The sequence below is a fragment of the Adiantum capillus-veneris genome, chromosome 24, assembly GCF_014529385.1.
Source record: "Adiantum capillus-veneris isolate H3 chromosome 24, ASM1452938v2, whole genome shotgun sequence".
Classification (NCBI taxonomy): domain Eukaryota; kingdom Viridiplantae; phylum Streptophyta; class Polypodiopsida; order Polypodiales; family Pteridaceae; genus Adiantum; species Adiantum capillus-veneris.
Window position 1 is genome coordinate 29,101,568 of NC_140954.1, and position 72,089 is coordinate 29,173,656.

Below are 72,089 nucleotides of genomic sequence, written 5' to 3' on the forward strand. Positions count from 1 at the left end.
ACTGGGAGGAGGTGGTCAAAATGTATAACATCAATGATGTTGTTTATAAAACAATTTTAATGCTATGCGAGGAATGGATCAGATCTAGTTTGACGCGTGGAACAAAGAAAATGGCTTTTCCAGATGGAGCAATAAAATACATGCAATGGGCAATTCACCTTCAAAAGGAGAAAACTGAGCCTAGAGATTTGCCATGGTCAATCTATGTGGTGAGCCTACAAATGGAAGGCAATCTCTACTTGATGCGCCACTTCAATAATAAAGTGCCTATTGGCTTATGTGTTTTAGATATGACAAAAAACGTTGGAGGCAATTTGAAGTGGAGTGAGGAGACATTTAACAATGCTTTGGATGGGATATTGGCTATTGCTGGAGGGTCAACAGATCCTGGATTTGTCTTTCTTGCATTTGTGGATTTCACTAACTTCACAAAATTGCAATGTGCCTTTCACGCCATGGGAGATAATTTGAGCTACCATTGTTGTGGTGCATTGCATCACTTTCCATCAGCTCCTTGCAAAGGAGCAATTCAATTCCTAACAGTTATTGCCTTCTTGGGACAAGGCAATGCATTTGAAGACCTGAGAAGAAGATCAGAGGAACATCCCATGCCAATTGATTGTTCTCTTCTTCAAGTAGCAGATAACGATATGTCAGATTTGCAATATTTGGAGGCCAAAAAAAGAGCTTTGGTCAAGCACTACATTCGTACATATTGTTTTGAAGACCGCAAGCTTGTTGATGTTTTTGGTGATGGCTCCTTGGTTGCACAAGAAGGAATACAACAGAAAAAAGAAGTCATCTGCTTAATTGATAGTGTGGAGGAGGCAAAAAGCATGGAGACCATGCTGCTAGACTTTGTTAAGTCTCATGAAGATATAGAAAAATGGGCTGGACTTCAACAATCCACTTCGCAATCAGGCGACATTGTGCCTGTTACAGAGGAGTGCTCTCCACAAAGAGAAGAAGAACAACAACAACACCATCATCTGTCAATGGAGGACTTTTTGGAAATGGAGACACGTATGTTTTGAGTTTCTTGTGCATGTTAGTGTTTCTTGTTACTGATTTGATACTCTTAATGTTAGATTTTGCTTTATATAGTATTGATTGAGCTTGTATTTTTTATCTCAAGCATTCAAGGTTTGAATGTAAATAGTAAATTACTTGAGTTTTTGAATGGTGGATCTGTAGACTAAAACTAAAACATTTAATACTCACAAAGACTTAATTACTTAAGAGCTTGAACTCAATAAGTTTTGGACCTTTTATCAATACCCCCTTGATATGATACATTAGATCGTAGCATGGTTAAATGGTGATGCTTCATAAATTGAACCTAGCTTAGACAGGTGCTAGAGCCTAAATTTAAACTAACCTTGCTAGAAGGGAGCTTATGTTTGGACTTTGAGAGAAATAGCATAAGTAATCAATTAGAGCATAGATTAGACATGTGGTGGTGGCCGGCCTTAGAGACCAAAATCTTAATGAGCTTGGAAAGGTATTTAAGTACTGCAATTTACTTAGTTTTAGTACTCATTAAATGCATAGCTTGACAAAAGGTGGACCTTACATGGATCCTAATTTCAAGAGGTGTGGTAGACCTTCAAAACAAGCTCATATAGCTTGGACATGTGGTAGACCTTGCATGAAGACTAGTTTAGACAAGTGTGGTACACCTTGTAACCAACACCCATTTGTTATATTAGCTTGGACAAGTGGTGGACCTTGCTTTTATGTTTCAATGGAGCATATTTTGGACAGGTGGTAGACCTTGTTTCTCTCCATGCTTCAATGGAGAGAAACTTTAGCTTGGACAAGTGGTGGACCTTGTTTTTATGTTTTAAAGGAGCATATTTCGGACAAGTGGTAGACATAGTTTCTCTCCATGGTTCAATGGAACCCACCTCAGACAAGTGAAGTACCTTGAAACCAAACCCCCATAATACAACCTACTAAATAGGTTGGAAAATTGGTAGGATATGAAACCATCCATGATAGAGCATAGTATAGGTGAAAACGTAGTGGTCCTTATATCAATTACCCATGCATAGCTTGGACAAGTGGTGGACCTTGATTCTCTCTATGTTTCAATGGATCCTATCTTGGACTAGAGATATATCTTACTTAGTTATCTACACTGACAGTCACAGCGCATTGGCAGTTGCAAGGAACCAGTTTTTCATGCTCGCACAAAGCACATTGAGGTGCATTACCACTATGTCAGGGAGATGCTCTCAGCAGGAGAGATCAGCTTGGCTTATGTGCCAACACAGGACAACCTTGTAGATCTTTTCACAAAGGCATTATCTCGTGAGAAGTAAGAAGCTTTCCGCAAAGCTTTGAGCTTACTCCCCTTTGTGGACTGATCATGTTCCCTTTACTCATGTGCCAACTCTCATTCACCGCATCACTCTAGGGGGGAGTTGTTACCATATACATGTGGTAGTGATGTGTGTGAACACACTAGGACCGCCGAGGCATTTTTTCCCTCTTTAGGAGGTGTTTTCCCCCGAGCATTGTATATACGCCTGGGCTATCTATCTTTCCATTGCACACTAAGTAACACACTCTCTATTGTGTGCCTTGAGCTTCCTTCATCTTCTCCAAGCTGTGTGCGTTCTCTGCAACCTTAATTCCAACACCTATCAGAGACTACTTGGACACATGTGGTACCATTGAAAGATTCCAGAGCAATATTTTTCACATCATCGATGTAGTTTTGTGGATAGTAAAGTTTATCCACCACCATCACTTCCTTCAAAATGATCTACATGGTCGCAACATAATGCATTTTGGAGACAAAGGTGTATATGCAGGCATTTGTGATTGGGGATCAACATCCACTTTTCCCGCCACCAAGACATTCCCAAGGCTTACATCCCTATCACCGGAGGTCAAGGGAAAACAAGAGCCTAAGACTATCCCTAAGCTCTGTCGGAATGCATATCTATTGAGCCTCCCCCTTTCTCTAGGGAAACTAATATATATAATGTATGCCACACTTTGCATTGCATACTAAATTTCTTCCCAGAGCTTGGGGAAACTCATAAAAAACTTTTTGTAAAAAATATACATCACCACCTTATCTTCAAAAAAAGCTGTGCTTCCGAAAGTGCGCCCAACACATTTGACCTATCTCTATATATGTCTGGAGCCCATCGGCATTGTTATGTTATTGTATTTTCATGAGGAGATCATTGATATTATAAAGAGAAAGCGACAAGTACCAATCGAGCAAGAACTTGATGCGGTCAAGAGCCAAGTGATTCAGCATGTAGAATCGATTCTGGATGCTTACGAGTAAGAGATTGAAGAAGAAAGTTTACAGTCTAAAGTGATCTCCAATCAAGTTACACCCGAGGTAAGACATGTTCACTTCAATAATGATGATGGTGAGGAAGCAGTACCTAGGAGTCATTTTTCTAGAACACATTGGGCAAAGAGCCACTACGGAGACAAATGTTAAGATTGGTGATATTGATGAGCCTATTCTAGCACTTGTGGATCATGGTTCAGAAATCAATTTGATGTCAAAAAGCTTGTACCAGAGATGGAAATGGCCTATCGATATGGATCATGGTTGGCGGATTCGAGCTGCCAACACTTAGCCTGGTGATTTATATGGTGCATGTGCAAATGTCAAGGTTACAATTGGAGATGTTTGTGATGAGCAGAACTTTTTTATACAGGAACATTCCTCTTATCCACTTATCCACCTAGGGCAACCTTACATCACAGCTGTGCGTATGGAAACAAAGATTTTGGATGATGGTTTAGCATATGCAAGGATTCGAAGTAAAGATGGTAAGAGAGCGGTTCAATTTTTGACTGTTTGTGTTGATCATGTTAGGAATAAAGATAGCTTAAGAGATTAGCCTTTGCCAAGGGTTCGGAAAGAGTTTAAAGAGTACAGGTTTGCTCAGGATTTTCTTGGGGTGCCACTATAGAGTGGGACTATAGTGGTACAGGGAAGAAGAAGTTCTCGCAAGAAGAGACTTTTTCTTCGGGGTTTCTGGGACTAACATCTGAAGGTTCAGTTTCATATAGGAAGTTCATGGAGCTACCTAAGTGGGAGAAGCAATATGTGGTAAGTGTTCAAAGTGATTTGCAGGGATGTGATGTACTTGAACATGATGATGCTATCTCAAGAGTCTTTGAAGAAGTTTCTTATGTTGATACGATGTCAGAACTTGAAGTTATCAAGAAGTGTAGGTTGCAAAGTGGGACTGAATTTGTGTGAGTGCATTCGATGGACATGTATGAAATTCTAATGGAGGTAAGTAAAGAATTGGGTGGTGCTTTTGAAGTGCAGGTGGATACAAAGTACAAGACTGTTGCAAAGAAGGTCAGGCCTGTAGCTACCCCACTCCTAGGGGAGAGTGAGGAGGTTATCGAAAAAGCTTCACACCAATCAAAGCTAAGGGATCCCAAGAACATTGGCCACAAATTTACTGAGGAGACCTTGAAGCAAGTAGTCATCGGCAAAGAAGGGTTTCTTACTGATGAGGAGGTCAAGTGCTTTCAAGAGATGCTTGCAAAACATGGTAAAGCCTTTGCTTTTGAGCCCAGTGAGATTGGATGTGTAGATCCAAATGTTGTAGCACCTATGATTATCTTTTCCTTTCCACATATGCCATGGAATTTGCGTCCTATTCCTGTTGCTAAAGCCCATCTACCACAGCTTATTGACTTGTTAAATGAAAAGATATGTATGGGTATTTTGGAGCCATCTTGTGCACCTTATTCTAATCGATGGTTACCGTCCCAAAGAAGAATGGCGCCCTGCGATTTATTCAGGACATGCAGTCAGTAAATAAGGTAACAATTCGTAATGTTGGCACAGGACCAATTGTGGACGAGTTTGCAGAAGCTTTTGCAGGTAGGGCTATATATTCCATGGGTGATCTTTACTCAGGCTATGATCAGTTTCAGCTTGCTTTGGAGAGTAGGGATCTCACTACTATGCATACTCCACTTGGGTTGGTAAGGATGTGTACTTTACCGCAAGGTGCCACAAATTCTGTTGCTCACATGATGAATGGCATGAACAAGGTATTAAGAGAATTCATTCCTCACATTACTATGCCTTTTATTGATGATTTGCCAATCAAGGGTTGTGAAGAAGGTTTGAAAGACGAGATAAAAGATCAGAGGGGGTGCCAAAGATTTGTTGCTCAACATATTGCAGATTGTGAAGCTATTCTATCTAAACTTGAAGAGGTAAATCTAACACTTTCAAGTCAAAAATCAATTTTTGGTGCCAAAGAAATATTGATTGTTGGACATATGTGTGGGCCACATGGAATACGCCCAAGCCCAGCTAAGGTGGAAGCAATACAAAGAATGAAGAACTCATGCACATCAGTTACTGAAGACCGTCATTTTTTGGGTGCTTGCGTGTTTTATCGTATTTGGTTACCTCACTTTGCTCATGTTGCAGAAGTACTTTACCAATTATTAAGAAAAGGGAAAAGATTTGTGTGGGAAGATGCTCATACAAAGGCCATCAAAAAATTGAAGAAGATGGTTTTGGATGCTCCTACCTTAAGGAAGGTTGATTATAAATGTGGAAGGCCAGTGATTTTGACAGTTGACACAGCTAGTCCTACAGGCATTGGTTGGGCTATTGGCCAAGATGATGAGGATGGTCATAGATATGCTATTCGGTTTGGTGCAAAGGTGCTTAACACTCGTCAACGAAGTTACCCACAGGTTAAGAGAGAGATTTGGGGCGTTGCTACTGCTCTAAAGTCTGACAAAGAGTATTTTATTGGAGCTTCAGTTGTAGTGGAGACTGATTGCTTGCCATTGATATGAATGATTACGAATTGCTCCACTCCGGATATTGCTATGTTACGATGGATAGCTTTCATTAAGTCTCTTAATCCTGAATTCTGTCATATTGTAGGAAGGGACAATCCGGTAGCAGATATGTTATCAAGAGCCAGGTATGAAGATGAGGAGGAGATGCTTACAGAGAGTGATGATGTGGGCTTAAAGTTTTATACTTCTTCTCATTTTCATGCAAGTTGTAGTGTTCTTGCTCGTGTTTTTGAAGCTTTTTTAGATGAGATGTACGATGGAGAGTGGCTTTTGATAGGCCGTTATCTCAGCACTCTCACCAAGCAAGAGGAATGGAGTGATCAAGAATACTGGAGGATCGGGAAGAAAGCTTATGGTTATTTCCTTAAAGATGGGCACTTGTGGAAGCAGCCAAAATGTCCAGGAGGATCACCACAACGAGTAGTATGTGACAAAGTAAAACAACAACAGGTAATTAAAGAGTTTCATGAGAATTTATGGGCACGACATAGAGGAGTGTGGGCAACATTTGCCAAGATTAAAGACCGCTACTGGTGGAAAGGTATGTACAGAGATATTGCTCGATTTGTGGAGACTTGCATGGTTTGTCAACAGTATTCAAATGTGCGACATCGAGATGAGTTACATCCTACTTATCCATTGGCTATGCATTATAAGTGGGTTGTAGATTTGATTACTATGCCAGTCGGTATTTGGCAAATGAGGTATATTGTTCTTGTCAGAGAGGATCTCACTAACCGGGTGGAAGGAAGAGCTTTGCGTACCAAAGCTACAAGTTCAGTATGCAAGTTTTTGCTTGAGGATGTGATTTGCCGATATGGTTGCATTGGGAAGATTACTGCAGATAGAGGAGAATTAGATGCAGATGAAGCTTATGAGTTCTTCGATTGGTTGGGAATCAAGTTGGCTCTTACTATACAACATATAATCCGGAAGGTAATGGAAAAAGTGAAAGAGGACATCCGCCTATTGTTAAATCTTTGGCCAAGGCTTGTAGAGGACGAATTGGTGATTGGCCTAAACTTTTACCTTTTGCTTTATGGGCTGACAGAACTACTCATAGCTCAGTTACAGGATTTATGCCATTTGAACTTATGTATGGGCAAAAGCCAATCATACCTATAGAAGAGACGATTGTTTCTCGGACCATACTGCCATGGGAATCAAAAATGTCAACTGAGGACTTGCTTGCTATGCACATTCAACAGCTTGAAAGACGCCAAGAAGACATTGATCATGCAATAGATAAGCTCAAGGAGGCACGATTGAAGAATAAAGCCACATTTGACAAGAAGCATAGGTTGAGACCATATACTATCAAAGATGGAGATTGGGTACTTGTTTATGATAGCAGTTTGGAAAATCAATATTCGGCCATGCGTAAAATGGTTAAGAGATGGTTTGGACCTTATGTTGTGCTACACGTTTATGATAATGGAACTTACAAGCTTAGAGAACTTGATGGCACCAAGCTTAAAGTACCCATTGCAGGAAAGAGGATCAAATTATTCAAGAAGCGTGAAGGACAAGTGGTTCTGGGTGACATAGATTCAGGAGAATGCAAAGAAGATGATGAGATGTATTCGCTAGAAGAAGCTTCTGGCGATACTTGCTTATGAATATTAGCAACCTGAAGACGGTTGGTACATGCCGGAGGATGTGCAGGTTCAGAGGGCGTGGATGTCGTGTTGTCGTGCGTCTAAATGGAGAATTTCATGCAGGAGTCGTATATTCAGAGTTTTTCATGAGTGCTCGGAATATGGTTGGGAGCATAGATGGAAAGCTTGTAATGGCCGTCATTTATCATGGGAGCATTTTATATCATAACTTGGAGCCTGAAGTCGTCAATGTCAAAAGTTTTTGAAGTGAAGATTATGCTATGGGATTTGATCTCGCCTGACGGTATCACTCATGCCGATGCGAGAGCGATGGAAGCACTCAAGAACGATAAGGATGTGCTTGGCGAAGCTTTGGTCGATATTTGTGCCGAATAACGTGTGCTTAAAGAGCTAAGCTAAATGAAGGCTATGGTGGTGTTTTACAAACTAGACATCGACGAAGTCAAGGAGGCTACAAAAATGATGGCAATGCGCATTGTACCTATCATAGTGTTTGTTATACAAGCCAAAGGTGATACGTTCGTGAAGGTTCTTGATGGGCGTTATTTTTTTCATCGATCCGAAAACATTGAATACAACGATGGCCAACTTGAAGGGGGATGAGAATGTGAATGCTTGCTTATTGTTTAATAGAACACAGAAGATATTTTGGGAATAAGAAAACGATGAGCTCCCTAATAATAAAGGGTCGGGTGACTTAAAAGCATGGGAAATCGTCGTCATACGGGTTGACGAGTCAGAAAAGGGGCTCACAGAAAGTAGCGCTATAAGGAGTAGACATCGTCGTCAAGCAGAGCAGGAGAAGAAGAGAAAACGCAGTCTGTGGCACGAGAAGGCCAGGAGAACTGCGACTTTAAAGGGCTCGAGACTGCAAGAGCAGCGCTGGTTTTCGAGTTGGTGAGGAGAGCAGGAGCGTCGTCCACGGGGACTAGAGAGAAGGGAGACGAGAGCGTTGTCTGCAGGGGAGGAGAGTCGCTATCGACGGCAACGAGAAGAGTCTGAGGAGAGCAGCGAGGTTGTCCTGCAGCAAGAAAGCCCCAGGCCCGAGATGAGCCTTGGTGTCTTAAGAGACTTTTCAAAGCGCATAGCAGAGAAGAAAGACGAGGGTGGACAGAGCTTTGAAGGGAGCCACAGGACCACACTAGTTGTAGAAGGAGGTGACGAGCAGCCCGCGACGAGGTTGGTTGGAAGAGGCTTTGTAGAGGACATTACTCAGGTTTTTTTTTTAAAGACAGGGACATCCATGCGGTCATTCTTGCACCGGTACAAAACAAATTAGAAGCAATTGAACTTTTAGCAAGAGGAGTGGAAGAGTTCGAAAGGATTTTGTTTTGCAGAGAGGAAGCTTGAATACAAAGGAGCACCGAAGGAGATAGTGCCGTTGAAGGAGAAGCAAGGCGAGATACAGGTTTCTCGCGCTCTGTCAACAAAGGACATTGCTTTTGTGCTTTTTGCTTGTGTTCAAGCAGTCTGCAAGCACTACAAGAGGTTATGTGCTCTTGTGACGCTCTTAGCGACGGAAATACACTGGGTTTTTATAACCCCCGGCGTCGCTATAAGCGTCGCTAAAAGCGTCGCTACGAGAGCGTCGCTATATGCGTCGCTATAGACGTCGCTATAGGCGTCGCTATAAACGTCGCTATATAGCGACGCCTATAGCGACGCTTATAGCGACGCTCTCACAGAAGAGTATAGCGACGCATATAACGACGCTACAGAGCCATAAATAGCGACGCATATAGCGACGCCTGAGAGAATATTTTTTTGGTGGCAGGGCATTGAATGCCTGCCACCCATCAACCATATTGTACTTGATTCACTTTTTAAAAAAAGTGCAAAGGTAAATAATAAACCCAAAATAGTCACCCACAAAACGCATTGTTTGCAAAATTGACAATTGTACACATCATAGACAAACTGAATTGATTGGCAAATGTAATAATGACAATTGTACAACATCATAGGCATAAAGAATTGATTGGCAAAAGGAATTGCGGTGACAAATGTAATAATATACATGGTTCAAAAAGACGTATAAAATCCGTCTCATGATACATAAGCTATGAGAAACCCTAAACTAATGCTATCTAGCTACGGCTAAACTGACGTCGTCTAATCAGACGTCTCATCGCGTCCAAGCGGCGTATCTGTCGGATTCTGCAAAAAAAGACAATAAGACAGTTTTCAGTAAGTATAAACATATAACGACATTTATAAAACAATACAAAAAATAAAAAAGAGTAAACCCTAATACTAACCATGCCGCTGCGAGAACTGAGAATGTCCATCAGGGCGTTTAAGCCCTTCCTGCCTACGTACTCGCGCTCGTACGGTGTGGGATCACGTCCTGTCATCGACCACTGTCAAAACATACAAAGATTTCATTATGTTAGAACTAAAAAACTCATAAACCCTAAACTATCGAACATGCATAAAGAGCAATGTGAAAAGACTTACAAAATCGGCCTCAAATGATGCCCATCCACCGCTCCCCAAGTGGTGCGAGCTCCCTGCCTCTACTCGCGCTCTGGCTGCATCCTTTTGTTGCTTCCACTTGTCGGGATTCTCGCGCGCTGCTTTCTTCGCATTCTTCCAATCTTCTTTGGCCAGCCAATCTGGCCTATTCCACCCATTCTTGATTGCTTTTTGCACTTCGGAACGCTTGTGTTTGCAGTATTCGCGCATTCGAATCTTCATCAGGTCTTCATTGAAGCGTTGATCCCGTGTTGGAACGGGAAACTCATCATGAAGTATGCTGATGACTCTGTTTTTTAAATCACTTGGTACTTCACTCCATTTGTTTAGTATATAGTGTCTAAACAGCTGAGAGCAAAGACCACGCATGCGCGAGATCACCTTCTTGCCGTCATCATCCATGATGATGCCGCCGCTGATGTCGACGGATTGATCACGAGTAAGGCCAGTATGGTAACTCGTACCATAGAGATAGTCTCTTCATCCCTGGAGGCAATCCGTCATCGCACATCTCCTTCTGCTCTAACCATGCTTGTGCAGACATCCTTGGTGGCTCTCTTCCCAAAAAGCCGTCGCGTAACACATGATTCTCCGGAAGATACGCTTGATGACCTTCGTAGATTTGCTTCTTCAGTGAGGGTGCCCTACGTGCATTCAGTCTAGGTCCACATGTGACACATGCTCTGTATCCGCTTGTTTGAAGCCCTGCATGTATACACATGATAATAGATCAACTATGGGGAAAAACCAGATTTACAGTGTCTGAGAGAGGAGTGTCAATAGATCACCTGAGCATTCTGTTAGCCCGGGATAGTCATGCATGGTCCACATTAGAATACCTCTGATCAAAGCATTCCGTCGTCCTGTGTGTCGGCTCATATCCACCACCTCTATGCCAATCCACAATTGTTGTAGCTCTTCCAATAGTGGACGAAGATACACATCCATATTCCCCACTTTATATCGCCCTGGCACAATCAAGCTTAGCCATAGGTGCCCCTTCTTCGTAGTCAACCACGGGGGAATGTTGTAGTTGACGATGACAACGGGCCATACACTGTAAGATGTTGATCTTTGACCAAATGGATTTACGCCATCCATAGCCAGGCCTAAGCGCAAATTTCGAGCTTCCCTGGCAAAATCCGACCATGTTCCATCTATATGTTTCCAGGCTGCGCAATCTGCAGGAATTCGTAGCACACCATCCGAAGATTTATTCTCCTCATGCCATGATGCTAGGGCGGCCATGGACTTACATTCGAAGAAATGCTTGATGCGAGGAAGCAAAGGAAAATGTCGCAAAACCTTTTGTGGAATTTTTGTCCCGTGGAGATCTACTCGATATCTTTCGGAATCACATTTCGGACACTTCTCCATGTCTGTGTATTCCCCTCTGAAAAGAATGCAGTCATTAGGACAAGCGTGGATAGAATTGTAATCCATCCCCAAGTTTCGCAAAATCTTTCTTGCTTCATCTCGGGAATCTGGCATCACATTGTCAGCTGGTAGAATGTGCTCTTTCAGCAATCTACACAACATAAAAATATGATACAGTCGTGTAAAAATCTATCAGATCATTATACACCATGAGTTCTATTAAAGTAAACTAATTGTAATAGATCACCTGAAAAGCGCTGTGACGCTAGTGTCACTCCATCCAAACTTTGCCTGCATGTTGAGAAGAACCAGGAGTGCTTTCAATCTAGACATACGTGCTCCATTATACAATGATGTATCGGCTTCACTTTTCATATCATCATAGATAAGCCTTTCTGAATCCATGATCGTCTCGATCATTTCATCAATCTCGGGCTCAAACATTGCCTCGTTGGGAATGTGCTCTGCATGATCATCCCCCGAGCTGTCAGAGGCTACATCTTGTGGCCTCACATATGCTGCTTGACCAAAGCGCCTGCGAATACGTCTATTGGGTTGCAAGATTGCTGCTTGTTGGCCAGCGTCAGAGTCCGACGAGTTATAATTGGCAACAACTCGATCTATAATTATAGATGGATCGAACTCGCCAAATTCACGAACGTGCTGCAAAGAAACACGTCTTGTCCGTCGCACAGCATGCTTGCATTGATTACAAGGACATAAGACCCTCGTTGAGAGATAGGTGTTTCGGTTGGACGGTCCCACATCCTCGTCGCTACTCATAATGAGGATAAAAAACTTATAACCTAGACAACAAATTTAATATTCTATTGGCATTCTTCGTCTTATCTCTCTCTCTCTCTCTCTCTCTCTCTCTCTCTCTCTCTCTCTCTCTCTCTCTCTCTCTCTCTCTTTACCTCACATTCTCTAGTCATGTCCAATCCCCGCACACCTCGGTCTAGAGGTGCACGGAGATCAGAACCACCGGGTTATAATCTCGTCTTTATTGGTCAATACCTATATTTGTGGGTACAAGAAATCTAGACACCCACGTCTACATGATATTGCATGTAGTGGACAAAATCCCTTTGCCTCTTCTCTAGCTGTAGCACTTCACTTCATCTTAACATCTTTTCACAGTAGATCTTTTCACTGTTCGTCTAACTCTAAACCCTAAACCGTAAGTAATTCTTGCGTGGACTCGATCTAACGTAAATAAGCGTAAATCTAAATAAACGTAAATCTAACTAAAAATAAAGCTAAATCTAATTTAACGTAAGTCTAATGACTAGAGGTTGTCTAGATGGTCATTGTGTCGGGGATGTAGTGACTCTTGCCGCCCTGAAGATCCACCTTCTTCCCTATCTTCTGAAGACATTTCACCAGTACTTTTGGATCGACGGAGCCCACTATGAGTGAAGGCAGCAATACCCTATATTCCATTGAGGGCTTTCTTCACCCGCTTCATGCAGGCATCGCAGTCTATGGAGACCCGCATCTAATCTAATATAACATAAATCTAAATCTAGCTTAAATAAATGTAAATCTAGTTAAAAATAAACCTAAATCTAATTTAATGTAAGTCTACATATAACCTAATCTTTAACGTCTTTTAAAATAGTTTCCTACGACGTTATAACTCTCTTCTTCCTGTGTGTGTGCGCGTGTGTGGATGTGTGTGCCAATAAAAAGAGATAAATGGTATAACCTTTCTATCACCCATGCCAAGTATGATAGATTGATTATGCCATTTCTCTCTTGAATAATAGGTCTTCAGTTCAACTCCTCGTCGGCTAGATCTTTAGGTCTTTTAATTTTAATTAGTTTCCTACGACGCTCCCTTAGTTTCTCTTTCTTTCTCTCTCAATGTGTGTGCGTTTTTTTGGATCGTATGCATGTTTTCTTTCTCTTTTCCTCTCTCAATGTGTGCGTTTTTTGTTTATGCATGTTCTCTCTCTCTTTTCCTCTCTCAATGCGTGCGTTTTTTGTTTATGCATGCTCTCTCTCTCTTTTTCTCTCTCAATGTGTGTGTGCATTCTTTGTTTATGTATGTGTGTGCGTTTTTGCACTCTCTCTCTCTCTCTCTCTCTCTCTCTCTCTCTCTCTCTCTCAAAAACACTATATGTGTGTGTGTATGTGTGTGTGTGTGAGAGAGAGAGCGAGGGAGAGAGAAAGAGAGGAAGGGAACATGAGAATGAGGAGAGGGAAGGAGCATACCTGTCTCTCCTTCCTCTCCTCGTGTGTGTGTGTGTGTGCGTGTGTGTGTGTGTGTGTAAAAGAAAAAGAGAGAGAGAGAGAGAGAGAGAGAGAGAGAGAGTGAGGGAGAGCGTTACCTGCTCTTTGCTTGAGGGCGTCGAAAAACTCAGATCTGAGATCTGAGTTTTTGGGCGCGCTCGGTTATTTTTTTTACCCCAGCTGGCGTCGCTATGAGCGTCGCTATAAGCGTCGCTATGAGCGTCGCAAATTTCTTTGTAAATTTGCGACGCTCATAGCGACGCTTATAGCGACGCTCATAGCGACGCCGGGAATTTTTTTTTTGAGCGTCGCTGTGTGAGCGTCGCTAATGTGAAGAGCCTCTTGTAGTGAAGGTTCTTTGGTTTTTTTTAAATTGTAGCTTGCACCTAGCCGGTTTTTCAGATAGTAATATAAGAACCGAGTTCTAAAGTATCACTAGCAACTCCGAGATATTATTTTGTGTTGTTTCTCTCACCAATTCCCACAGCAAGCAACCCGGTGTTGATCCCGGATCACTAACCGCACTTATTTTTCCCCGACAATGGTGTGGCCTGGAGCAGAGACAGCCGACGTGCACGGAGGAGCGCCTACGGCAGCCCCTCGTCTGGAACCCCATGGTTAGCACTCAGAGAGGCTACTTGGTTGGTAGTCGGCCTCATGTTTCCGGGGGTCCCATGCCAAGCAGGTCCACCGTGCTCTCTAGGTGACTGGCTAGAGTTCACAGGTTTGTCAAAGGAGGTGCAAGGTTTCTAGCTATAGGGCATGAGAGGGGTGCAGAGCATGTGTAAGGACATCTCAGAGTCAGTTCCAGCTGAGTGGCTCACGCCTCTTGAGCCAGTAGCACCCCGGTGGATGGGAGCCTTCACACGACTGGAGGTTCTCATTTCAGTCAGGGCCTGCTCAGAGACTGTCCCAGCCATGTTCTTCGAGCTTCAGGGTGGGGGACGATTACAACGAGTTGCAGTAGAGGCCCTGCAGGTAGCAGAGTGTTGTTTCCAGAGGATCTGAGTTGTGGGCATCTGTGGGAGGACTTGCGTCGTAGACCTTGACCCAGTAGCTCTTGAGACTGGACACTGGAGGCTATGGGCTTGGGAGTGTTGTCCACTGGCACGAGTACAGTGGGATCTTGGTGAGTGGCTATGGAGGGACCCCTTCTCTTCTGCAGACCACCCAGGAGTCCCCTTCTTTCAGTACACTGTTCGGCTTGGACGTCATATACTTGCAGCACAGAGAGAGGTCTGCCCAGCTTGCAACACGTCATTGGCAGGAGTAGGGCCTCACAGTCGAGTTCTTGGCAGCCTTTTGGCAGAGGCTGTGGGACTCCAGACAGCCGAGGCGTGTCACTTCGTTTCAGTGGCTGGTTGCACAAAGAGCTACAACAGTAGGGAGCTGGCTTGTGCATAGTGGTCTCTCAGCCGCATGTGCAGCCTGTGACCAGTTGGTGGAGAGTCAGCGTCATTGGTGTTGGGACTGTCCCTCGGCCGAGCAAGTGAGGCTACGAGTTCTTTGGCTGATGCCTACTCTCTCCACGGCTAGACATACACTTGGGGGTAGCGGCTTGGTCCACTCTCACGAGGCCGGCACTTCAATTTGAGCTATCTTCCACCAGCAGGATGATAGTGATGCGGGGGGGGGCGACCTACACTCCAGCCTGCTACAGAGCTTACTTCACAGGAGTGGTGCAGTGAGAGAGAGGAGTGTTGGGAGCTCATCAGTGGCCTGACACTTTGGTTCATCTGGCGGGCCCGGTGTTTCCGCATTTTTGAGGCTAGCTTTGTGCCACCAGCAGAGACTGTTCGTGACTTTTGGCTAGAGCTAATCCATACTCTCAGAGGACAGCTAGAGGGACTACAGGGCAGCTCCGACCGCATGCGGGAGCGCCGCGAGGCTTTCCTTTGACTCTAGAGTCCTGTGCCTTTCTTCACCAGTGTCCAGGGTGTGCTCAGATAGCACTACCGACCACCTGTGTGGCTCTTCCCTCCTCCCATCTCTTGATTTAGCCTCATTGTATATATGTTGTTCTTTCATTGGGAGAGTCTCCCCATTATGTTTGTTGTAGCCTTCTCTTGCAGAGGCGGTTGTAGCCCTACGGGCAGTTTTCATTAACTAATAGAAGGATCTTTTTCTCAAAAAAAAAAAGTGTATGATTTTGATGACTGAAGTGCTAAAGAGAATCTATTTAGAACGCATTGTTTTGGTTTGTAGTTATGGCCAAAGAATTAGATTAAGAGCAAGCACAAATCATCTTTTGGGTAGAGCAAATTTATTGTAGCTCCCAAGACTTGACCACCATCGTACACATACAGGAAGACAAAGATGAGCTTGAGGGCGAGACGTTGAGCCTGAAAGAATGTAGAAAGTTGTGTAGCAACCACTTCGTTCACAACAACCTATTTAGTGTCAATGATAATGCTAAAGAGATTGCATTGTTGAAGCTCTCTGACCTCGAGCACTTGGGATTGGCAAGGGTGCTACTACAATAGTTCATATGTCAAGTGCGATCAATTTTGAACAACAATCAAGTAGCCATGTACTTTGTTCAACAATGTTGTGCCTAATACATCTTAAGAAGGCGAGTGAACTGGGACAATCACTCACACACAGCTGGCATTGGTTGTGATTAAATTGCAGACAAAGTGGTTGCTAGCATGGAGAACACTCCCCCATCTCCCTGCAAACATCCAATTGTCTTACTTCTTGAAGAACACGTAGTGATTGAGACCATGGCAACGCAAGGGATAGAGCTTGCTAGCCAAGATGAGACAATGGCATGCCTTTGAGCAACCATTACAAACCTACAAAATAGGTTACAAATTTCAGAAAACAAGGTTGCTTGTTATTTTGCAACGTATGGGGCTTTGCCAGAAGAGGACAATGCAGCAGTGCCGAAGGAAATTTGGAATGGCGGCCTCTACACCAAAACAAACTCCATTGCGCCACAAGGGAAATGAGATGAGGGCACCACCTAGTCTTGGAAGCGTGGACTATGACCGCTACGCAAAGAGAGAGAGAGAGAGAGAGAGAGAGAGAGAGAGAGAGAGAGAGAGAGAGAGAGAGAGAGAGAGAGAGAGAGCTATCGCTATGAATGAAGCATTAACCTCAATGTGTGTACAAGGAATGGATAACTTCAAGCACTCCCAACACAAATAGCATGTAGATTACTAAACAACAACTCAAGATTTAGCCAAAATCACATCAAGCACTCTCACACACACATAAAAGATCTCTCTTAATTAACATAAGTAAGAGGGAGGAGGTTACTAGCATAAAACATTTTGCACTCTAGAATGTGCAAAGGATAGAGTGAATGAATGAGCTTTATGGGCTCATGATGAGTGATACAAAGACTCAATGAGGCTGAGGGAGGCTTGAAATTACAAAGGGGGGGGGCTCTTTATATAGGCAAGAGAGTGATTAGGAGTGAGGTTAAGATCCAAGTGCAATTTGTACAAATGAAGCTTGATTAGGGACATTCCACCAATGAAGAAGCTCCTTCCAAGTGATTTGTTGACCAATTTGCAACTAATTGGCTCCATCATCACTTGTGTTGTCTTCACTCCTTCCTCCATAGATTGAGTCCAAGAGCTTCCTTATTTTAAAATGTAAAGAATCTACATAAAATCAATGCATATCTAGTAATAATAGAAAGGGGTTGAATGAAAACTTATGAATTACAACAAGATTAAGCATGATTTGAGAGGTGATTAGAAGAGGAATTTGTGATGGTTTTATGAGCTTGAGAGAGAGGAGGAAGGAGGGGAGGGTGAGGAGACTAATGGCTGATTTTTAGAGAAGGACTCAATGTGGAAAAGGAAGGGTGTGTGTGTAAAGGTAGAGGGGGTGGTCTCCACCACATTTGAAAAAGTGGTGTCCACCATTTTTGCCATATCTCCTAGACCGTAGATGCAAAAATTATTTAAAAAATATGGTCAGAATCTCCAGCTCATAAGCTACAACTTTGATGAAGACAACTTTTCTTGGATCGGAGTGGACGTATTTTTAAAAAATCCAGCAAAACCATGTGTATGTTTCCTTCCTTCACCAAGTCTTCCACCGGGGTCCCATCTGTTTGAATCATCATATGGCTCCAAAGCCATGATGATATGAGCCCCTCATTACCCTTGAATCATGGGTGCATGGCTCCACAAACACATCATATCTTTTCTTTTCACATTTACATATTTTCCCTTCCCTTTACCATTAGGTTCTACCTTTCACCTCCTGTGAACTAGTCAAGGAAAAATTCCCATCAAATCATTTTTTTGAATTTTTCCAAGAGGTTGTTCTCACTCTTTCCTTTATTGTAAACCTCTAGAAGCAAGGAAAACCAACAAAATATAGTAAACAAAAAATTTGTGATAGGCTCGGATCAGCAGCATTAGACCTTCAAAGCCTGCCCTAGCAGATCTTTGCTTGGGACAGACAAATTCAAACTCTCATACATCATGGGAGATTTTTCTCTTAGCTTAAAATTGAGAAAACATGTTTTTTGTTTGTTTCCATCTTGTAGTGATAATCCGTATACCAAAACAAAAATGCAGACCATTTTAATAGAATCGAGTCCATTTGATCAATCAACACGAGAGAGAGAGAGAGAGAGAGAGAGAGAGAGAGAGAGAGAGAGAGAGAGAGAGAACAACTTGACAGTACCTAGAACCATCAAAGTTTGCAAAATAAAGTTGATAGCACATGTGTTGCACATGCCATGATGTCATTACAAAATACTGAGGATTACTCATCATCCCACTTGAATACATGCATCATATCATCCACCTCTTCCATGTTCGAACATTGATATGTGTCCTCCCACTCTGGCTCATCGTCACTGCTAATTTCACCTGCAACAACGTCATGTGTTTGCAATGTACCAAAGCACTGGTCTGCTGCTCTTGTAGCAATCTTTGTAGGTCGATGTATCAACCGTATGTTGCATATGACTGCACTAGATCAGATGCTCACTTAGTGTGAATTTTGTTTCATTTCTTAGTGTGTACAAAGTCAAAAGTTGACCAATTTCGTTCACAGCTACTACCACTTGCAACAACTGATAGCACTCAAACTGCAATGTGTTGCAGTTCCACTTTCTCTCCACCATTCTCCTTCCACCAAATCGAGGCGCTAACCACATCAATTGAATCAATGTGCGAAGGGTCCTAAAACATTCCCTCCCAATTAGAATATGCAACTCTTTGATGGAATGCAAGATTTCCAGTGTCTGCATCAAGAAGTTGTTAGACACACTTATCTTTCATCGCTTCATTGTTTGTAGCTTGTTGGTGTAATTTAAACTTTGGATCCAACATGAACACATCATTATGAAATGATGTATGCATCTGACCCCACCATTTTGTCGCAAGAGTAATAATTGCAGCTTTGTCTCTTGCTGCCAACCCTGTTCCAATTCCTTCTATAACCTTTCAAATGGCTTCTGACATATACCAATATATACTTTGGCAAACAAAAAATGAATCTTTGTCCACTAACCGTAACAGATCTACAAAGGGCTTTGTCACATTCACAATCTTCTCCACATTTCTCCAGAAAATTGGAGAATGGATAAGCTGAGAGCATTGATGGCCACCATTCTGATAGTTAGAATCCTTACCGAGCCATGCTTCCCAACGTCTGTCAACAATTATTCCACATAGAGTGGCCTTCACATCTTGCAATGTACAACACATAATAAGTTGTCACAAATCTTGTTGCACAGAAATTGCAATGCCGTATTGAAAGACATTGTTCTGAACAAAATATATGAAAATTGATGCTCACACGAATGAACTTCACTATGTGATTTACATATAAGAGAGTTTGTTTCACATAGTTCAGTTTTCCAATATCTCTCAAAAGCAGATTCAATGTGTGTGTGTGTGGTACACAAAACCCATGTGATCTTGGGATATTTGACCTGTATTTGATGTCCAACTGCTTTATCATTAGACGCATTGTTTGCAACAATAGGCGTGAAATTTTTGGGACCAACAACTTTTGCTATTGCGCTCATAAATCCTTGAATGAAAAGTACTAGTTTTCTCTTTCAAGGATGTGTTAATGGCCTCTAGAAAGATGGACCCCCTTGGACAAATCAATAGTACACTTGATCAATGGCTTCTTCTGACAATTTGTTCATGCGTCAAGTGCTATTGTACAACCATATGCTGGTACAATATCCAGCACTATGCATTTGAGAATAGACTCACAACTATCTTTCACGTTGTGAAGATATTTGATGCACATTTTATTGTAATATGGCATGATGAACCCTTTTTTGGAAGTGCTCATCAATGCATCTTTAAAGATTAGATTGTGCAATACATTAAACGGAATCCCGTCTGCGATAAACACGAGTCCTTTTGAGATGTAGCTCAAGCATCTATTGTTTTTGGTGTAGCGTTTGTGCACCACCACTAGCTAACACTCCCGTAGATCCATGTGGAAATGCTGACGTTGATAGAGATGCATGGGTAGATCGTGATGCTCCAACAGGGTGTATCTGTTTTGACTCATTGACAGTGAACATTGATTACTCATGGTTGCCTCTCTTCATTTCTAAGAGAAGCCTCCACTTCCATGGCCATTGATGGAGACACACCCTTGGGTGCACCCTTTTCATTGGCTATGACTGCCTACGCCTTCTTGGCATATTCAAGAAATGTTTCAAAGATTTCTTTTGGTGGATACTTACAAGATGCAACATTACCAGACACTTTAAATAGAAGTTTTTTTATTCTACTTGCATTCTCGCTAAAACCATGTGCACATAACCTACATCTTAAGCGTGACACTGTTTTCCCTGCCACCACCTCATCTACGTAACTCCACTTGGGTCACCATGATGGGCAAGAACAATAAATGGCATGTAATGATAGATACAAATTTTTATCAGTTTTGTTGACTAATGTAATGTGCATCTAAATATCCATCTAACATATTTGCTTTACAATGTGCACGTTCAATTTACTATCTCTTCGTGTTGTGCTTGTTATGTTCTTGGAATTTTGGAAAGCAAAGCTATTGAGCTCCCATTGATTTAGGCAAACACTTTGATCTAAGGACCACAATTTTAAATTTTGACAAGCTCCTTGTGTTCACCTAAATAAAGGGGTCAATAGCCTTGCTTTGTTGAAAATTGCCTTGAAATTCGTGACTATCGATGTAACATTTAATGCACTAGTAACTTGTGTGTAGCGGAAATTGATAACATAGTGAGCATTTCATTAAGAACAAGTTCCTAATGAGCATAGAGAGAGTACTTAATTGAGAAAGCAACATAGCAATTTACATCTAGCTAATTTGGCATTGACAAAACTTGAAAAGAGAGAGAAATAGAACAATTGACAACAGTTGAGGACCGGATTTACATGGAGCCGGTCCCCCCTCCATAAATGCTTTGTATCATAGGAGACTTTTGTACAATACAATCTTTGTGTTCCTTGATAAAACTAGTTGGTGTAATGAAGATGGAAGCTTCATACACCAAATTATTCTTGGAAAACACACCTAGTGTCCCTAGCCTCAGTCCCAAGACCTCACACTCCTTCCAAAATGGTGAGAGCTAGCAAGGAATGATAGATTGAGAGGAAGAAGAGGTATCTTACGAGAAAGAAGTATTCCCCTCACATAATCACTCTAATAGCATAGCTTAGCTTATTAATTAGCATGGTAGAGGAGATGAGCATGCCATTGAAGCTTTGCTCTTGGTTGGATTTGCATTCCAAAGCCCAGAGTTGTTGGTGTAGGCCTCTACCTCTCAATGCTTGGAGAAGGAGATGGAGTTCTTCTTGCACACATGAGTTGTGTGTGTGTGTGTGTGTGTAGCATTGTGTATGAGTAAAATGCAGCCCCTTCTCTCATCTTGGTTGACCCCTCTTGCTAAATGCTCATGATGGCCTCCCATTGGCTCTTGTAAAGCTTAGCCAATCACAAATTAGAAGCATAGTTGATAGCCTTTTGACAAGTGTCCCCCTTTCCCCTTTTGTGAGAGCTTTAGGGATTTAAATAATTCATCTAAACTCTCATTGGACCTTTTTGTCTTCTGGCCAATAGGAATCAGGCAAGCCATTGGGCTGTTGGATGCTCATTGGACCCCTTGATAGACTTTCCAATAGTCTTCTAGGGAGCTTAATTTCTATTGGTTCTTTTATCAAGCATTTTTAAATTGATTAGACTAATTTTACTCTAGCCTAATTCTCATTGGTCCACCTCTATGGCCATCCAATAGGATTTGAGGGGAGGTTGGGGGACACTGGCCTAGGAGCTTTGAAGGTGCCGCGGGAAGCGTGTGCGAGTGTAAGTGCGAGAGAGAGAGAGAGAGAGAGAGAGAGAGAGAGAGAGAGAGAGAGAGAGAGAGAGAGAGAGAGAGAGAGACCTGCTTTGGGTGGAGCGCACAACAACGTTATCCTGTTGTTGCAGCTCCTTATTCTATTGTATTAAAGAATAAGTGTATACATGGTTAAGTTAGTAGATGGCTTAGTAGTGAGTAGGATGTCCGGCCAGTTGGCCTGAATCCCAACAAACCCCCACTTGAAGGCCAACACAGCCCAAGTGACTTGCTATGTACAACCATGAAGAAATCTAGTGGCTTCAACCTATACCCATCAACTCACTACAATGTGTAAACCGCTCCAAAGCTAAGCCTTTCGTCAAAGCATCTGCTGGGTTGTCCTCGGTGTGTACCTTGACCAAATCAATGAGCTTTTTGGCCAAGAAATCTCTCACGAGATGATACCTGACTTCAATGTGTTTCGATTTGGAGTGAAACACGGGATTCTTTGCCAATGCAAGAGCACTTTGACTATCACAATATATCACTAGAGTCTCATCAATGCCAAGATTTCTGACCAAGCGAGATAATTGTACAGCCTCTTTACTTGCATCCGACAATGCAACGTACTCTGCTTCCGTAGTGGAAGACGACGTACAATCTTGAAGACATGACCGCCAAGATACTGCTGCTCTAGCAAATATGAAGACATAGCCAGATGTCGATCTCCTATTGTTGACACAACCCGCATAGTTTGCATCCGCATAACCCACGATGGATGCATCACTATTCCCAAAGCATAAACACCTGCCGACCGTACCTTTGAGGTACCTAAGAATGTGCTTCACTGCTTCCCAATGCTTGTTGCCAGGATTTGCCATATATCGGCTCACCACTCCCACTGCAAAAGCAATGTCTGGTCTTGTGGCCACCATAGCATACATAAGACTATCCACTGCCGAAGAATATGGTACCTTAGCCATTTCAGCTCGCTCAGCATCAGATTTGGGTGCATCTTCCTTGCTGAGTTTCAAGAATTCCTGCATTGGGGTACTCAATGCTTTCCCCTCCTGCATACTGAAACGTTGCAAAACTTTCTCAATGTATGTTTCCTGAGATAACTCAAGAATACGACATTTGCGATCCCTTCTGATTCGCATGCCAAGAAAGTGTGTAGCATCCCCCAAAATCTTTCATTGCAAAATTATTGCTAAGTGTTTTCTTCAAGTTGGCAATTTTCGCAATGGATTTCCCAGCTATAAGCATCTCATTAACATACAAAACTAGAATGATCATCGAGCCATCATCTAGCTTTCTTGTGTACAAGCAGTGATCCTCTTCGCTCCTTTTATATCCTTGAGACCTCATACATGCATCAAATTTATGATACCGCTGCCTTGAACCCTGCTTTAAGCCATAAAGTGCCTTTTTGAGCTTACATACTAGCTCCTCACGAGATGCATTCTCCTGAACAACCCTTCAGGCTACTGCATGTAAAAATCCTCATCGAGATCCCCGTGGAGAAATGTTGACTTCACATCCATTTGGACAAGTTCCATGTCCTCGGTCGCTACACGACCAAGTACAGTTCTAAGCATTGTCATCTTGACCACAGGCGAGAAGGTTTCATCAAAATCGACGCCCTTTTGTTGTTTGAACCCTTTGGCTACAAGTCTAGCCTTGTGCTTTGGATTTGGATCACCTGAGGTAAATTTCTTCTTGTAAACCCATTTGCAAGGTAAAGCTTTCGCATCATTTGGCACTTCTACGAAGTCCCAAGTGTCATTAGCCATAATTGAGTTATACTCAGATTCCATAGCCTGCTCCCACTTCACCACATCATCTGTCATCATGGCTTCTTGGTAGCAGCTTGGCTCATCGTAATCGGTCAACATGATGTAATCAAGACCTGGCTCAAAACGCGTAGGTGGACGAGAGACTCTAGTAGACCATCTCACTCCTTGACCGTTGCTATCCACTCCCTCTGGAGCATTGCTAGTGGAAGGTACATCACTAGCCCGCTGAGATGATTTCACTGTCTCTGAGGAAACATCCTCAAAAGTGACTCTCCGAATCTCTATTTCCTTGATAGGTTGTTTATGCATCTTCGACTCATTGAAGATCGCATCTAAACTACGGATGACTCCACAAGATTTCGAGTGCCAGAGACGATATCCCATCTCTCCATCTGCACCATATCCAATGAAAATACATTTGTATGACTTTGGCTCTAACTTCCGTCGAAGTTGTTTAGGCACATGAGCATAAGCTTCACAACCAAAAACACGTAGATGGTCATAGTGGGGCTTACGTTTAGACCATAACTCTTCTGGAATCTCATAATTCAATGGCATACTAGGCGAACAATTTATAATGTGCATTGCAGTCAAGACGACTTCTGCCCAAAAGCCTTGTGTGAGATTTGCTCTAGAAAGCATGGCTGTGACTCTTTCCTGAATCGTACGATTCATGAGCTCAGCAACTCCATTCTGAGCTGGTGTGTATGGTAATGTAAACTGCCTTTTAATCCCCATTTTAGCACAGAAATTGTCAAACTCCTTGGAGACATACTCTCCACCGTTGTCAGTCCACAACCTCTTGAGTTTCTTGTCAGACTGATTCTCAACAAGTGCTAAGAATTTTTGGAACACAGGAAGAACTTGATCCTTATGTTTCAAAGGATATGCCCACACCTTTCGAGTAGAGTCATCTATGAATGTCACAAAATAGTTGGCCCCCCCTAAAGATTTGGTTGACATAGGACCACAAACATCACTATGCACTAAATCTAGAGGTTCAGCTCGCTTTTGACCCAATGGTAAGTGCACCGACCTAATCTGTTTGCCATAGATACAGTGCTCACAAACAGGAAAGTCAACATAAGACAAGACAAGTAAGTAGCCGAAACGGGTCAGAGTTCTCATTTCTTTTTGGCTAATATGACCTAGCCGGCAATGCCACAACTCAGTAGACGGCAGCTTGGCTATAGATATGTAATCATGACCAACATCTGACACATGCATGGAATACAAGGTACCATGCTTCTAACCTCTGAGTACAACAAGATTACCTTTGCATACTATCCACAAACCATTGCCAAATGTGGTGTTGTAGCCCAAATCATCAAGCTGACCAACAGAAATCAAGCTTTTAGTCAACTTGGGCACATGTCTGACATTACATAAAGTAAAGTGCGTGCCATTCCTTAGATGCAATTTGACGTTTCCGACACCCTCAATGTCTAGTTCATAAGCATCACCAAGTCTCACTTTGCCACAAGAGTGAGAATAAGTAGAGAACCACTCTCTATGTGGTGTCACATGGAAAATCACACTAGAATGTACTATCCAATTTTGTGCATATTGCACATCTTCTATAACAAGAGCCTCGACAGGTAGATCTGCTGTGAAGACCAACACGTCAGAGGTAAGTGGCATAACAACCGCTGGAAGAGTCTCTCCAATAGGAGAATTTGGGGACTCTAGCACATTGATCTCCTCTAACTTTGCTTTGCCCTTGTTTGAATCATCAGACTTAGAAGTTTCATCGAATTGTTTATCCTTCTTGCTTTGCTGCCATTTCCTGCAATCCTTCTTCACATGCACTTTTTTATGGCAGTGATAGCACTCGACATTACGCATAGAACCGCGAGACTTACTGCGTGAGCCCCTACGTTCCTTGATTTTAGCACGACTTTGAGTGCGACCCCTCTATCTATCACTAACAACATACACATCACCATCCATCTTGCTTTCGAGAGATTTCCTGCGAATCTCCTCGGTAAACAGACTTCCAAGGACATCATTGTACACTAGACCAGTACCAAGTGCTGAGTTGCTAATCGCAGTACAGAACGTATCCCAAGACGAGGGTAAACTGCATAGCGAGAAGATACATTTGATTTTCTCATCGAAGACCAAACCCTGAGTGGTCAACTGAGTGAAAATGATATTGAACTCATTAATGTGAGTAGAAATAGTGCCATCTTCCTTCATACGAAGTTCAAACAGCTTCTTCATCAAGAAAACCTTATTAGTGGCACTTTTGTTTTCATAACTGGAACACAACTTATCCCATACATCTCAAGCAATCCTTTCTCTAACTATAGTAAAGTACACAGATTCAACCAAATGCAAACGGAGGGTAGATTTGGCCTTAGCATCAAGTTTCTCCCACTCAACATCTGTATACTCGCCCTCTGGGTGCTCCATGATAGGATCCAACTGGCCTTTTTGTATAAGAACGTCTTGAATCTGCTCTTTCCAGATAGCAAAATTCGTCCCATCAAATTTTTGGATATTGTAAATATCCTTTTCACCACTAGATGACATGGCTGCAAGCTAAAGATAATATGGCGATAAACACTGGTATATTCTGGAAAAAAATTTGGCAGAGTTTCCCCAGAAAAATTGACAGAATCTCAATCTAAAACTGTCACAAGGGATCAGTAATGCATAAAAAAAATAATGCTCTTAGAGCATAAGACAGGCGCATCAACCACTAACTGTGCATAAAAAGTCAAAAGCTGATCCAAGACTGCCAACACAACGTCAAATGCACCTAGCCCTCTCTTTACATGTCCTATGGCGAGGCCACCAAAAAAGGGGTACTCCAACAACCTGTATCACCGAAAGGATCTCAACATTCGAGAATCCCCCAGCTCAAGAAAACCTCACACTATCGACCCTCACAAAAGGTTATGCAGACAAGAAACCAGCCCAGTCTCAGAAAGGGCCTCTGAACCGAGTCTCAAAAATGGTCGAGACTGCCAGAAACAAGCCAAATCGACTCCACAAAAGGTACATATGTCAGTTTCCGCAACTCAACGTACATCCACTGTCAACAATACTGCAAGGTACAGTATACGCGCTCAAACAGGTGCCAAACAAAATGTGCAAGCAGTGAACAAATCCCCGTGGGGAGTAAAACCGCTCTCAAAAGAGCTCAAGCACTATCAAAAGTGCCATAACAATGCTTATCCGCATCAAATACTCCCATTGAAATCCGTGCTGATGCAAAACACTGCAACATGTAAGAAACCTGGATGTCCTGTATGTATGCAAGAACCTGTGAGGAGATGGATGCCTGAAAAACCCAAGACAATGTCGATGCCAAAAAGTGCTCCTAATGAGCCCATAAACACCGTCTCAATAGCACATAATAGCCATAAAACGGCTATATACCATCCCAAAATAGTCTCTGAACAACCTACACCTGTGTTCTGTACCTGTACCTATAGCTGTAGCAAAAGTGGTGTTGAAAAATACAACTCCTGAAGCGTAGCTCGGATGAAGCTTTTGACACCTAATGGAAATGCTCTCGGAACGCTAAACTTGTCGATGCCAAAATCGAAAACCTGTTTGCACTTTTGAAAGTGCGCGCACGCGTGGACGCGAAAACAGCACGCACAAACCCTTCTCTGATACCAGTTGAAGGTGCCGCGGGAAGCGTGTGCGAGTGTAAGTGCGGGAGTAGAGAGAGAGAGAGAGACCTGCTTTGGGTGGAGTGCACAACAACGTTATCCTGTTGCAACTCCTTATTATGTTGTATATAAAGAATAAGTGTATACATGGTTAAGTTAGTAGATGGGTTAGTAGTAAGTGGGATGTCCTGCCAGTTGGCCTGAATCCCAACAAGCTTTACATGTGTCCATTATTCCCTTTGTGTAAAGGGGAAGCCTTGGAGTGTGTGTGTGTGTGTGTTTATCTCTCATCCCCTACAAAATGGGTTCACCCCCTCCTTCCTAGGGATGTGGGAAGACTTTTTAGTCTTCCCATGACCATTCAATTCCCCTATGCTTTGGCCATTGGATAAAAGGTTTAGGTTTTTGAACCTTAGCCTATGGAAGTCTTAATGGAGCTGAACCTTAGGTCTTTTAAGCCCCATTGAAGCACATTGCTCTTTTGCAGGCTATCCCCCTTTGGATCCCTATTTTCCCTCCTTTGGATCCCTGACAAAGACCGGTCTGCAGTCTTACCAATATTCTAGCTTTTACTCTCCTGGTACTTCCCCATATTAAATGACCAATTTAACATGAGAAAATCATTTGGGAGTATAATTAGATATTGGTTTTTATGAGAATTGAGATGAAGTGTGAGCTTGTACTCTAGCACAACAGAATAGATATGTCAGTTCAATACAACGTGTGAGCATATGCTCAAACACAACATATTGAAAATTATCTTTGAAGTATTAATATATCGCTTTGCATAATATCTTTCATGCAAAGCAATATTTACCTCATTGTAAATCTCTATCCAAATATGTGACCATGGCTCTAACAGAAAGACGTAGAGAGAAACTCTATTTTTATATTCAATTTGGAGTGTGAGTCATAAAATCTACACAACAAAATCAAATAAATAAATTACAAATGAAACTCTAAATTACCTCTAAGTGTGAATTAATAACTCTACACAATAGTAAGTAATATTTAAATTTAAATTAAACCTAAATTATATTGGAGTGTGAGTTTACACTCTACACAATGATTGCTAGCAGCCAAATATTCCTAACCATCTCCAAGTGTGAGCTTTCACTCCACACAATGGTCGAAAGCCTCTATTTAGTTCCTGTCTCTCTTGGAGTGCGAGACTATGCTCTAACACAAAATAGAGAGACAACAATTAAACCTTTTCAAATCTGAAAATTAAAAAAAATTCATTTTAATAATGCTTTAAATTTTTTATAATTTTAGTTTGAAAAATCACCTTCTAAACTCTTTAGCTTGGGAAGAATTCAAAAATTGAAATGATTGAGTTTGTGAGAAGAGAGTTGCCGTGGTGGAATATATAACAATATGTTTTGATCATTTTTTTTTCGTTTGAAATATTTTTTGATCGAAAACCATGTTTTTTGATTGAAAAATGAAGAAATTATATGAAATTGCAAAATCTCTGACGTGACAATGTTTAATATGCTCGTTTAATACAAGCCATCGTATAAAACGAGCATTAAACACGTATAATTTGTTTGGTGTTTAATGTATAATGCAACTTAGCATGTCTCCCCTGTGCTAACTTGTCCCTTCAACTCGAGTCCTTTACAAAGAGGAATTCGTGCTCACGGTCGTTAGGGGTGCCACCAACACCCATCATCCAATCAGATTTGAGGTTCTTTAGCAAGCATGCAGCAGATGCACGTCGACTATCTCCACCCTGTGTGACAAAAATGTGGACAAAGTGTGTTTACCATAGGATAAAGGGGTCGAAAAGTAGACGGTCCCCTTTACTAACTTGTATAACCCCCGAGTAAGTAGCAGTTGAAGTTGATTGAGTTGTTGGCTCACAAAAGTTGACGTACTGCCTTATTATTTGCTGGTACGCGTGCTCAAACCTCATTCAAGAATGCTTCAATACAAGTGCAGCAGTGCCTCTAATGCTTCACGTAATGCGTTTTGCATTGGAAAGTGTGACATCAAATCCAAAATTTCTTTGCGGCATAACTTTCAAAATCACCAACAACGCTCGATAGCCTTGTGCAAGGTGCATCTTCTGTGGTTCCTCGCCTGGATCTCTACACCATAGCTTGAGCAATTCCTTGCACAATCTCGTTGTCTCTATAAGGTAAGGGGGCTAGGACTATTGCTGCCCCAAATTCTATGTATGTTGGAGCCTAATCGCTACCATTCCATATCGAAAGCGTCACAATAATGCTTGATGAGGTGGCTAACCATGAGCGAGCGCATCTTGCATTCACATCCGCTATATTACTAGCCTTCATATGCAATATTACAATTTTTCGCTACTTCTGCATTTGAACTGAGGTATTGCTTAAGGAAAATGATGAGAAACTTTCCAACTAGAGTAATCCAAGCATTGTGAAGAGAAAAATGGAGGCCACTCTCTGCAATATGCTTGTTAGACAATAAGCGGTGCACCTCCATATAGCTGCCGTACCATTGGCCCTCTTACCTTATGAGCTCCTTTGCCCTACCCTTGCCACCTCACAGTTGTCTTCGCAATAATCCTTACTGCCCGGACGACGTTTTTTTGGCTCGTCCGGCGCCCATGGGTGAGCATACAACATGAGCCAAAAACTCTGCCCACATGGCCTACAACACAGCCGAAATGCATGCGCGAGATCAGTAGAAACATTTTACCCTCACGAAGAGTTTCTCTGTGACAGATCGAGCAAGCAGAAGCAATGGCAGCAGCAGGGCGTGCAGCACGCGGCATTCTATCTATCATCCCTGCCAACATTCGCCCTCAGACCACCGACCTCACTGCCTGCGTCTTTTGGGGCGGCACTTTTACTCTCGGGGCCCTCTGGCTTGTCCAGGTACGCCCATTAACCCTTTCTCTGTTTCTTATTTTCTCGTTCTGTTTGTCCTGGATTCGTGCTTTTCCGTTTTTGGCCCCTGATCTTTGTTTGAGTAATGTTTTTTCCAACTAGTTAGCATTATTCTTTACACTCAGCCTCGATGTAAAAGAAAGCGTGGACTTCTAATGGACAGCTTTCAGATGATGCACCTTATTATAGTAACACAAACTGGCTTCTTCACTTTGGAAAATGAATGAGAGGATGGTTAAATATACTGAACAGCATTCAAACTTGAAAAACTACAAATGGTCTAAACCTGATCACAATCGAGTAGTTATTTTTGGAATTTATCCTGCAACATTGCCATTTCCTACTTTCCATAGTATAATCTGGTGGATTTGTAAAGCAGGAATTTGCCAAGGAAGGAAGAGGATACTATTTCTTTTTTCTTGCGTGTCTAAGGAGAGTTTTTGGAAGGCAAAGCCATACATCCCTTTCTTCTCTTTTTCATTGGCTACTAGATAGGGATACTCTTTTTTGGGTCGTCTATCTTGAAATAGGTAGCGGAGCTATGAGATGGATATAGTGCAGACTTGTGTTTCATTCTTGAGAATCGTGAGTTGTTCTTGAGATGGTTCCTTTGTGCAGAATGTTCAAAAATGCTACCAGCTATCTTTGGTGCTTAGAAACGGTGGTACCTTCTTAGGACCCTCGATTACCTCAAATGGCTTCCTCGTCAATAAATGAACTGTGTTGTTGTAGGCAAACTCCACCAAGGGCAAATACTTTTCCCATTGAGTCTCCTGATCCGAAATATAAGACTAAAACAAATCCAAAGCCACTGAATTGGCTATCTCAGATTGTCTGTCTCTCTATGGGTGGAATGAGGACAAGAACTGCAACCGCGTGTCAATGTTCTCCCAAATTGCCCTCCAAAACAAACTAGTGAATCGGGAATCTCTGTCCAAACAATGGACTTATGCATACCATATAATCCGAAAATCTGTGAGAAACAGTTTCGCCAAATGATGGGGCTTAACTGTCTTCTTACCGGAATGAAGTGAGCTTGCTTACTGAATCTGTCGATGATTGCCTAAATGCCATCATGCCCACTCTGAGTCTTGGAAAGATAAAAAATAAAACCCATGGCAATGCTTTCCCAAGGATGAGAGGGTATGGGTAAAGGTTGTTGTTAGGTGCAGCGGAAGTGAATGTTTGAACTTTGCTCAAGATGAGTGCTCCGAACTGTGCTCAAGGTTCCTTTTGTTCTTATGGAAGGGAGAGCCTTCCGTTCTTAATGAGAGAGTGCAATGATCACAAACAAGTGAATGAACACTGTGCGTGAAAGTGCATGAGACTGAGAGATAGAGAGAGAAGAGAATATGACACCAGAGACGTTGTAAAACCCTCCTCCGAAGGCCCCACTCTCTATGGCGAGAGCGGTCTACTTATGATTGCACAAATCTCTACAATGCTTGGACTTGCCGACGATGTTGACGACGACGAGATGGGTCGAATTTGGAAACTCTAAGGGCTGAAATCTGCAAATCTTTATTGCTGAATTCTGACTCTGTGTCGGGGACTATGTCGATGACTACGATGCGATGACGACGTGCTGTAAACGCAAATGCTGAAATCTGCGTTTTTCGGGCTGAAATTGTAAACCTTGCGGAAACTGACCGTGCGGCGAGGAACTGTTGCAGGAAGGTGAGATCTGCGAGGTTCGGGACTTGATCTGTGGTGTCTAAGGGCTGAAAACTGAAAACGCTGATGGTTCTTGGTGTTCCGTCGCGGTGAATTTGCAGAACGCTCGGGCTGATCTGCAAATAAAAAATGCTAGGGCTGAAAATGGTTTTGTTGTTGCCGGGTGGCCTGCAATTGCAAAACGCTAGGTCTCTTGTTGAGTCCTATGTGGCCAGGGATCTGCAAAAGAAAAAACGTTGGCTGATCTGGTCCCAAAACGCTAGGTGGTTGCTGTGGAGCAAAAACGCTAGGGCTTGGGGTTTTGTTGAGAAGTTGCCTGTTGAGCGAGTGCTCCTGCTGCCTCTTCTGTCAATTAGTGCTAGCCTAGGTTTGCTTATATACAAACTTACTCAATTTGCCCCACCTACTTTCCAACAAAAGTCACTTAATAAATAAGTGAAAAATGTCAAAAATAGGGAAAAGGTTTAATGCACTGGAAAATTCCCCTAATGGATTCTGATGGGAATGTTGATGATCATGCTGTGTGCAACCAGAGGATATGCATCTACACTAAGTGACTGGTATGCACGATTTACGAATAGACTCATAAAAGCGCCGGATCACTGCTAAATCTAGACTGACTGGACTGACTGAACCCTTGTTGTGCTGTAGCTTGTCCACGGACACATAGGGTTGGATGTGTCACGTGACATCCCCTTCTTTTCAAAGTGAGGTACTGGTACCGAACTGTATGGCGTCGAGGGAGATCGCCAATAGCATCCGGAATCCTGGAAGGGACTCGTCACCGGTCCACTCTGATGTGTGGGTCGTGCGGTACTTGAACTTCATAAAGGTTTGCACGCTTGCTTCTTTGGGCCGCGTCGAAACCGACACAGTATCATCTGTAGCTCCTTCAATGCTTCAACATCGTCTAAAGTCATGCTTCGTTCTTCATCAAGAATCTCCAATGGCTGAAAACTCATGAAACCATTTCCAACACAAAAACATGAACATACCTATTCCATGTAAAGTGACTGGAAAAAATCTTATCTCCCTAAAAGACTGTGCATGCAATGTAGATGAACAAAGAGACGGAGTGCCAACCCGTTCACCACACACACACAAACAATAAGATCGAATCTTTCTCTTCCGATCGAAAGCAATCAACTGTGGCAATTCACAACGGAAATGCTCATGCTTGGTGCTCATACTTTCATGTGCTCGTTCTACGAATGTGTCATGCCAAGGAAGAGACATGGAATGTGACTTCCTTACATACATACTTTTCAGCTTTTCATGAACAATTCGCATACATTCGTGCTTATTCATGAGTGAAACGTGCTCAACGTACAATATGTCATCCCTTGGGAAAAGGAATCACATAAAGACGCTGACGAAAATACAGGAAACGATCACGAATGAAACACTCGAACAATGCGTGCCGACGAATCATTTGAACACATAATACTTCCTGTAAGGGTTCTTTGGACCTAGGCTCGAGAGCCAAGATCGGTTCTCCGTGGGAAATCGAATCTGTAATGAGATTAGCTTCACTAGAAAAAGTATCAACAACTAACACATCATCCTTGTGAACAATCACATCGTCTTCATGCAAATCATCACGCTTGTGAGAAATCACATCTTGATTATGCAAATCATCATGCTTGTCAGTGTCATCCAAATCATCATGCTCATCATTATCATTCAATACATCATGCTTCTCATAATCATGCAAATTCTGTGTGTCATGCTTGGGAGAAGAAAAGACTGAGAGAGTCTCCGTCTCCTGAGTCTCTTGCATCTGTGCCTACACTTGAGAAAAGAGTCGCAAGAACTCTTGCATGTGTCGATTGCTCTGTTCTTGTCTTGCTTTGGCTACCTTTCTTTCTGCTTCCCTTTCTACTTTGCTTTCTGCGTGTCTGCGATCCATTTCTGCTTTTCTTTCTGCGTGTCTTGCTTCGCGTTCTAACTTCATGTCCATCACCATCTTGTCGAAAGCCTCCATAGGAGTTAGTGTAATCCTTGACGTAGGTGGAGAAGGAGGAGGGCCGGGAAAACCTCTTGGTGGGCAAAATTCTTCTTCGCCATCTCATGCTCATCACCTCTAAGCGAAGTATCCATTCCGCTTCGATTGATGACCATTCTGAAGTTGTGGGTTCTTGTGGTCTTGGGTTCTTAAGTTTACGAGGAACTTGGGTTCTTGCGGGTCTTGAGTTTCTTGAGGTTCTTGAGGTCTTGAGGTTCTTGAGGTTTTCTTTCGCTTGCAATCTGTGTTCGAGAAAGGATCTTCTCTTCACCCGAGCTCCTCTCTTTCCTGCGGGCACCCCTTGGCGGCCTTGGGCTCACACCAAGGTTGCTTTTTCCCACCTCACGTCGATTGGCCGGCCGCTAAGTGCACGGTCCGCTCTCAATGAGTGAAAAGAGGCACAAGGGGAGGCTGGACAAGCCCTTCTTTCCTGGGTTGCCTGTCACTCTTCAAAAACACGATTAGGAATCGACATGCCCATGCGAACTTGGGTGCGTGCGACCGCAACAAGCAAGAAACATTCTTGTGATTCTTGTGGTTCTTTCCTTAGTGATACAGAACATTGCCAAAGCTCTGATACCAATGTAAGGTGCAGCGGAATGAATGTTTGAACTTTGCTCAAGATGAGTGCTCCGAACTGTGCTCAAGGTTCCTTTTGTTCTTATGGAAGGGAGAGCCTTCCGTTCTTAATGAGAGAGTGCAATGATCACAAACAAGTGAATGGACACTGTGCGTGGAAGTGTATGAGACTGAGAGATAGAGAGAGAAGAGAATACGACACCAGAGACGTTGTAAAACCCTCATCTGAAGGCCCCACTCTCTATGGCGAGAGCGGTCTACTTATAATTGCACAGATCTCTACAATGCTTGGACTTGCCGACGATGTTGACGACGATGAGGGCGACGACGAGATGTGTTGAATCTGGAAACTCTAAGGGCTGAAATCTGCAAATCTTTATCTGCTGAATTCTGACTCTATGTCGGGGACGATGTCGATGACGACGATGCGACGACGATGCGTTGAAAATGCAGATGCTGAAATCTGCGTTTTCCGGGCTGAAACTATAAACCTTGCGGAAACTGACCGTGCGGCGACGGAACTGTTGTGGGAAGGTGAGATCTGCGAGGTTCGAGACTTGATCTGTGGTGTCTAAGGGCTGAAAACTGAAAACGCTGATGGTTCTTGGTGTTCCTTCGCAGTGAATCTGCAAAACGCTGGGGCTGATCTGCAAATAAAAAACGCTAGGGCTGAAAATGGTTCTGCTGTCGCCGGGTGGCCTGCAATTGCAAAACGCTAGGTCTCTTGTTGAGTCCTATGTGGCCAGGGATCTACAAAAGCAAAAACGTTGGCTGATCTGGTCCAAAAACGCTAGGTGGTTGCTGTGGAGCAAAAACTCTAGGGCTTGGGGTTCTGCTGAGAAGTTGCCTGTTGAGCGAGTGCTCCTGCTGCCTCTTCTGTCAATTAGTGCTAGCTTAGGTTTGCTTATATACAAACTTACTCAATTTGCCCCACCTACTTTCCAACAAAAGTCACTTAATAAATAAGTGAAAAATGTCAAAAATAGGGAAAATAGGTTTAATGCACTGGAAAATTCCCCCAATGGATTCTGATGGGAATGCTGATGATCATGCTGTGTGCAACCAGAGGATATGCATCTACACTAAGTGATTGGGCATGCACGGTCTACGAATAGACTCACAAAAGTGCCAGATCGCTTCTAAATCTAGATTGACTGGATTGACTGAACCCTTGTCATGCTGTAGCTTGTCCAGAGACACATAGAGTTGGATGTGTCACGTGACAATTGTAGGAGTCCCGGTTCCTTATGCCTGTCAAACTTGACCTTTTGGCATACTAAGCAACTAGGAACAAACTCGTCCACATCCTTTTTGAGCCTTGGCTAGTAGAAATAACGCATATCTATGCCGCGGTGGCCGGAAAAAGGAGGACAATTGTCAAAATTTTCCCCTCAAAGCTTTGTAACACACATCGTTTTCCGCGTCAAATAGCCGTCCTGTATGGAATAGCCCGCAACTATCTCTTTCCACTCTTTAACCGGTTAAAGATGTCTGCAAAATTAGGATCGGTGGCGTACTGATCTACCATATCCTCGGCGCTTCTGTGATGAATCGCGGAAATAGCTAAAACCAAGGGCTTGCGAGACGTGTCACTAAATTCTTCGGTCCCTGAACATGGACAATCTGGAAATGAAACTGTGACAGAATGTTAGCCCACCTCATCTGCTTTTTCGAAAACTGCTTCTAAGACAAGAAGTAGTGTAAACTCTGATGATCTGTAGACACAGGAATGTTGGCTCCGAGTAGAAAACGTTGCCACTGTGAAAGAGCATCAATAACTGCCAAAAGCTCTTTCTCACAAATCTGTGCAACCTGTTTAGGATGTGAAAACTTCCTATTTTCGCAAGCTATAACACGGCCCTCTTGCCTCAAGACTTCCCAAACTGCGACCACAAGCATCACAGTAAACCTCAAAGGGCTTTTGCAAGTCTGGCAAAGCTAATACCGGATCCATTGTCAATTTTTCCTTGAGAGTCAGAAATGCTGCAACTTTGACGGTTTCCAAGTAAAAGGAACCCCTTTTTGAGTCAACACATGCAAAGGAGAAGCTATGCGTGCAAATTTTCGAATGAACCGCCGATAATATGAGCACAAGTACAAAAAGCTTCGAACTTAATGATTATTTTTCAGATCAGGCCAATCACGAATGGTGCCGGTGTCGCGGGATATGTCTTCGTGTAACAAACTGATGACGTGTCGACCTACTGAAGAACGGAGCTACCGGCTGAGGGGCCTAAACCCTAAGAAGAACAAGTAACAGAAGAAGTGTCACAAAGTGATGACGTGTTTGCTCGAGAGCAAAAACCCTAACCCTAAATTCTGCCCAAAACCCTAATTCTGCCCGAAACCCTAACCCTAAAATCAGAAACCCTACGAAGAAGCAACAGAAGAAGAAGAAGAAGAAGTTTTACAGAGTTACAAAGTCTTGACGAGTGGCCTATTTTTAAAAGAAGAGTTCCCACCAACTTATGGGGACCTCGTCCGATGGGGCCCCAAGTGACACATAAAGACATTAAAACTCAGAGAGAGGGTAGAGGCTCTCTGGACAGAGGGCATGGACAGCCAGGTTTCACCTGCAGACAGAGTGGCCTCAGGCCTATCTCAGCTTAGCCACTTTTTTCTCAGGAGTCTCTGGGTCGCCGGGTTGCAGCGAGAGAGGCGGAGCAGCATCTCAGACGAGCCATTGCTTCACTACAGAGGATGCAGGAGCAGCATCCAGACAGTCCATGGTTGGAGGAGCAATTACAGCAGGCTCGACAGGAGCTTGCTAGCACAGAGGAGAGGCGTCATGAGTTTGCCTTTCACCGACAGGGATCTCAGTGGACTCAGGTGGGTGAGAGAGTGACTGGTGCTTTTTTTGAGATAGTGGGACCTCGTTCCTCGCATGCCAAGGTCATTCAGTTGAGGAGGCCCGATGGGTCAGTTGCTTGTGAGCCTGAGGATATGCATGCAGTTGCTACTGACTTTTACCGTGAGTTACTGTCGGTTGAGCCTCAGTCAGAGCGGCAGGATGCATGCAGGGAGCAGGTTTGGGCACAGATGCCATGTCTTGTGACAGAGGAGATGCGCCAGAGGCTAGAGATGCCACTTCAGCTTGAGGAACTGCACACGGCTCATAGGGCCCTCCCTCGTGGTAGGTGTCCAGGTGAGGATGGGTTGACTCCCAGCTTCTTCTTGTAGTATTGGGACCTGCTTGGCCCAGATCTTTGTAGTGCTTTTCAGTACATTTTGCACACAGGAGTGATGCCTGAGAGCATGAGTGAGGGCCTGATCTACCTCATTCCCAAGGAGGGTGGCTCCTTGGATGAGATTCGACAGTGGTTCCCCATCACCATCCTCAACTCAGCCTACAAAATTCTTGCCAAGGCTCTGAGTTTGAGGATTAAGCCACTTTTAGAGAGCCTTATACATGGGACTCAGACAGGTTTTGTCAAGGAACGCAGTATCCTTGACAACATCTTTATTTTCTGGGAGGCTTTTGCCCTGGCACGGCTCCGTGCCGAGGACCTTGTGATTCTTCTTCTCGATTTTGAGAAGGCATACGATCGAGTTGACTGGGAATTTCTAGAGGGCACTCTCCGAAGGATGGGCTTCTCAGATGCTTGGATCATAGGGGTGTCAGCTTTGTACAGACAGGCTCACAGTCAGGTGCTTTTGGCAGGAGGGAGAGGTGAGCGCTTCATGCTCACACGCTCGGTCAGAGAGGGTTGTCCTCTTGCCCCCTTTCTCTTTCTGTTCTATGCGGAGGCGATGAGCAGATTTTTCGTGTCACAGCAGGTTGGTCTTCGGGGCTTAGCACTCCCTATTCGGGGAGAGGAGCTACTGGACGCTGAGTTTGCCGATGACTCAGCCTTGTACTTAGATGGCCAAGAGGCCAATCTTCACAGATGTGAGCAAGCTTTGGAGACCTTCTGTTGTGCATCGGGCGCACTGATCAACTGGACAAAGACAGTGGCTTTCTCGGTTGGTAGTGCTCTTGTGCCAGATTGGATGCCAGGAGAGGGTTTCAGGTGGATTCCCCAAGGGACTGCAGTTCGGTACTTGGGTTGTCAGGTTGGTTTGGACTTGTCTCCCGAGCAGCAGATTGCTCCTCTTCTCCTGTCCATCAGTAGAAAGCTGTTACATTGGAGCTCAGCACGACTTTCGCTGGCTGGTAGAGTAGTAGTTGCCAACCAGGTGCTGTTGGCGACTATGTGGTATATCACTTCCTGCTGGATCTTCTCGAGTTCTTGTATCAGCCAGGTAGCGAGGCTGATCAGGAACTTCCTTTGGTTAGGACGTGACACTCAGATGGCCCGAGCCAAGGTGGCTTGGTCGGTCATCACGCTTCCTTGTTCTCAGGGAGGGCTTGGGATCATTGATCCAGCACAGCAGAGCAGAGCCCTTCTTGGGAAGTTCATAGTCAGAGGACTTCTTCCAGGTGAGGAGCCCTCGAAGGAGTTCTTGTTGCAGAGGCTTCGTGCCAGGGTCCCTCAATCACGAGGCCCTTGGCAACCTTTGACCAGATGGATCTTTACAGAGATGCGCCGAGTTGGTTTGAACAGGAGACTGGAGGACCGCTTCGTTGTGAGTTTGCTTCGCTCTTGGGAGCTCTTACGGCGTGTCCTGGAGCAGCGACTGTCGATGTGCATGGAGGATTGCCTACGGCAGCCCCTCATCTGGAACCCCATGGTTAGCACTCAGAGAGGCCACTTGGTTGGTAGTCGGCCTCATGTTTTCTGGGGTCCCATGGCAGCAGGTCCAGCGCGCTCTCTAGGTGACTGGCTAGAGCTCATACGTTTGCCAGACGTGGTGCATGGTTTCCAGCTGCAGGGCATGAGAGGGGTGCAGAGCATGTGTCAGGACATCTCAGAGTCAGTTCCAGCTGAGTGGCTCACGCCTCTCGAGCCAGTAGCACCCCGGTGGATGGGAGCCTTCACACGACTGGAGGTTCTCATTTCAGTTAGGGCCTGCTCAGAGACTGTCCCAGCCTTGTTCTTCGAGCTGTAGGGTGGGGGACGATTACAACGAGTTGCAGTAGAGGCCCCGCAGGTAGCAGAGTGCTGTTTTCAGAGGATTCGAGTTGTGGGCATCTGTGGGAGGACTTGCGTCATAGACCCTGACCCAGCAGCTCTTGAGACTGGACACTGGAGGCTATAGGCTTGGGAGTGTTGTCCACTGGCACGAGTACAATGGGATCCTGGTGAGTGGCTATGGAGGGACCCCTTCTCTTCTGCAGACCACCCAGGAGTCCCCTTCTTTCAGTACACTGTTCGGCTTGGATGTCATATACTTGCAGCACAGAGAGAGGCCCGCCCCACTGCAGCACGTCATTTGCAGGAGGAGGGCCTCACAGTCGAGTTCTTGGCAGCCTTTTGGCAGAGGCTGTGGGACTCCAGACAGCCGATGCGCGTCACTTTGTTTTAGTGGTTGGTTGCACACACAACTACAGCAGTAGGGAGCTGGCTTGCATAGTGGTCTCTCGGCCGCATGTGCAGCCTGTGTGACCAGTTGGTGGAGAGTCAGCGTCATTGTCTTTGGGACTGTCCCTCGGCCCAACAGGTGTGGCTACGAGTTCTTCGGCTGATGCCTACTCTCTCCACGGCTAGACAGTACACTTGGGGGGCAGCGGCTTGGTCCACTCTCACGGGCTCGGCACTTCAGTTTGAGCTATCTTCCACCAGCAGGATGATAGTGATACAAGGGGGGCGTCCTACACTCCAGCCTGCTACAGAGCTTACTCCACAGGAGTGGTGTAGTGAGAGAGAGGAGTGTTGGGAGCTCATCAGTGGCTTGACACTTTGGTTCATTTGGCGAGCCCGCTGTTTCTGCATTTTTGAGGTTCGCTGTGTGCCGCCAGTAGAGACTGTTCGTGACTTTTGGCTAGAGCTGATCCATACTCTCAGAGGACAGCTTGAGGGACTACAAGGCAGCTCCGACCGCATGCGGGAGCGGCGCGAGGCTTTCCTTCGACTCTGGCGCCCTGGGCCTTTCTACACCATTGTCCAGGGTGTGCTCAGATGGCACTACCGACTACCTGTGTGGCTCTTCCCTCCTCCCATCCCTTGATTTAGCCTCATTGTATATATGTTGTTCTTTCATTGGGAGAGTCTCCCCATCATGTTTGTTGTAGCCCTCTCTTGCAGAGGTGGTTGTAGCCCTACGGGCAACTTTCATTAACTAATAGAAGGATCTTTTTCTCGGAAAAAAAAAGTGCCAACAAATAGCCTATAGTCTCGAAAAATGCTGTCCATCATCCGGTTAATTGTCGCAGGAGCATTGATTATCTTCTCAGCAATACCCCCTCAGCCACCTAGCGTTTTTGCATCATCATCCATCCCTGGCGTTTTTGCATCTACACCCCAGCCTTGGCGTTTCCTTCCACAGCAGGCCTTCGCCATCAACAACAGAACCCTAGCGATTGCAGGATCATATGGTCGCCAGCAGATCCAGCATTACCAGCATTTTTCCCAGATCAGCCCTAGCATTTTGCTAGCGTTTTTGCTTTCAGCCTTCATCTACAGCAGATACACAGCAAATTCAGCCTTCGACACAGTAGCCGAACTCCCCCAAGTTGGTTGCAGATGTTCCCCCATTTTCAGCCATAAAAACGCAGCCAAAACAGTCATTTTCAGCCACCGAAACAGTCCCCGAATTCAGCGATTAGAAGCCTACAGATTTCAGCCATCGAGTCGTCGTCGTCACCACCGTCGTCGTCATCAGCATAGTCCCATTGCATCAGTCCATTGCATACGCATTGTACACCTTTTGCAATCAAAGTAGACCACTCTCGCCGACGAGAGTGGGGCCTTCGGAGGAGGGTTTTACAACCTCTCGGTGTCGTATCTCTTCTCTCTCCTTCTCTCAGTCTCATTCATTTGCATGCACAATCCATTCACTTTGTTCGTGACCACAACACTCTACAGACGGAAAGCTCTCTCTTTCCCTAAGAACTAAAAGGAACCTTGAGCAATAAAGATCACTAATCTTGAGAAAATACAACATTCATTCTGCTGTAGAATGTTTTTTTGCTTGTTGCGATCGCACGAACCGAAGTTTACTTGGGCGTGGCGATTCTTAATCGTGTTTTGTTGAAGAGTGACAGGAATCCAAGAAAGAAGGGCTTGTCCAGCCTCCCCTTGTGTCTCTTTTCACTCATTGAGAGCGGACCATGCACTTAGCGGCCGGCCAATCGACGTGAGGTGGGAAAAAGCAACCTTGGTGTGAGCGCAAGGCCGCCAAGGGGTGCGCCTGCAGAAAGGAGTAGAACTCGGGTGAAGAGAAGATCCTTCTCCAACGCGATTTGCAAGCGAAAGAAAACCTCAAGAACCCCAAGAACCCAAGACCCTCAAGACTCAAGAACCTCAGAAATCCAGGATTCTCACGAATCAAGGACCTCAAGAACCTCAAGACCCTCAAGAACCCAAGTTCCTCGCGAGCTTAAGACCCTAAGATCCTAGTGCATGGTCGTCACCCGAAGCGGCATGGATACGTCGCATTCAGGTGATGAGCATGAGAGAGGCGACGAAGGATTCTCCCCACCAGGAGATTTTTCCAACCCTCCCCCTTCGCCATCTACGCCACGAGTTGTCCTCACTCCTATGGAGATGATGGTCAAGTCGATGTTGGACATGATGGCACAGCAACAAGAAACGAATCGAGTTGCCTTGGCACAACTCGCAAGCAAAGCAGATGAACAGGCAGCAAAGGACCGTGCACAAGAAGCCAAGGACCGCGAGCGCGATGAAAGAAACGACAAACTTGCTGCACAATAAGAAGAGAATCGACTTGCTCAGGAACGTGAGCGCAATGCTCTTGCCGCAAGACAGGAAGAACAGCGACTTGCTCAGGAACGTGAGCGCATTGCTCTTGCCGCAAGACAAGAAGATCAGCGACTTGCTCTCGAACGCGAACGCGTTGAACGAAAAGAACGCAAAGCAAAAAAGGAGGCCGAGCATGAAGCTCAAAGGGAGCTTCGCAATCAAGAATTTATAGCCCAAATCCTAGCCTCGAAGACCTAACCACCAAAGACCGTGGGAGTTCATCAAGTGGCGCAAGCCACGATGCGGATTCACACAATCCAGTCACAGAGAAGTTGACTTTCAGTAAGTATGACGGTAAGATGGATGCTACTGTTATTCATTCTTGGTTGCATCAATTTAATGCTTATTTTGCGACAACTAAGAAAACAGGCAATAGCAAAGTTTTGACGGCAGTTATGCACCTTGCCGGTGATGCCATAAATTGGTACCAGGCATGGCAAGAGGCACAGCTAGCCGCGCACCTAGAGGCAGCCGACGATTTCACGCCCCTCTCTTTTAGTTGGGCTGATTTCCAAGACAAGCTCAAGGCGCGGTTTATGCCACCTCAGTACCTTGCATGATTGAAGGACGATTGGCGAGCTCTCAAGCAAAACGGTACGCCGGTTATGTCTTTCTCTAATCGGGTTTTGCAGCTTGGCACTCAATTACGCAAATCGGATGCAAAGCGCAAGGAGGCATTTCTTTACGGATTGGACGAGTATATCAAGTATGATGTCGAGGTACTCGATCCAATCGATCTCAACAAAGCGGTAGCCATTGCTCTCGCCCACGAGATGAAGCACAACAAAGGAAAGCCTAAGGAGAACAAGACTTCCACAAGTACCTCGCAGACTTCTCAGAACTCGCAGAACGGTAAGAATGGTAAGAATGATAACTCTTCGAATCAATCTTCCAACAGTATCAAATCCGAATCGCGTCGGGAGATGTCTACAAGACAGCTTTTCGGACGACTTTTGGGTTATTTGAGTTTTTGGTGATGCCTTTTGGCCTAACCAATACTCCAGCGACATTTAACCGGATGATGTTGTGCGTTACACAGCGGTTGAGGGAAAAGGTTTTAACCGAATGCCACTGTCCACCTTTTTCGGGTCACCGCGGTATAGCTACCACCTTGAAAGGTGTAGAGAGATACTTCTTTTGGTCGGGACTCAAGAAGGATGTGGACGATTTTGTACGCAGTTGCTTGGTATGCCAGAAGGTCAAGTTTGACAGGCATAAAGCACAGGGATTGTTTTAGCCTTTACCCATATCCAACCGCCCCTGGGACTTTATTGCATTGGATTTCATTTTTGATCTACCGAGAACATAGAGTGGTCACGATGGTATTTGGATTGTTATTGACAGATTTAGCAAGCAAGCTCATTTCATTCCAATGAAGAAGATAGTCAAGCCGGATTACTTAGCGAGACTGTTTGTGGCCCAGATCTTCAGATTACATGGCATGCGTGAGACGATTGTCAGCGATAGGGACCCCAGATTCACGTGTTTGTTTTGGAAGGCTATTTGGGAGAACATTGGCACGCGGTTGCAGTTCTCGTCATCGTTCCACCACAGACCTACGGGCAATCTGACATTGCTAATTCAATGGTACTAGATTTATTGAAGTCTTACATCTCGGATTAGAAGACTCAATGGGATAAGTATTTACCTTTGGTGGATTTTGTTTACGATAACATGATACACTCTTCGACGGGGAAGGTGCCATTTTGAAATTATTGAGGTGCTGCGAAGGTTCCACCCTTCCTAAGCACGAAAGACGAGGATTTTTTAAGCCGACGAGTATACGCGGGACTTGGACACGGCTTTTGCCAAGGTTCGGGAGGCTTTGTAGAAATCTCAAGAAAGACAAAAAAAGGTAGCAAAGCGCCATCGTTGTGATTTGAAATTGACGGAGAACGATTGGGTGTTCTTACGTTTTGAGAAGGCACGCTTGAGAAAGAAAAATAGAAAGGAGAGACTTTTTCCAAAGCTTAGTATGCGCTACTACGGACCTTTCGAGATTTTCGAAAAGATAAATGATGTCTCCTTCAGACTGAAGCTGCCCAATACTTGGAGAATTCACAATGCTTTTCATGTGAGTCTCTTGAAGCCTTTTAAAGGCGATGTGTCCGAAGATGGGGAGCCTGATGAGCAACCCAAAGTAGAAGAAAACGAGGAGATCCTTGTTCCAAAACAGATATTGGCACATAAAGACAGAAAGATTAAGGATAAAGCGATAAGGCGGTTCTTGGTTAAATTCAAGAACTATCCTGCATTGGATGCGAAGTGGATGGAGGAGGAGGACCTAGCAGATACTCCTCAGATTGTGAATCTTTACCTTGAAGCATTTGGATTAGCATAGTCTATTCTAAATGGAACCCCGAACTCAGCTTGGGCGGAATCTGGTGCAGCGGGTATGCACAAGAGGGGAGTTGCTCCGCTCCTTTGTCAACAGATTACCTCGATTTTTGATACTAATGTCATTAATGTCTCTTTGAGTTTTAGGGATATTGTGGGCTGATAGTATTCTACTGTATGACTTTATGAACTGGAATTCCCGATAATATGATATTAATTTGTTCTTGACTTGTTTAAGTGCAGGAACTGATAGACGAAATGAATGCAGCATTTCGGTCTGAAAGATCTCGATAGACATGGTTGCAATAAGGATTAGTCAATCGGGCATCTATGAGGTCCCGAGTGGATCTAGATGCGATTGCTAAATACGTTGCCGATAAATCATGGTCGGAGACCAGAATGAATTTGTGAATGTGATTTGTCAAGTGATGTCCTGTGATGTCAAGTGATGTCGTGTGATGACATGTGCTAGATGTATGTTCCTAGTGCGTCGGTACTAACAGTCAGTGTCTGCTAAGACAGTTTATGGCTTCTGTCTGTTTTTCAGGGGTAATCGAGGGCGATTACAATGCTTTCAAGAGGGGGGTATGTCAACAAATTGTCATGTGGCTCTACACACACACACACACACACACACACACACACACACACACACACACACACACACACACACGCACACACCCCCGCGCTGGCTGGCTGACGTGGCAGCAGTTTCGAAATTCTGCAGTGACACGTGGCAGTAGCGAACGGACATTTCCGATATTTGCGGCGCGTTCTACGGAACGATGACGTGGCAGTAGCGTACGGGAATTCCAGCTTTTTCCTACGCAAGTGCAAGGCTGAATTCTACGCAAAAGAGTGAGAGCTTTTGGGGAAAAATTGCTTTATTTTGCTTTGTTTACCAAGCAAGAAGCTTGTGAGATGAAGTGCTTCATTTTTGAATGCTTTTAATTGGCAGCTTTTGGGGCTCTGCTTTTGGCATCCCTTGTAACTCTTTATAAGTGTGGTTTGGGCTCCCACTTCTCAGAGCATCTGGACATAGAGTTTGAGAGTGAGACCCAATCACTCCCTTGTACTTTGAGCACAGATTTTAATAAAAAAAGAAATACTGAAAGGGGCACCACTCTTTGGGGCCAATACCTCTTGGCACGGAACTGGCCGATGTCGAATCAAATTGTGAACTGTTTTGAAGTGAATTCTTGTCGTGTCGCGGTAGATTCTTGACTGGGAGTGTCCAAGTTTGTTACTCTCTCTCTTTCTCTCTCTCTCTCTCTCTCTCTCTCTCTCTCTCTCTCTCAGTTATTCAAGTTGTTTGAAGTGAAGTGCTTCAGAGTTTTGCGACACCGCCTTCTCAACAATCTGAACATTAGAACCAGTCTCTAGGAGTCCTGTGGTCTGGACGATTGAACCTACTGGCAAAAACTTCTGAACGAGTCTTGTTTTCGAGCACTTTGGTTTCTGTGTCTTTCTTTGCTCTAGATCCTGAGTGATCTGAGCAACCAAAACCGTTTGCGCTTTCCATTTATCTACGTCTTTGACTTCCCGTTTGCATAGTTACAGGGGATGGGGGGGACGGGCCCTAGGGCCGGGGAACGGCCGTAACCGGGCCGGGAACGGCTCGGAACGTCGAGGGACGGACGGAAAACGGGCCGGACGGGCGGGTCGCAGGGGGGACAGACCGGGGACGGCCGGGGCCGGACCGGGGTCGGACGGACCGGACGGGGACGGCAGGGGCCGGACCGGGGTCGGACGGACCGGACGGGGACGGCAGGGGTCGGCCGGGGTCGGATTCAAAAAAGTGACCGTTTTTGACCGTTTGCAACGGCTCTGTGCAGCCCCAACTGCCATATTTTTTAAGCCTTGGCCCTTGGGAGGCTATAAAAGGCTCCCTTGGGCCTCTTAATACTCATAGTCTCAATGCTCAATGCTCATTCCATTTCCCTCAAGCTCAAGGCTCAAGCTCATTCCATTTCCCTCAAGCTCAAGGCTCAAGTTTGAACTTTGAAGCTCTCCTCTCCCTCTTCTACCCACTTTGAAGCTCTCCTTTACTCTCTCTCCACACAAGCTCTCCTAACCCTTCTAACTTCTAAGCTCTACTCTCTCGAGTCTCTCCACCATCATGTCATCTCAAGCCAACTCCACTTCTCAAGCCGCTTCTTCTCGAAGGAGGCCCGCCGTGCAAACGTGGTCGTGGTGGGATGAAGTCGACTTTAGCTCGCGTGGCAAAGGTGGCGGTGCAAGACCATGGACGTGCAAGCTATGTCCATACAAGAGATCGGGTGGTTCAAACAAAGTGCGAGCCCATCTTCTTCATGAACCCGGTCACGAGGTGAAGTTTTGCCCTCATGTAGCTCCCGAGAAGAGGTTGGATCTTCTTGAGAAACTCACGGTGTATGAGGTTGCGGAAGCGGCCAAGAGGGGCCGTTTTGTTGCCGTTGATCCCTCCGCCACGGCGACACCGCGAGAGCAAAGGGAAGCCAACCTTGACGACATCTCTCGAACCTTCAAGAGCCATGGATCTACACCGTCCTCTTCCCTTCCGCATCGCCAAACCACTCTCAACGAAAATTGGAATCCTAAATTGAAGGAAGAGGTAGATAGGTCGGTTGCCCGATTCTTCTTCCACGACCACATTGCCTTCCATGCTTCGCGGTGAGTTTCCCTTGGCATATGCACATTGCAATCTTCCATTTTGTATTCATAATGGGTTATAATTTCTCGACTCTCCATACTAACGCAACATGCTCTATTTTGTGTGGATAGGTCTCCATACTTTCGAACCATGGTTACGAAAATAGGGGAATATGGCTCCTCTTATGTGCCACCTTCATCGGAGAGGCTTCGCACCACCCTTCTTGACAAAGAGAAGCTTGCCGTGGAGCAAGCGGCCCAAGCAACAAAGGATTTGTGGGAGACCAATGGCGTCTCTCTTCTTGTAGATGGATGGAGCGACACCCGCAAGCGGTCCATCCACGGGGTGGTGGCCTACTCTCGGGGGGAGATGTACTTTGTGGAGTCACATGATGCATCCGATAGTGGCAAGGCCGCCGAGATGCTTGCTGCGGAGTGGACAAGCACCATAGAGATAACCGGCCCGGAGAATGTCCTTTGTATGGTTGCAGATGGAGAGGCGTCAAATAGGGCATTCGGAGCTATCATTGAGGGCATGTATCCCAGCATCCATGTCACATTTTGCATGGCGCATTGCCTCAATAACCTCCTCAAGGACATAGGGAACTTGTCATGGATTTCACCCACCATTGGTGACGCCTCTCGAATTGTCTCCTTTGTGCTCAACCATCAAAAAGTGCGCCATGAATTCTCAAAGAGGAGCCCGTTGTCTTTGCTCAAATATTCAGAGACAAGATTTGCATTCAATTGGCTTATGCTAGGCCGCTTGTCTACATGTGGCGGAGCCTTAAGGGGCCTCTTTCTCAGTGATGAGTTCCAGGCCATGCCGGAGTCTACATCAGCAGTAGGATTGAAATGCCGAGAATGGGCCGACGACGCCGCTTGGTGGGAGGAGGTGAAGACTCTTGACGCCATGGTCAAGCCTATTCTACACCTACTTCGAGTGGTGGATGGCTTGCAGCCATGCATTGGCAAAGTCTACGAAGCCATGGATCGGATGATAGAGGCACTTGAGAAGCTTGTGCCTGACCCTGTTCAGTATGCGGAGATTCATGGCTTGTGTGAGTCGAGGTGGAATGGATACTACTCTCCACTTCATGCGGCAGCTTATGTGCTTGACCCTGAGTTTCAAGGAAGGCGTCAAGAGACCGACAAGGAGGTGAGCAAAGGATGGCGGCTTGCATTGGAGCGCCTTGAGCCTAGCAGTGACATTAGGCGCAAGATTAGAGACGAGCTACTCAACTACAGGCAAAAGAAGGGCTCCTATGGATGTGTAGATGCACAGCTTGATCGCAACAAGATTGGCTCGGTTTTGTGGTGGGAGGACTATGGAGGAGATGGCCCACATTTGCAGCGCTTGGCTGTTCGTGTCCTTAGCCAAGCATGTACCACTAGTTGCTTGGAGCAACTATGGAGTGTGTACAGCCACATTGCCTCTAAGAAGAGGAATCGCCTTGGCGTTCGGAGGGCCAATGATTTGGTGTTTGTGAGCGCTAACTTGCGCATGCTTGCCAAGAGCATCACACACAAGGCAGATCCTTTCACTGAGTGGGAGATGGCACAAGAGAATCCATCTATGGCCGATACTCTTTTGGAGGAGCTAGAGGAGGATTTCGAGCCTCAATGCGAGCCTCCCGAGCCGGAGCCCTCATACGTTGCTGACGACCTCGACTACGACGACGATGTGGAGATTCAGCAGGCGAGCACTTCTTGAGTTTGATGATCATTGATCACTCGACTCTCGAGTCTAGACTCTTGAGTCTACGACTCTACCTACTACATAGCCCTTTGTACTTTTTGTTATCCTTGAGGCCTCAGGCTTGTCCTAAGTCCTTTAGGCTTTTTGACTCTTGAGCCCTTGTGGCATGCACTTCTCATTTTGTATCCATCGATCATCGATGTTTTATTAGCACATTTCAACCTATATGACTCGTGTTCTTTGGTCTATTTAGTGTAAATTTATGGTCAAAGTGATGCTCTATGTGTGTGGCATGTGTGTAGGTCAAAAAATGCCAAAAAAACTCTTTTTTTTTTTTTGCCGTTCCGACCCCCGTCCCCGTTTCCTGACTTTTGCCGTCCCGACCCCGTTCCCGACCCCGACCCGCCGTCCCATGTAACTATGCCCGTTTGGCTTTCCACACAGCCCTCTACTTCTCCCTCTTCTGACTCTCTTCAATCTGCTTGGGTTGGTCGACTGGCTCCTCTTGTAATTCCTGGATAACAACACTAAAACTCTTGGTGATTACTTGCACTCGAATTGTTTTTTCCATCTTCACCTCGGTCACTTCAACCTTTAAATTTTTTGGACATTGCGTTGAAAAGTGCCCGTACTTGCCACAAGTATAACGACTAAATTTTCTTCTGGTAAAATCTCTTCATCCTCTCCTTCGACGCGTAAAATTCTGATATGCTCCCCTTCCAGCCATTCCTCTGGTGGCTGTTCCAGTGTTCCGCTTCTCCACCAACTCCTCTGACTTGACTGGTTATGGATTTGTCAATTCAATCATTGACACATATTTTTGTTTTGTTTAAAATGATGTATTTTTGTCTTGCAATTGTTTTAAACATGACCATAGGCTGCACAATAAGTGCATTGAACACATTTGTCCGTCGAATGTTGGTTAGTTTTGCATTTGACACATCAGGTCTCCACCTTGCCCAAAGATGGTTTAATTTTGGAAATCTTAGATACTTGCTTGGACAACTCTTTAATCTTTTTGGTCCAAGCTCCCTTCTTCTTTGATTTCAGCTGTCCTTCATCCCAGAGCTCTTAGCGTCAGATGAGCTAGAGTCTGATGAAGTTTCTTACGAAGAGCTTTCACTGGAAATTGGCCCTCGGCTCTTTTCCTTTTTAGCTTGTTGTTCTAGTTTTAGAGCTCTCTGAACCAGGTCGTTGAACTTTTTGATTAGGGCTTGTACCTCCTGCTCCCTCAACTTTTGCTTCTGAATCTGCTTAGAAACCATGTTCCCATTCTTTTTTCCAATGGTGGTTCGTGTAGCAACGTGGTCAGCTCCTTAATATTTTCCACATAACTTCTTACAGATAACCTCCCTTGTTGTATCTTGTCTAATTCACTCAAGATGTCTTCATCACTCCTATTTTCACTTTATTCTAAGATGAAAGCCTTCTTCAGTTTAGAGTAAGTTCTCAGCTTACACGTTGGATAGTGGTAATACCACTTTCAAGTTGCCTCTTTCAGTGTTTGAGGGAAATACTTTGCCCAGTCTTCTTGCTCGATATGCTTGAGATTAGCGTACTGCTCAAAAGCTTGTATCCTCTAAAAGTTGGGAAAACAATCTTTAGGCATTGGTCTTCTCTCGGCATTTGGGTTTGACATGATAATCAGTATGTGTATCTTAGCTTTGCCTTCCCTTGAAGAATGCCGAGCACTGTGTGAGTAAGTGTCTTTGAGACCTCTCTGAATACGCTCTTCTTGAATACTCAGACTTTCTTGAAGCTCGATGTGCTTCACCTTCTCGCTTGCTTGAGTCCATTTCTGTGTTCTCACCCTGGGAGCGTGGCTAAATATCATTAGATTCCTGCCTTGATCCTTCAACAGTAGTACTTATATGGTTCTCCTCTTCAGCAAATGCTCTGGTGGTTTTCCTACCTCTTGCTGGACGACGTACATGCATTGTGATTGGCTAATCAACTCTAAGAGAAACTTGGGAGATGGGATCTGTCAAGAGATTTAGCTCACCACTATGATTGCCAAAATGGAAAGAGCTGGAGCTTGATAGCTTTTCAGAGTTAAGACTCAGAGCTACTGGACAGGAAATCTGAGTATCAGATGAGCTGGTCAAGTGTGGTTAATGGTTCAAAACTTCAGATGCAAGATGACATATAACGAGATAGCATCGAATTAGACAAGGTAGATTCAGATGAGTCTAGCACCAGACTTCAGATGAATGGAACTCATAGTTAGATCATAGAGCATCAGAGAAACTGAAATGAACTGAATGAATGAACAAGTTCATATCAGAGAGACACTTGATGAGTCATAACTCAGAATGTGATTTAGATTACAGCTGTATACAAGTGCTTCTTTGAAAGAAGACTCTGGAAATGATTAACTGATAGCTTGGGATTAGATTCTAGCTCAAGAGATACGAATGACACAAATGGTTAACAACAGACTCTCGTAAGCGGTCAATGCATAAAGGTCAACTGAGAGTCAGACTACAGCTGTATACAAGTGCTTTTTTGAAAGAAGACTCTGGAAATGATTGATTGATAGCTTGGGATCAGATTCTAGCCCAAGAGATATAAATGACACAAATGCTTAACAACAGCCTCTCTTAAGCTCTTTCAAGGGTCGCCTAAGAGTTATAAGGGGCTATTGCATAAGGGTCAACTCAGAGTCCTATTTATAGGCGTCGCCACTGGATCTTTGACTATCTATCCCCCCCCCCCCCCCCCCCCCCCGGGCCGCCGTGCACCCAATCCCTCTTCTTGCAAGTATGTAAACAAATAGGGCATTTGAAAGAGTAAACGTCTTTGTTTGAACAATCAGTTCCATATCATACGCGCACATTTATTAAGAGTCGAAACACAGGCCCCCAAGCTGAGCGTCCTTGGCCATATTACTTTAATAGTGATCAACAACTGTGTTAAAACTGTTAACTGAGATCACTCAAATAACCTAAGTTTACAATTGGTGCCCTGGCTTTTAATCTAAAGGCCATGGGGGCCCAAAAGCATCTAAAGCAATCTGCTATTTTCAGCTTAGGACCAAAAGCAACTATGGCCAATAATGCATGCTGGAACTGCAAGAAAAGCTTGCGTAGATACTGATTTTGCCACGTCAACAGCAGTGCCGTACAGGCTGCCATCTCATTAGGCCTGCAGGCTCTACCATATCAGCACCCACACAAGTCGTCATGGTAGCTGTCCGTACAGCCGTGCTATGTTATCATCTGCGATCTCTCTTGCTCTCCGTCTCTTGTATATGGTGAGCGTGCCAGCTCATCAATCTGCTCTCTCTCTCTCTCTCTCTCTCTCTCTCTCTCTCTCTCTCTCACATAACAGGTCTTGAGTTCAACTCTCCTCGTTGGTTAGATCTTTAAGGTCTCTAGGGATAGTTTCCTACGACTTTAAAATACTCTTCTTCTTCTCTCTGTTTCTTTCTTTCCAACCGGAGTGAAAGCTGTCTCCAGACACCTTGTTTATCAATTCAGTGCTTATATTGAATCTCAATTTTGTCAGAATCAAAGAGATGCAGATGTGGTTCAGTGAACTTTGAAGTGTCTTGTAGTTTAGTTTGATTTTCTTTGAGTTCAGGCTGAGTGTGTGGAAGAGGTAGACAGAAATGGAAGCTCCGTGCATCAAATAAAAGTTTGAGCACTCGGTTCCTCAGTGGCTCTATTAACAAAAATCTGAAAGAGACAGATAATCAACCTTACCAAATGATTAATGTTTAGTGTAGGGGTTTGCTTGAGGTTTGTTTTTGAATAGGTCTAATTGTGCCCCTCTTTCTTTTAACACGTGGCGGATAATGTTGATGCAGCCCTTCGATTGGATTAAGGAACAATTCTCAAAGCCGGAAGAGACTCCAAGTTCTTAATATGATATCGTGCATCTATGGAGATTTTGAAGCAAGAGAATCCAATGTGCCAAACGTATATTCACTATAATGACTTTCCTGAAACATTGGACAGACACCACACATTTTCCCTGGTGTACTTTCCGATGGGCGAAGTAGGAATTTCGGGCTTTTTGAATAAAGCATTTTTTTAATGTTTTTGTGGGGCTATTATTGAACAGTTAGTAAAACCTGTAAGGTCTGAATGTGTTGAAGAAGCTAGGTATGTTTGAGCGAGTTCAAGAAGAGTTTGTTGGATAAGTCAGTTTTGGTATTTTCGATCTCTCTCTCTCTCTCTCTCTCTCTCTCTCTCTGTGTGTGTGTGTGCAATGGACCCATTTGTATGACATAAGCAAGTTCAAGAAGAGTTTGTTGGAAAGGTCAGTTTCTCTCTCTCTCTCTCTCTCTCTCTCTCTCTCTCTCTCTCTCTCTCTCGTGTGTGCACGCGTGCGTGCGTGCACACACTCAAACATCTGTGTATGGATTTGGTATAATGTACTATTCAGTATGCTGAAACTGATGAGGTAGACCTTTGGATGAATGGCTGCTGATTCGTGTGTGCGCGTGCGCGCGTGTATGCATGCGTGGGGGTGTCTAATCATTGTTTGAGGTGTAATTAATGGCAGTGGTGCCAATTACTGCTATGTGATGGCTTGATGGTTATCTTCATGATAACTAAAAAATGTGTATTTATTTAGAATATGGGACGTCCCACATCGAAATGTAAAGTACGCCTCATTAACGGATTCTATTGTAGCATTTTTTGCTCTATTCCAATGTCTTGTGCTAGTTGATTAAGTGTGTTTTAGAGCTTCATGGTGCTTGTCTATGTATGCTATGGTTTAACATTGAAGAGTCATTGAGGAAGTGCATGATCCCGCTTCATTTATGCTTATTAAAGTATCATATCTAAAAAAGTTGATGTATTTAAAATTTTGATTCTCAAAAATACGTCCAATATACGTGATGTACGATGCATATTAAATGTCCCGTCTTGTACCTTGGTTGCTATAGTTATCTTGTGTTGTGGATGACTCGTGATTCTTTCACTAGCTTAATTTTTTAAAGGTTGATTCTGGTTTCGTCTCGTATATGTAGCCATTGAATCATTTCATTGCAAAACTTTGTTAGCAATTCTAGGGCACAAGTGTCAATGATAGCTAGAATGCGTATCCATTCTCCCATGCTTCATTTTTAAATCCAAAACCTTAAGCTCGTGTAATTTCCTTGCTTGGGATGTAGCATGAAAGACCCAATCTCAAGTCTATCTTTCATTTCAGACTCGGAAAAAAACCCTTCTTGACTTCTATAACTTTGGCCATGAGCAAATCTAGCTAATTTGTTCAAGTCCGGGCATTTTAAGAGAATTGAAGAGAATTGGATCAGAAAGGGTGTAGGCACATCCACTTGAGCATGGTTTTGTTGTTTTGGTAAATAGGAACTTCTTTTGGCAATTGAACTTTGAATGGAAATCCTCTCTCCTCAATTCTTGATAGTTAATCTTGCATTAGGAAACAAAGAGTGACCACCTTCTCTTGCAATGCCTTGTGGATTTTTTAATTTTTATTTGAAAGAAAAAACTTGACTTTTAATTTCACAAATTGTAAGGCAAATCATGTTTCCAAATTCATGGAATTCTTCAAGCAATAAGCAACATATGAGGTAAGGATCAGCATTGGAAAATATTGGGCTGACATTATGTTGATGTATTGCATTAGAATTTTCCAACCATGTAAGAACTGTCCAAAAAGATGCTTGGTTTTGTAGCTTAAAGGTTACTCCTAATGGTATCTGTTGGAGGTTGCTTTAATCTTTGATCGAGCTTTAAAAAACTGCCAATAGTTTTCCAACCCTATGTAAGGTTTTTGTTTGATTTGGTGGGGCCCTTTGCACGAGAGATAATTTTGCAAGTTTATTTGATAGAATCATAAAATGTGACCAAGCCAAGGATAGGCTTAACCTCAATTGATGGGTGGTGCGATATACATAGGAGTGGCAGTATCTGTGGGAGTGAATGAGGGTTTCACAAAAGCGGAGGAGATGATGAGGGTAGTGCCACCAAGTGAAAGGTGGTGTCCCCTTTGCAAGTGAGAGGGAGAAATGACATCCAAACAAACACCACAAAATTTTCCACCATCATTGTTAGAGGAGCAAAGTTACAAAGGCTCAAGGTTGTCGGTCAGATATCGATGAAGGTGAGTCTGTAGATTATGTGTTGGGCAAGACTGACATTGTAACCATATTATGGTAGTGGTGTGTGAACACTCAGGACCATCGGACACTTTTTTTTCCTCGCTAGGAAGTTTCCCCCCTAGCTTGTCTATGCATCCATCACTCTAGAGAAAGCCTTATCGTTGTATTAGCACACTTCATAATACCACTTTCTGTGTTGTGTGCTCTTCAACTTCCTCTTCCCCTTCTCCATATTCACGTCCATTCCTATAGCCATATTTCCACCAATCGGTATGAGTGTAGACTTTGGTATATTTGACATCGGAACCAAATCCCTCCTAGCTGTAAAAAACTTTTCATGTAGCATTAGTGGACACAGGGGCCAGAGCTAATGCGGTTAACTACTCCACTTTCAGAAAAATCACAAAGGAACCTCTAATGCCCAACACTATGGGGTTCAAAGTAGCAAATAAAGGCACTATGGACAGTCTAGGCCACATAATTTTACCAATCACCATTGTCGGAACCGTTTATCCGCATCAATTTCATGTGGTCGAAGATCAACATCTTAACGAAGCAGTTATTCTAGGAGTGCCGTGGATGTGCACTTATCAAGCCACACCAAACTGGTAGGACAACAATTTACTCCTCGAAAACACAAGGGTCAATCTTTGCCATGCCATTCGTACAAACGGGCCATGTATGGGAACCTCTACCATCGCCTCATGCATCAACTCAGCGATATGCCACCACCATGGTCAAGAAAATATAGGTCAAAAAATCAATCATGGAAATCAAGCCTAGGCAATTGTGGATACCTAAACGACAAACCAATACACGTGAGCCTATATTGCCTACACAAAAATTCAACCACCACAAATTGCTTACCGATGTTGGCACACAGCCTAACCCAATGGACCAGTGTCTTCGACATCCAAACACAGTCAAATGGGTATGGCAACCAAAACAACCTCGCCTTCACGATGCCTCTTCTAGCGAATCCAAACCTAAGCAATTTGGATGGCAACCCAAACAATGCCAAAAAGCAACCCAACCGTCAGCATCAAAACTCTTACAGGTCACAGTCAAACACAGAGTGTGTCTTCTCCAATTACTATTGTTCGGACCATGCAGCTTCCAGGGAACCTCGCTACCACCACCCACTGAACATATTGTTCAGCACCTATTTCTTGCATAGCAGTTTGTTTCCCCATGTATGTCCTCCATCAGCATCATAGAGCACACTATACGGCTATGCATAGACACGTGCTTTATTCCCAAGCACTCTGACACATGTTTGTCGGGGACGACTCACTCTAGGAAGGGGGGAAATGCAGCAGGATTATCATTTGTATATACTATTATTATTATCTTACTTCTTTTCTTTCTTTTCCTTTTCTTTCCTTTTCTTTAAAAAACATACAACAAGTTTTTCAGAGCTAGACAGACTCTTAGTTGGCATAATCATAAACCATACCATTACCATCTAATACTAGAATAAGAGTATGTATATAAGGGAGGCGACATTAATTTTGGCTAATTTTTGGCCGACTATTAATCATTGTAAATAATTTTCTTTTACAAAAAAGCAAATGACAACAGATAATCAACAAAAAATTGATAAGTCAAGCCAAGATAGTTAGAATTGACTTTTGAAAGCAAACGCAGACACTTCGAGCAAGGACTTTGAACATGGAAAATATGGAAAGATTCAACACAAGATGAATTTTGAGCCAACTTCTGAAGAATCAAAACTACAGATCGAACGCCATTTGTAAACCGAGTGTCAGAATGACGAACGATTTGAATCACAGGTGATATGAACAACAAGATATAATCAATGAAGGTAATTATAACTGGGAACATATAGTCAAATGGGGCCACATAAGCTCATTTGCATTCAGAGAGAGAGAGAGAGAGAGAGAGAGAGAGAGAGAGAGAGAGCCACAAGAGCATAGAGTTTCCGGAGTTGCTTCTGCCCACTACGACCACCTCGGTGGATCTTACTACACTAGATTTGACAAGTATGATCATTAACCTTGCAAGAGCATGTGTGTGTGTCCCATACTGCATCAACAATGCCAAAACAACAGATCAAAAGCAGTACAAAGCCATAAAATCGACAAACTAACAGGGCCACTGGGGAAGTCCAAAACCCATCAAAACCAGAATCTTTCATCAATAGACCCCAACTAACTGATAGAATCAGCCAAGGTAAAAACAACAGAAAAAAGTTGTGGAACATGGATCGCGATCCATGTTTCCCAAACCCTAAAATCATGGAAATTTCTATAGGAGCAACAATAGAGGATCAGGAACACACTCCTATGACTGGCTTTCCAAAATGCTTCCCAATATGGATCGCGATCCATGTTCCTTTTTGCCAAAATCAGGATAAAAGTGGCTTACTAGCTGGACAATGTACAAATGGTACTAGTGATGCAAAATGATCACAAAAAGTGCTCTTAACACTAGAATGGTAACAGGACACTTTTATGTCCTTGGACACTTTTGTGTCCTGTTAAGTGACCATTTTGCTTGAATTATTTGAAGAGTATGAAAATGAATTTCTAGGTGCTATATATCCACAAATTTGCCTTATGAGCTGAAAAAAACTTAGCATTTTTTTTGGAGTATCGATCTCACCATTAACCTTACTCTTGCACAACATTTTGGAACCTAAAGTGTGTGAAAAAACAGGTCCTGTTTTTTGCTTTTTTTCAGTTTTTGGCAACTATACCACTCTAAACTTCATGTTTGTGAGGTTTAGATGGCTAGAGGTTAGGTCTTCATAGTTCTCAATATGTTTTGATGCTTGTACGGAGAGTTAAGTGTTAAAATTGAAAGTTATGACCAATTTACAAGAATTGCATAATCTTGTTTTTTGGCCAAAATTAGCACTTTTATGATTTTTTTGGTGGCTTTCTTGATATTCAAATTCAATTTTGATTGTGTAAGTGTAATGTATAACATAAAGCTAATCTGTCTTGAGTTCTGGGGGACCTAATATGCTATATAGCATAGTATATGATGATGGTTGATTTTTTTGATTGTTGAAGAATACGATACATTTTACAGTAGCAAGTATAACTTTCTCAATATTTCTAGTTCCTTAGGCCAATTGTGTGTATTTTCTAGGTAATAACCATATCTAATCATAGACTACAAACTTGGCTAGATATTGAGTAGTTTCTATGGGTTTCTAGAGGTCATAATGTAAACCCAGTCCTTGAGCTAGAATTTGAATGGACAAAGGTACCAATTTTTGTAGAATTAAAACTAAAATTTGATCATTTTTGATATATAAGTATTGAAAGACATGATTCAAAGGTGCAAGAGTGTAAATTTGAGTGCAAGGGCAGTTATTTAGGGAGTGCTTTGAACTAGAAATAAGAGTAAAGATGTTTTGAGACTATATATGATCGATGTGGTTGATATTTAACACTAGTTTGGTACCACAACCGAACATTACAGTGTCCTTTTGGATCATTTTGTAGAAAATACCAAGGCAAAATCATAATGAATTTTTACCAACTTGCATAGTGTATGACTTGCCCCATGACTACAAAGCTGTTTTGAGAATCACTATTCAACTAAAAAAAAAAGGTTCTTTAATACCATTTCTACAAAAGTGCGTGTAGATTCTAGTATGTGGTGCATAAATCATATTAAGAGAAATCCGTTGGTTATGAATCACATGAATATGTAGTGTTTGTAAGTATATAGAGTGGCACATAAAGTATTGTGACAAACAAAATTCATTTGACCTAGGCAAAAAATCATTCAATATGAGTGGGTAGGACAAAAACCGGCAAATGGCCTTTTCTTGCCTATTTAAGTTTTCTCCATTGATGGCTTTCCTAGGAAAATCCGTTTGACATTGTTTGAAGTATAGAAATGACCTATGTTTTTTTCCAAGTTTTAGGACATTATAATGTTCAAATGACATTTCAATCTCTAGGTACCAAACTAGTGTTAAGGGTTTCTCAAGGGGAATCATGGGCTCTTGGGCTCCCCCGGGCCCCCATATACGACAATATGTTCTCTATTTTAGTGCTGATGTATCAAGATAGTGTGTTATCATGGTGGTACTATTTTCTCCTAGTTGTAATTCTTTTTGATGGTTTTGTTGATTGTAGTAATTCTTGTGACGCTCCCACACAACTTCTATGGGGAGTTTGTAATGTTGTGGTTATGGTTATATAATCTCCACTCACATTTGTGAGAATGGCTAAAACAAATTCTAGTTACAAGTTGCAACAGTAGGTGTGCTAAATTTTGGAAACATGTGGATTTAACGGGTGTCCTGGTAGATTCTCTACGGGAGTTGGAAGAAAAAGGTGAAGGCTAGTGAATGATGGCAGGGAGCCAAACAAGTGTTCATGGTTGCATTAGGTGAGGGCCCGAGGGATTCACCATGGAAAACTTACTGCACTACGTAAGTGCAGAGGAGGGGTTGATTTTACAAGTTAAGTAATTGTATAAGTTAGGGGCAGGCCCCTTTTAGCGGGTCACCGCGACGGACGTCTGCAGCATAGCTCTTTTGTACTAACATAATGTCGATATGCAAGGAAGCGACTCGGATGGCGCACGGAGACTTAATGAGAGTGTCAATCTCACCAAAGTGAACTCAGGGGCTACTCGTTCTACGACAAAAGCAAATCAACCACTTCCTAGTCAAATAATCAGTATGCATCCAATCTCACCACTCTAGGTCATCATGTCTTTTCGGCATCCAAACGAATCCGGAACTCCATGAAACTTAAGGAGAGGTATCACAACACTTAATGGCTCAATCCTACCAAGTTCTGTCACCATCTGGGAAGGTACATAAATCATGATCCATTAAAAAAAATGTGCAAAAATCTGAAACAAAAGTACTTGGAAAGGTCTTCCTTAAGCATAGAAACACTTATCCATGGTCAAAACATCAGAAAACAACCATTTTAACCCGCAAATCAATGCATTTAGCTCACAAACAATGCGTCGCGAACCACAACAGAATTGGAAATGATTACACTTAGATTGTAGAGCAAGAGACAAGGAATGCAATCTGCTATTCGGAAACGAATTTTGATTACCAGCTAGGAGAAAAGAAGATTACAAGTTGTAGGAGGAAGAGGCCTCCACAGTGCACGTTTTTTATTCTTCAAACTAATGATAATTCTTTTCTCAAAACTAAGGACTTTGCTTCGTTGAATTGTTGCACTTCCTTGTAATAATACGCTGCATTCTCTTTTCTCTCTACAACTCCGATTGTGCCTGGAGTTGTGCCTTCTTTAGTGCTTCGATTTGTTGCTTTACCTGCAAGGATTCTGCTGCCGTTCTAGATGCTTCCTTTTTTGTTGTCTTCTAACTCCAGCTCTCTTAGGTTGTAAAGAGCCCTTTGACATTGAAACTGCAGCTTGAGCTGCTCTAAGTGAGCGTCAATGTCAAAGGATTTGACTAACTCCGCTCCTTCCTCCATGGCTGCTTGTGAGAATGGCGATCTTGGTCTATGCTAGTCTTTTTGGCCCTAATCCGATTGCTCAGCCACCTCAATCCGATTGCTCAGCCACCTCAACTTGCTTTTCTCTTTGTATCGAATCTTTTATAGCATCAGACGTTGTGGTAGGCTTTGTTTGGGCAGACTCCCTTTCTTGATCCGTTTGCTTTACCTCCGCTCGTTGCTTCGATAGTCCTGCACTTTCTCCATTCTCTTTTTCCGAAGTCTCTGGAAGTGGCTCAGCATCCTTGGGAGAACCAAGGTCTTGACCTTGTTGGTTCTGTGTGTCATGCTGTTCCTCTCCTTGCGTGTGTGCTTTTCTCTTTTTTTCTTGACTAGATTCGTCAGATGATTCGAGATCATCGACGCGTGGCTTCTTTGATTCTTCTCTTTGCCTTTGCTCCATCTTTTGCTTGAGCTCATTGTGAATGCGTTGCCGCATGGCGCCAACAATTTCTTGTTTTTCTTCAGCTTCCTGCCGCTTGATCCTTTCCAAAGCCTCTGTTTGCCTGCGTAGCACTGCGTAGCAGCGGAATATTCTCGGCTTCATCCCCTTCTTTCTCATCATCCGCTTCTGTTCCTTGGGTTTGATGCTGATCTTGCTTTTATTGACGGAGCTTTTCCCTCAATGCGTGAGCTCCTGAGCTTCTTCCATTGTCCTCTTGGGATGAGTAATGGGGATAGCCTCTGCCAAGTGCGTAGCCTTTTTCTTCAACCTGGTATATCCCAGTGTGTATGGGCTGTCCTGCTCCTCCTCCGAAGATTGGTACTCCGAAGGAGTGTCTCTTGGGTGGGACCCCTCTTCGTGGCTACTCCGAGCATCTGACTCGGTCTTCTCGCTGTCAGAATCCTTTAGCGGTGCACTTTGCCTGGTTTGTTTAACTTCTGGTTTCGGCCCTGTAGAAGGTCCTGCACTGGTTTCGGCACTGGTCTTACAGTTCTTTTGGATCTGTGAATCAGATCTATGTGCGCTTCAGCAGGTGGTAGATCCTCGATCATTCCCAGTGCTTGATAGGCTATACGTGTGAGCATTGGTTCCCCGTTCATGTAAGCTTTACTTCATTGACTCCTCTTCAGGTTTGCTTCTACAATAGTGTCAAGAAGATAGTTGCCAAATTCACAACTGACCACCCTGCCTTCAGCTAAGCCCATCACCATTACCACTGCCATATGCAACAAAGGTTCGGTATATTTAGGCGGCTTATGCACCTTGAAATGTTGCGATATAAGATGCAATGACAGTTCAGTTTCTGAGTAGATCAGGTCTTGATACGTCAGTTTGTCGCCTCATTGATTCAAAAAGGCTTTATCATTGTCTATTGACTTCGTCTTCTGCAATAGATTGTGCGTCCCTTGCGGCAGGTGGAGGGCTTCATTGATAATTTCTGCTGTGATCTTTACCTTGACGACTGTCCTATCCTTGTCTGTCAGAGTTGCTTCCCCATTGTACTGAATTGAACTTTTGAGCTCGTGAGCTCGTCTGAAGTCCGTTCCTTAAGGAGGCAGTTGAAAGAAATTGTCTAGCAGTAGGCACCTGCCCCCTGCTTGCACTTCTGGTTTTTGGTGCAAAGTCCACATTTCCTGTGGAAAGATTGTGGCCTTTACAATTTCTCCTTCTGCTGCTTGAAACCTTTTGATGAAGATGGTCGCCAAAATTGCTTCAAGTACCTGTTCAGTGAGGTGAACTTCCTCATTTGATGAAATATTGGTTATCTCATAAGGTGCCGCATTCCACTCCCTTTGTGCTTTCCTTCGAGGCATCCCGTTGCCAATTTTAGCATGTGAAAATAGGTTTTAGCCATTGATAAAAAATTGTTGGAAAGTGTACACTTGACCATAGAATGAAAAATGAGCATAACGTTGTTAAAACTACTCTAAATTTGACCAATTTCACCAGTGCATCTAGGATTACTATAGGCACAAGACTGTAATGTGACAGATTAATATTGGCAAAAAGGAACATGGATCACGATCCATGTTGGGAAGCATTTGAAAATTATAACTTTGGGAAGTTGTTCTTGGGCATATGGAGATGCTATTGAGCAGATTTAGGGCTGAAGGTACATGGATCGCGATCCATGTTGAGCAACATTTTGAAAATTTGATGATATCATCTGGTAGGGTTCATCTAGATTATGCCTTGGTCCAAAATTTTTGGGATTTGGATCAATGGTTTGACATTTGGGCTAAATTTTGAAAACCATTTGCAGATTATAGAGATTTTTGGCTTTTTGAAGTGGATTTTGGGATTCAAATGGTTGGAAACTCCATGGCTTGGCTTTCTTGAACATACTAAATCAGATGGCACGGTTTTTGCTTATATTGGGCAAAAAGGTACATGGATCGCGATCCATGTTGGACAGAATTTTGATACAGTTCTTGTGCACATTTGTTCCCATAGCTCTTCCTAGTACACTGGTGAAATTTTTTCAACTTTGGACATGTTTTTCCTTAGTTTGCCCCATTTTTTAGTTTATGGCCATGTTTTTCCGGTTTTGACCATATCTGTTTCAAGCAACCACTTTTTAGACTCATGTTTTGCCTGTGATCTATCATTGTTTTGATTTCTGATGATTTAGATCTGTAGTTCATAGCTTTGCCTTGTTCCTTGGCAAATTCCACCAGACATTGAATTCTTTGAGAAGACAAACCGAACCTTGCAATTTTCACCATTTTGCAAGTAACTTTTGCTTAGTTTTGATCCTACTACCATCCTTAGGTTACAATCGCTTGTTGATAGGCTCCGAGGAGGGTGTGATGTCTCCCAATTGACCTTAGCAGTAATTTGAAAATTTATCAGGACTTTTTCTTTAGCCATTCTTTATAGGTCTTGCTGGCATCCCAACACCTGTCCTCTCCTGAGTTTATTTTCTTGGGATTCCACCTTTTTTCCTGTGAAAATGGCCAAAAGACCATTTGCAGACTGAAAGTATCAATCCAGGAGGGTTTGATGATCTTAACACTAGAATGGTAACCTAACAGGACATAAAAGTGTCCTTTCAGGGTTTTGGGAAAAAATTCCAAAACCATAGTAGATCCACTCATTTTGAAAAATCCTTTCATGAGCTTATAGTTCAATAGCTAATACATATGGAAAAAATGAGAAACTTGTAATTTCTCTCATCCCTTGGTCACTACAAGCCTCCAAAGTTGATGGACCAGTGCATTTTGCCCAAAACAGCAATTTCTTACGGTTGATTGCATATAAATAAGAGTGGGGATTTTTGTAGGACATGAGATAAAATGCCCCGTTAACTTCAATGGATTGGTGACCAAAACATATGGTTGCTTTTACCTCACTAATTTTTTTTTGGGAAAAAAAAAGGTACAAAAAGTTGCATTTTTGCCATTCTGCGGACCTATCATCAAAGTTTCTATAGTCACGCTCGATACAGATACTATATACATGTTTTCTTAGTTCTCTTTGGGCCTTTGGATTCAAAAGGAGCCATGGAGCATGTCAAAAGGATAATGGATCTCTTACAATTGGACCTTGGGGGCAATGATAAGTTGTAAATGAATACGTAGATCCATTCCTCCTAACCATGTAGATTCCGTTTATATGGATGCTATTGGAGCATTCTGAATAGCAACGTCCTATTGTGCTTTCCTCTAGAAGTTTGCTTGTTCTTCACGTTTCAATATTCTAAGTTTGGCTTCCCGCTGTGCTTGTTTCCAAATGTCCTGTGCTTGACATCTGTGCTGAGTTGCTGCATGGAGTGTTGCAAGTTCATCTGGTGTTAGCGGAAGAAGATATTTCTTTAATCTGCAGCCGCTCGTCCAATTAGGCATCTCCTCTCCTGCTAATGTTGCAAGATTGATGGTGCCACTTTGCGATATATTATGTATTACAAAAGGACTTATTCCTCGCTTTTTGAGTTTTTTGGAGTGCTGTTTGAGGGTATACATGAGAACGTAATCCGTTTTTGGAACTCCTTTCCAATCATGTGTTGATCATGAAAAGCTTTCATTTGTTTTTCCTGAGCATATATCCCAGCTATTGCTCTAAGTATGGTTTCATATAATTGTTCTAGGGTGTCTAGTCTCTCCGACAGCTCATGGCCCGTCCATCCTAATTGTGTTGCCACTCTTAGGGATTTGATTAGGAATTCCAATGGTAGGATCGCATTAATCCCGAATACCAGGTTAAAGGGAGTCATTCCAATGGAAGTTTTAAAAGCTACTCAGTAAGCCCATGAGGCTGTGTGTAGCTTTTGATCCCAATCATTTTTTGACTCGCTGACTATCTTGGTGAGAACGGTGCATAGGATTTTTTTGGTACTCTTTGCCTGCCCATTAGCCTGCGGCGGGTGATAGGGTGCCGATTTGTGATGGATCACCATGAATTCGTCAAGGAGGATTTCAACGACGTCGTTCAGAAAGTGTGTTCCCCTATCGCTCACTATTTTGATTGGTAGTCCATATCTTGTAAAGGCGTTTTCAAAAAGGAACCGAGCTGTAGTTTTTGCATCATGTTTTTGGGTTGCTTTTGCTTCTGCCCATTTCGTCATGTAATCTGTTGCTACGATAATGTATTGTGCGTGAGTCCTGTATCGTGGAGGTATGATGGGACCAATGAAGTCAATGTTCCTTTTGGCAAAAGCACGTACGCCCATGATTGGCCTCAATGGAATTTCATCTCTCCTTTGGGATGGTTTTGTGTGTTGACGTTCATCACATTATTTGACATATGTCTCTGCATCCATAAACAGGGTTGGCCACCATATGCCTGAGTGTCGCACGAGCCTTGCCGTTTTATCAGCAGAGAAGTGTCCCCTGGCTATCCTGAGTGTGCGTGATCTAGGATAATGTAATATTCTCTTTTTGTAGCACACAACTGTAGTTGTTTGTCCTTTCCTTGCCTATACAGTTGGTTGGCAATGAGCAGATAGTGTTTGGTCTCTTCTTCAACAGTTCTCATTCTTGCTTTGCCCCATTCCGCTGGAAAGGTTTGGTTTTTTAAGTACTCAATTGTTTGATCACTCCATTTAGGTGCTCGTACTACGTGAAACATGGTGGCATGTTCCACTGGGGGTTGCATTATACAACTATCGTAGGAGTTTACATATGTATGGACATTGTGTTCCATGTTTGGCCAGTAGACGCACAGTCTCTGTAGCAGTTGGCCTGTTTGTGTTTCACCAGTGTGAAATCTCGTATTTTGTATGAGCTTGTTTGAGGTAGTAGGTGGTATCTTCGGGTTGTACATATAGTCGTAGTATCCCATCCTTACCGTGTTTGTACAACCATCCTGCTAAACGCTAGAGATTTCGTGTTTGATGGATAATTGATGGTTGTCTTTCTAGCTGCAATGAGCCAATTGTGAGTAGAGGAATGACCTCTTCGCTCCATATCGGACCCATTTCGATGTTAAACAAATATGAATCAGGAAGGTCATCATCGACACCCATGAAATAGTCGTGAAAGATGATCTGCTCTTTGGTGTGTGGTCCCCTTTTTGACTACCGCTGTGAAGTCAAACTCAAGTAGCAGTATAAAGTAGCAAACAATTCTTCCAGAGTTGCAAGGTTTGTTTACTAGATATAGCAGTGCTTGATGATCCATGAAGAAGACAAACTTGTTTGCTATAAGGTAGTGTCTAAATTTCTTGACAGCAGAGATCATTCCCAGACCCTCTCTTTCCATGGTGGTATAATTTCGCTCTGCATTTTTTAGTTGTCGACTAGAGTAGCAAATGGGAAAATCCATTTTCTTCTCTCCTGGCTGTGCTAATATGCACCCGATGGCATAGGCTGATGCGTCCACTTGGAATGAAAGATTTCGCTCCAGTCAGGGGCTTGCAAAATTGGAGCCAAAATTAACACTGCTGCTTCAATTTTTGGAAAGCCTGCTCGCATTCCTCCATCCATTCAAACTTAGTTATGAGGGCGTACAATGGCTTAGCTACTATAACATACATATATATGAAACGCATGTAGTACCCGCAATGCCCCATAAATGCTTGCACTTCTTTTATCTTGTTGGTCTCGATAGTGCATCAATTATTTGTACCTTTTCTTGATCAGTTGAAATTCCGTTTTTGGACACAATGTGGCCCAAAATTCTACCTCGTCTTACCATGAAGATGTATTTTTCCGGGTTTAAGCAAATACGATACGTTTTGCATTTTTCAAAGACTTTTCCCAGATGTGTGATGTGGTCACTTCGTCGATGAGAATGAACACAAAGATCATCCATGTAGATCTCTAGAAATTGTATGAGATAATCTTTGAATGCGTGGCTCATTAGTCTTTGAAATGTAGTCGGGACATTGGTCAAGCCGAAAGGCATTACCCTGTAGGCAAACACACCCCACTCTGTCGCAAAAGCTGTCTTATGCTGATCTTCTACTTTGATTGTCAACTAGTTGTAGCCTGAGAACCCATCCGAAAAACTATAGGCCTCTTTTCCTGCTACCCTCTCAATAACATGATCGGTTATTGGCAGTGGATAGTTATCCCTGATGGTGGCTGCATTTACCTATTTGAGGTTTACATAGATGCGCAATTTGCCATTCTTTTTGGGTACCACCACAATCGGGGACACCCAATCGGTGTGCTCAATCTCGTAATTAAACTCAGTGTCCTTCAATTTGTCTAATTTTCTTGGAAAAAGTTTCATTGTACGTGTAAGGACGTTGTCTGCGTGGTCTGGCATCACTCTTAAGGGCAATCGCGTTCTGACAGACCTCAGGATCTATCCCCTTTAGGTCTTTGTATGACCATACAAAGACATCTTTATATCGTCTGAGTATCGACTAGAAGTTGTTCTTCCTCTTCAGTAAGGTCCGTGGCAATGTATGCCGGTTTAGGCTCCTCACCTGGTTCTGCTAAGTTGATGCTTTTGGTGTTTTCAGGCCCATCATATGAAATTCCTAGTTCTTTGGGATCTCGTTTGGATTTTTGCACCACGATCTTCCTATCCTGAATGGTATACTTCTTATAGTGGGAAGTTGTATCAAATTTATCATCATTTGATTCCTCATTAGTTTCCGTTTCTGTTGTCCAAATTTCCTTCGAGGCTCGCTTCAATTCATTGTATTTGACTTTGCGCTCCATTTTGGACAACTTAATCGATTTTTCAGTATTTTTCTCTTTTTTTGGTTTTTTTGTGTTTGCTTTTTTCGATTTGGTTTTGGTTGAGTCAAGTTTCATGTATTTCTTTGATATCTTATCCTTGAGGCAGTCAATCACTTCTACTAATCTTAAGTACTGTGTTTTGTCAGTTAATAGAGGTACTGAGTCCTCGTTGTGCTTGTTTTGGTTGTTTTTGTGTTTATCTCGATACTTGTGTTGTCTTCGAGGGTTTTGGTTTGGGAAATCATAGTAGATCACCCGTCGATCCTTCCGTTTGATGCTATGACTTGAGCTACTAGACAGCTTGTCATCCACATTATCCTCTAGCATCTTATCAGTCGAGTCTTGGAAATCTTCTTCATCCGTTTGGTCAAGGTCTCTTACAGAGATTTCGTCCACTATGCATCGGCACTCGGCCACCCTGTCCTTGTCAGGGACTTCCCCCTCTGTCTTCGGAGTTAGGCTGACACCCATCATCTAAAATGGAATGATATCATACCCTTCCTCATCTCACAGAATTTGGTGAGGGTCACCTCGTTTACACAAACATCAAGAGTAGCTAGTATTTGTTTCCATCCAAAAGGTTCAAACATCTCTTCTAGAAAAGGCTCTGGTATGTATGCTTCGTCTTGTGCAGTCCTATCAAGAATGCAGTTTTCCTTTTTCAGACTTCCACACTCCGAAGCTTCTCCTGTCCACTGATGAGCTTTGTTTTGTAGCCAAGCCGGTATTCCTCCTTCCTGGTCAGTTGTGGAATGCAAGTCTTCTCCTGGGGTTCTTTCTACGTCTCCATAGCTATGATCTGTGACACTAATTTTTGTATGACATCCTTGTTTTTGAGATAGATATAGTCGTAGCCCCAATCTTATACCATTTTGAGCTGACGTATGAATGGTCTACCCAGTATGATGTCGAAATTGCTGCTCTCATTGAAATTCATAATAGCGAATGTGTGTTCATATGCAATTCCACAAGAGGTTATACATTCTGCTCCAAGATGCCTATGGGTCTTTCCAGATACCTGTCTGCCAATTGAAGTTTCATTCTCGTCTTTCTGAGAGAATATTTTCCCCATTTTTTTCACATGGATTTGGTAGATATGGCTATTCCAGCCCCGCTATCCAAGATTGCTATCGACTTAATCTCTTTGTACTCCACCAATAGGGTAGTATTTCCTTCTTCACCTTCACAATAATCCCCTATTTTATTTACCGGTACTTGCTCATGTTTAGTTTGTTTCAAGGGTTGTGTCTTTAGTCTGTTTGGAGAAACCCCGGGTGAAGGAATTACCATCCCTATTTTTTCCAAAATTTTCCCGACCTCGTCCCAAAGATGCGGTCTGATATCCAGTAACTTTGAACAGTCAGTGTACAACGGATAGGGGATGACATCAGCTCCTGAAAAGTTTTAGTATCCATCATCTTAGGATTGGATTTCCATTGAGATGGGACTTTCCTTACCTCTGATCGAGTTTCAGGATTACCAATAAATGAAGGTAAAGTCTTCAACAACTGTGGTTTACTGTCTTTCGATATTGTTGTGCCTGCATCGCCATACAATGATCTGATGTCATTTGGGTAGAGCTTATGCTCCAGGTGGATTTCTGGGATAGGAGCTGACACAAGTGTGGCACTTCCATCTTTTCTATTCTTGATCTATTCCCATAGCTCTTGAGGCCATTGATCTTCTACCTCCAGAATTGGCAGTGGTACTTGAGAATGCGTTCCATCTGTTGTATTGGCTACCACCCTCGTATCCAATGGTGTTTTTTCTACAGGATTTGGTAGGTTATTCTCTTCAATTCCCCACCCCTCTAACTCTTGAATCTTTTCTCAGATTAGTACCTCAATTTTTGGAACCGTAGGAACTGATGGTTCCATAAGTGCTTGATCGGCTTGGATGAGCTCCTTGCACATCTTTAGCCTCTCTTTCTCATAGCCTAGATGAGGATACGTTAACCATCTATCCTCTTGGGTTTGGTTACGCTTTAGCCTTGCCTCGTAAGCTTTCAGATTTGCGTCCAAAGGTTCAAACACCTTGTCTACCAAGACTGACCCTCCCGATGGTAGATCCGATGGTTTTTTTATCTCGTTGTTACCCTTAAGGTCTCTTTCCCATTGAAGTTGTTCCTCTATTTTTAGCGATTTGGTTTCCAAGGCTGTTTTTTCCTTTTCCCTATTGGATTTCATCTTGTTTCGTTTTGCCTTCTAGGATTTCCTAGGGGTTCGGACGTACAAGTTGTCTATCTCTGTTTGGCTGGCTAGGACGTTCCTTGCTTCCTCTTGTGCTTGAGCTCTAGTGACCTCGTTTATTGGAATGTTTGATTCTGTTTCTGATCCACTTGAGCTTCGCACAATCCCCATTTTGTTCATGGTTGCTTTTCCTTTGTTTTCGGGTTTTTTTGGACAGTGTGGAATGAGATGGTCGGTCGTGCATCTGTCACAGAATCCAAAAAGTTTCACCCCTTCTCCTTTGTTTGGACAAACTCTAGCCCAGTGGTCACCACCACATTCATAGCATGGTCCTATAGGTGGTGGAGAAGCTTGTTGAGCTCGCATTGGTTGTCTTGTTCTAGGAGGGTAGCCCCTAGGTTTGTAGCTTTGATTTGCCATGAACATGAGCATATTCTTATCGACCAAATAGTATGAGGGCTTGGGCATTTCTTCTAGAATTATCCATGGATTATGTCCCTCTGGAGAATATGCGTTCCCATCAAATCCCCTCCCATAAGTATTGTCTGAATCTTCTCGATATGAGACTACTTGGACTATACTCTGATCATAAGGTGGTTCTATGGGTTGAGAAATCCTTACCATAGCTCTATTTTCCTAGGGCAAGGGAGGTTGATGTCCCAACACAGGTTGAGATTTTTCTTGCCCCAAGATTGCGTTCTTTGGCCCCACTTGGTACCTTGGAGGGGACGAAAGTTGTTGCCCTCCATGTGGTCCGTATTGTCTCTCTCTAACATAGTTCCGATTATAGAAACATTAGTGAGTTTCATGGTTTGTCCATTTTTGTTCTGAAGCACATCATTTCAATATTCGCTGTGCGTTTGCTCCTAGCCTTTGTTGAAGGTTGCACCACTGGGTTGTATGATCTCCTCCACAAGTATCGAATTTTTGGGTGGGTAGTTGTCGTGTGTTTGGGTTCTTCCTATTTCCTTGGTTTATCCTTCTGATCACTTCCCCGATCATTCGATCAACATCCGGCACAGTGGGTTTTGCCCTTCCAATTTTGTCGTGGACTCACTAGTGGTTGAAGAGGGGCTATTCGTCCTCTGATCTGTGTCTTCAATCACCTCCCCATATGCCTTGCAGTTGTCTACAAGTTACAACGCCTTGTTTGTGACTTGCTCAAAAGCTACACATGCCTTCAAGCGCAAGTCCTTTTTGAGCCTGTCATTTCGCAATCCTTCTATGAAAAGGACTGATATTCTTTCATCCTGAGGTAGTTCTCGAGCAGGGCATCTGGGTGAAAGCATAGAACGGTGTCGAAATACTTGGTGTCCATGGACATCAAGTATGACGCTATGGATGGCACCATAGCTGGGCTTTTAAGTCAATAGTCTTTAAAAGAATATAGGTAAGATAACTGACTTCACGACTCCACTACTCGAATTGAAAGACATGGAGCGGTTAGCACGCGTGGACCTCTCCCTCTCTCTCTCTCTCTCCCCCTTTCTCTCTCTCTCTCTCTCTCTCTCTCTCTCTCTCTCTCTCTCTCTCTCTCTCTCTCTCAGATGGCCTCCAATGCCCATCTCCATCCCTCTCTCTCTCTCCTACTCTCCTGTTCAGAATATGGATGATGGAGACTCCATTCCTCTCGCTTTGGTTCCAGCTCATACCTCCTCAGAAGCAGCAATGGAGCTTCTTGAACTCAACAATGCAGCACAAATGGATTTCAGATCACTATTACAATCAGGAAGTTTTGTACGACCTCTGTACGACTTCATTCATTTCAAACTACTGCAGACTGTTCCAGGATGGTGGACGACGGATTTTATGATGAGGCACATGGAATAGACACCATTCATACGCAAGTGCACTCCAAGAGAAAGGCTTGTTTAAATGAGGATGAAATTATTGCAGTGAGGAAGTATGAAGCAGAGGCTAAACGTGAGTACAGAAAGCGATGTCATGCAAGAAAGCAAGTAAAGCCAAGCGTCAACATTGGAGCGGAAGATTGTCATAGGGAGGACATCGATGTACACACAAAGGAAGACAAGAAGCAACATACTATTCAGAATATTGTTACGGGAAAGAAGATAAGAAGCAACATACTATTCAGAATATTGTTACGGGAAAGAAGATAAGAATGCAATTCTTCAAGGTGTTTTCAATGATGATAGAATCTTGCCATTCTATGAAGATTTGTATCTTCCTGCAAATGGCCTTATTTTTGCACTCAAGGTCTCCTTACAGGAATTAAAGATTCCAAAATCAGCTGACGAGATGTTTTTAAAACGAAGCACATTCAACATGCTGGTGAATGGATTACTGCATGATAATGGGAGCCAAGGTAGAGGTGTTACTCTACATAAAGTGGAAAAGCTATTAAATGTTCATCCAATGAATTTATATTCAGCTTTGGGTAGACTTGACAGCGATCCTATGTCAAGTAAGCTGAGGTTCGACTTATGAAAAAGGAAGTCTGGAAATG

General features: G+C 43.5%; 2 protein-coding genes across 2 annotated transcripts; both read left to right on the forward strand.

Moving 5' to 3' along the window:
- The first annotated feature begins 6,369 nt into the window (after nt 1-6,369).
- On the forward strand, nt 6,370-8,795 carry LOC147426144 (uncharacterized). The gene is made up of 7 exons (XM_086498177.1): nt 6,370-6,567; nt 6,628-6,762; nt 6,936-7,405; nt 7,492-7,612; nt 7,851-7,973; nt 8,356-8,624; nt 8,681-8,795. Exons 1-7 carry the CDS (start codon nt 6,370-6,372, stop codon nt 8,793-8,795), a joined length of 1,431 nt encoding a protein of 476 aa, XP_086354303.1.
- A 21,034-nt stretch (nt 8,796-29,829) lies between these two features.
- Nucleotides 29,830-52,971, forward strand: LOC147426145 (ubiquinol-cytochrome c reductase complex 6.7 kDa protein). Its single transcript, XM_086498307.1, has 2 exons — nt 29,830-30,075; nt 52,623-52,971. Exons 1-2 carry the CDS (start codon nt 29,941-29,943, stop codon nt 52,677-52,679), a joined length of 192 nt encoding a protein of 63 aa, XP_086354433.1. The 5' UTR covers nt 29,830-29,940; the 3' UTR covers nt 52,680-52,971.
- The last annotated feature ends 19,118 nt before the right edge of the window (nt 52,972-72,089 follow it).

What these genes read in the sequence shown, in the direction of transcription:
- LOC147426145 (XM_086498307.1), top strand. Translation starts at nt 29,941, where the DNA reads ATGGCAGCAGCAGGGCGTGCAGCACGCGGCATTCTATCTATCATCCCT. An exon ending in GGGCCCTCTGGCTTGTCCAG is followed by an intron (nt 30,076 to 52,622) that starts GTACGCCCATTA and finishes ATGTTGATGCAG; the next exon opens with CCCTTCGATTGGATTAAGGA.
- LOC147426144 (XM_086498177.1), top strand. Translation starts at nt 6,370, where the DNA reads ATGTACAGAGATATTGCTCGATTTGTGGAGACTTGCATGGTTTGTCAA. An exon ending in GAGAGGATCTCACTAACCGG is followed by an intron (nt 6,568 to 6,627) that starts GTGGAAGGAAGA and finishes TTTTTGCTTGAG; the next exon opens with GATGTGATTTGCCGATATGG. An exon ending in TACAACATATAATCCGGAAG is followed by an intron (nt 6,763 to 6,935) that starts GTAATGGAAAAA and finishes TATGGGCAAAAG; the next exon opens with CCAATCATACCTATAGAAGA.